General features: G+C 42.7%; 4 long non-coding RNA genes across 6 annotated transcripts; 1 reads left to right on the forward strand and 3 right to left on the reverse strand.

The window, feature by feature from the left end:
• Nucleotides 1-10955: 10955 nt before the first annotated feature.
• On the reverse strand, nt 10956-12360 carry LOC135309044 (uncharacterized). Its single transcript, XR_010369353.1, has 3 exons — nt 12325-12360; nt 11722-11861; nt 10956-11032 (listed from the first exon to the last, which is right to left on the reverse strand). It is a non-coding gene; the product is annotated as an uncharacterized LOC135309044 (long non-coding RNA).
• Nucleotides 12361-12416: 56 nt separating this feature from the next.
• LOC135309043 (uncharacterized) lies at nt 12417-15819 on the forward strand. 2 transcript variants are annotated; one of them, XR_010369352.1, is made up of 3 exons: nt 12417-12668; nt 13247-13312; nt 15623-15819. It is a non-coding gene; the product is annotated as an uncharacterized LOC135309043 (long non-coding RNA). The 2 variants fall into 2 exon arrangements; XR_010369351.1 differs by lacking the exon at nt 15623-15819 and adding an exon at nt 14470-14624.
• Nucleotides 15820-24032: 8213 nt separating this feature from the next.
• LOC135309315 (uncharacterized) lies at nt 24033-25890 on the reverse strand. Its single transcript, XR_010369637.1, has 4 exons — nt 25734-25890; nt 25226-25342; nt 24709-24744; nt 24033-24170 (listed from the first exon to the last, which is right to left on the reverse strand). It is a non-coding gene; the product is annotated as an uncharacterized LOC135309315 (long non-coding RNA).
• A 23096-nt stretch (nt 25891-48986) lies between these two features.
• LOC135309459 (uncharacterized) lies at nt 48987-58407 on the reverse strand. Of its 2 annotated transcripts, XR_010369723.1 has the most exons (5): nt 58247-58407; nt 57872-58087; nt 55009-55128; nt 54314-54463; nt 53188-53499 (listed from the first exon to the last, which is right to left on the reverse strand). It is a non-coding gene; the product is annotated as an uncharacterized LOC135309459 (long non-coding RNA). The 2 variants fall into 2 exon arrangements; XR_010369724.1 differs by lacking the exons at nt 53188-53499; nt 54314-54463; nt 55009-55128 and adding an exon at nt 48987-49069.
• Between the last annotated feature and the right edge of the window lie 13452 nt (nt 58408-71859).

Here is a 71859-nt window from a genome sequence, read left to right on the forward strand (position 1 = left end):
AAAGTCATCTCATTTTGCCATAAGGTAAAGAGGAATATAAAAAATCTTATATGGAATCAAATCTTAGCTTGAAATTTTCTGCAGTAATCGGGTAATATTCCATGTTACTGCACCTTTTCCATGTCACAGACACAGGAGCTGCTGAAGCCCCTGTGCTGTGCTGAGGACATTGTGTCTTCACATCATCCTCTGAAGTTTGGAGATACTAACTGCAAATAGGAGCCAGAGCTAATGGGTGGGGTAAAGAACAAATGGGGTAAATGGAGTTCAGCTATTCTTCATGAGTGTACAAGGCAGGGAGATAACTCACTAGGCAGAGAAAAAAACAAAACAATAAACAAACCTGAAAAAAACCCAGCTTTCCTTCCTTCCGTACATCTACTGAATGATATGAAGTACAAGACACTGATATCAGTGTCCCTTGCCATGACCTGGATCCCCTATAAATACTTAGGTTATTTTTCCCTAAAACTGGCCTCCCCTCAGACATTTTTGTTTCACAACACAGAGCCCTTACCTCTGTAAGTGCATATACAGTTTGGGGGAAAAGAAGCATACCTCTTATTAATTAAAAAAAATAACAAACTTTCTGCTGAGTGTGCTAAAGACATGAAGGAATTTATGCAGTGATATTTAGTTCATTTGTGATGTGGCTTCTTACCCCCTGACAGCAGGAGCCATGGTCCATTCATCATCAGTCCCAAACAAACAACGTGTATTTTTAGCTTCGTTCAGGGAAGATAAAAAATAGTCTAAGCTAGCATGACATGACTTAGGTGGGGACACTTTTATGTTTTTTAATTTGTTTAGATAATTGGGTCACAGGAAAGCACTCCTGTGAGAACCGCTCTCATTCCCAGAGATCCAGAGAGGTGAAGGGGTGGGAGAGAGTTGAGATTATTGCTAAAATAAAACATCCTGTGCAGAAGAGCCATTGTCTACATAGCGGTAATCTTAAGGTAGTTTAGAAAGATGACAAAAAAGTTCAGCCTTAGCTCTGCCCTTTTTTGTCATGTGATTGTATCTTAAAATAAATATCTAAAGAGTCTGGCTTCATCTTAATGTATATATGTAAGTATAGTGTGCCCCAGACTCGTTATATCTAGAGTTCATGTAACAATTCCCCACCGTGCATCTGTGCACTGTCCAAATGGTCAACATTTCACCACTATTATTTAGATTTAATTTTTATTGTATTTATTTTTACTTTTTCCAAATTTCAACCTTTTATTTGGTTCTCACGGTTTGGTATAATCCCTTTTAATCTGTAATCTAATTACATGTACTGTGTTTCCGTGCACAGTTTGTGCTTTTTGAGCTAGGAGCTTTAGACTCTTGCAGCCAGGGAGAAATTAATAAAAAAACCTCACCAGACATTTTGTAATTATACATGATTTAATTAGGAATCAATTCACTTATTGAATAAAAAAAACCTTTTTCTATTGTTTTTTTGAACCTGGTGGTGGGAGCTCTCTGTGTGTGACAGCAACCTCAAATAATTAGTCTGTTACCAAGTAAAGGCTGTTCAACCTCCTCCACCCCAAACATCTGACTGTACGGATGTACGGAGAGGATGTACAGAGTGATTTCTGCCATGGCATGTTGCAAAAACAGCTTCTGAAAAACAATGTGGAGGCAAATGTGTTTGAGCAACATTCCCCAGCAGTCTGTCCAGAACAAGCACTTCTGCAGTGAGGTCCCTCTGCCCTGCTCCATACCCTGCAGTGTTACACGACCAGGGACATGACCCAGTTACCAACTCTGTTTGTGGCAGCACATGAGAATGTTTATGGATTTGTATTGTTCTCCTGCTTTGGGAAAATGCCATTTAAGAAATGCCACCTCCCACTTCCCCCGCCTTTTACGCATATAATGTGAGAGGTTTGAGTGAAATGCCCATCCAGATCCTGGACAGCCATCACATCTAACCAGGCAGCACATGGAGAGGCTCTCCCTGGTGTCAGAGCTCAGCTTCAGAGGGTTCCCCTCCTTCTACTACTTGTGTCATGGGCATGAGACAAACAGCTCCATTTGCTGTTTCACTCCCATCTGTTCAAGGTTATCCTTCCCAGCTTCTTTCGTCTTCGCCTCCTCCTCCACGTTCTGTTGCCACACATCTGGCTTTGAGCATGGACCCACTTCTTGGATCTGATCCCTGGCAGCTGTCTGCTGCCAGTGCTTTCCCACAGAGGATAGGGATGGGATCCAAGAGGCAAGGGGAAATGGAGGACAAGCTGGGAACATCCACAGCAGGTGAAGGTTAAGACAACCAAATATCTCTACAGGAATAATGTCCTTATTTCTTCTTTCCACTCAGCTCTGTGAGTGTCTGACTCTTAATCGTGTCTTTCCTATCCCCTTCTTTATTATTTCTGAAAATGTAGACTGCCTCCTCTGCCTCCTTTACACATCCTGCTCAAACTGTTAGGATTGAGACATTTCTTTCATTTGTCCAGTAGCAGATGCCAACAAGATGCAGCTTGAGAATTCAGTCCATGCAGCTCCTCCTCCATGCCTAAGCAGGATTCTTTCAGGGGTTATGTGGTGCAAACAGCAGTGAGTGAGGGCTGAAAAAGAGGGAACATGGAAACTGTATGTGTTATGTAGTAACAGCAGGTCGCCTTCAGTCCCCGGGGCTGTTAGAAGAAACCTCTCAATGTCGTTAAGGAACCTGGATTACCTTCAAAAGCATCTTATGCCAAAGATTTCTTTTTGTACTGGAGTAAGAGGGAAAGGCAAGAGAAGACAGATTTGACCAAAACCCACCTGAAAACTTGGGAGTCTTTCTGATGCCTTGCACAGCTTTGGATCCTTTTGTGGGCTTGGTCTCATGATGAATCCCAGAGCTAGAGACCTCTGAGTGGAGATAGATTACCATCTTATTTTCAGAAGCCTAAGAATGGGATATATGGATATGCTTATTTTGCAGATGCCAACAGCTAATATATTCATTGTGTTCAATGTACACAGTGCTCTGAAGCTGCTACTAAAAGAGAACAGACATTTTATCTGGCTTATTATCAGTCTACATGCACTGGAGAAAGATCCTAGGCTTTTAGTTCATCCCTGCTCTCTGTTTTATTTCAGCACATTGTCCTATTAATGATCAAGCACTATTTGAGCTGCATTTTATTGAGTTGCCTGAAGGCCCTCTGGCATCAGCGAAGTAAATATACTTGTGGTGATATTATTATTATTATTAGATTCGTACTAATAAAAGGTTAACAACCCAGCAGAAGGTCTTTAATCAGTCTATGCTGTGAAGTCAACCCCAAAACTTTTTACTGTTTTTTTTTCTCCTCCAGCCACATAGGGTCTTGTCCATGTGAGTGGAGAAAAAAAAAATCATCAGCTGAGTGATTAATTTACATGGCTTTGTTTCTTTGATGAATTTTACTCCTTTTCTCTGCTACATAATTGTTTTGGAATTTCCTTCCCCTTACTTAGAATTTCACAGAATGAACCTCTTACATCCAGTAATAAACCCTTCACTCCATCAGTAACTTGCAGCCACCCATTGAAGTAAGATCCCAGTTCTTGGTTAGTGCAAGCTGAAGGAGATGGTCTGTTGGATCAAAGTAAAACCAGGGACAGCCAGAAACCAACATCATGTTGAAAACACGTGTGGGCAGTGACAAAGGAAATTCCCCAGGGTAATTAATGAATCTACTCAATGCTTTGTTTGTCTGTAAAAACACAACAAATGCTTCCCTACTTCATCAGGGCATTATGAGGATAACTTCCAGTAAACTGTAAGAAGCCAAGCACTCCTAGGAGGGTGGTGACACATGAACTCCTTTGTAGAACAGCTCCATCCACTCCCTATTTCTCACCACCTCCTCTGTGCCTTGGTGGATTAAAATGTAACCATTTCCTTTGCAAATGAACCTCGAACGTGTAACTCTGCAATGGGGCCATAAAGAGAAACTTCAGCACCTACAGCATTTGTACAGTCATGTTCTCCCTTTCAGTCACTGCCAAACTGGGTCTGCAACTCTTGTTCTGGTACAGTCACAACACCTCCAGGGCTTGTGCATATTTGCCTCCTTTTTGGATCTATCACTCCACACCTTTGCTGTTGTTTTGCTCAAGACCCTCTATAGCAATAGCAAAGACTTCCACTTTTCCTAGCTATTCTTCTGCTCCGAGAAACACATTCTTGGCTGATCCTGCACTTCAGACACACTTGCAGACACACACAGCCTGCCTTTTATAAATCAAATCCTCTGGGTTTGTTTTCCTCTCATACTGTCTCATTTTTCTTTCTTTTTTTTTCTTTCATTTTTCAATTATTATGATTACTTTGTTTGCAAGTCTGTTTGCTGGGGAAACGGATTGTTTCCACTGCTCACTTAAGAAGAATTCATGTTAGTTCACACTGATTTTCAGTTTCCTACCTTGATTTTGTAACTTCTGTTAGAAATAATTAATTCTGTGATACTGAGCAGTTCAGTGCTCCCTAAAACTGTCTTGATCTTGAAACTAAGCTTGAATATCTCTCTGCAACTTATTGCTGTTTTAAACCTGATGGTTGTGCTGACATTTTTCTCAGCTCTGTAGGTTGTCTTTTTTCCTGGCAATCCCAAGGCACAGTGGTGGCAGAGCTGTTTTCCAGGTATTTCCCCTGGTTACCTATGGACTCTCTTCATCCTCCTATCCCAGCCCTGAAATTACTCCCCAGTGGCCTCTTGGTAAATTCAGGTAGGGAGTGGTGTGTTGATGATTCACACTTCTGTCTCCTATCAGGGTTCAGTGGATGCTCTACAAGGAGGCCTGAAACCTCTGCAGTGTGAATGTGACTGGTTCAAGACTTTAATTTAGGCATTAAAGTGCTGCTGCAGGATTTTGCTGCAAAACACAATGTACTGTAGATGATGGTGTGCTTGCAATGGTGTGAATGCAGCATAGAGTAGAACTTCAGGTGAACCATATCCCTCAGATCTGAGGAGCCTGTGTAACAGGCCTCTTGAAGGACATTTTCAAGGGCATAGTGATTGTGTTTATACTCAGGTGTAGGAGAGATCCTGAGGTCAAATATGCAGTTTGTCCACATTACTTGTCTGCGGGAAGACCTTGGAGCTAATCTTGGTGCAATCTAGCTGATACTCCCAGTACAGCAGTGTGAACACCCTCAGCTTATCCCCTACAGAAATCTGGAGGTGCAGCCAAATTATCTGGCAAGAAACTAGGCAGTAATAACAGTCACTCCTAAAGACAGCCAGTCACTGCTGCTGCAGGACCTGGGGGAATTGCATTCTTATATGCAGCTGATCTAATTCCTGCCCCAGAACTGAACAGCACAAAGTCATTTCTCTCCCTAGGTCAGACCATGCTGACTTCCATGCACCCTGACAGGCCATGAGCCCTGCAAAGCTGCATTAGCATCCACAAATACAGCCACAGAATTAGAGCAGGCATGCAGGAGCTGGAACAGACGAATGGATCTTAAGTTTGGTCTCTTCAGAAAGAACTCCAGAAAGTATGGCTCCTGGGAAAGGGCATAAGGAATATAATCTGAGTGCTGAAGGGGATAACTGGGTGATTATTAAATTTCCAGTCAATTTGCTGTCTATCTGTGTGAAAAAAAATAAAAGTTTAACAGTAAAAGGAACTGGCAAGACTGTTGATTTCCCCTTTCCTTTCCTTTCCTTTCCTTTCCTTTCCTTTCCTTTCCTTTCCTTTCCTTTCCTTTCCTTTCCTTTCCTTTCCTTTCCTTTCCTTTCCTTTCCTTTCCTTTCCTTTCCTTTCCTTTCCTTTCCTTTCCTTTCCTTTCCTTTCCTTTCCTTTCCTTTCCTTTCCTTTCCTTTCCTTTCCTTTCCTTTCCTTTCCTTTCCTTTCCTTTCCTTTCCTTTCCTTTCCTTTCCTTTCCTTTCCTTTCCTTTCCTTTCCTTTCCTTTCCTCATCCTTAAAGGAGCAGAAAAGAAGCTCACCTTATTTTTTAATGGGTATTTGAGAAAAGGTGAACAATTAATATGATGTTGAAGAAGAAAAAAAAGTCTCCAATTCACTCTCCCCACATCAGCCTCTGTCTTTCCATCTTCATATTTTTTGGCCTAGGATTTTCTGAGATGTCCTTTCATAGCCTGTCCCCTATTCTTTTAGAAAGCCAGAGATATTCTAGAATTGTTGCTTTAAATTATTTTTTTTTCAAATTACATTTTTAAGATATTTTATTTCTATTTCTTAAGAATATTTAGGTATTCTATAGCCAGGAAAAAAAAAATCTTCTAATTGTTATATTCCATCTCATAGACTAGAAAACTCACTCAGTAATTCCCACTTTTATACTTGCAATTTTGTGGTTGAACCAGCATGCAAATTTTAAGACAACTCCCTGCCTTGATTTCGCCAAGTGTTTAGTGAATCTCTTGCAGTGGTTAATTATCTTCATGCTAAAAGTCAGATTTGCAGCTAATTTTCAAGTTTACCTTCTGACTTCACCTTGCAAGCACTGGATCTCCTGCCTTTGCTGACTTGCTTAGAAAAGTCTCCCCCACAAACACATTCTCCCACTGTGTGTTTTAAGGTGGCTGTAGGATCTGGAGTGCATTAGGCATATTCCAAAGATACCAGACAGGGCTGGTTCTTGCAACCCAGATGAGAGGGGAAAGAAAATGAATTAAAATGGAAATGTACAAAAAAAAGTGATGCAAATTAATCTTTCACTTTACTGCAGATCTTCTCCTAGCTGTGCTCTGCCTTTCCAGGCAGGACATAAGATGAAGGAGAGAACATTCAGAATCAAATTCTGAGCACAAACCTCATGATCACTTTGCCTCATCTCCAGTAAGTGAGGGGTTAAATTCAGTTCTGTGTCTCTGCTACCCATTAAAGTCAATCTGTCTACCCAATTTAGAAACTGAATTTATTCCCTAGAGCTGAGGTAACTTGGAAGACTGAATCAGGTCTCAAGGTAAGCCTGGAGTGCCTAAATGCTTTGTAAAATAGGAGTAGAACTTTGAATAAAGTGTTGGCAAAATACTGCCTCTTGGCCATTGCTGCCTCCCTCTGCAGCTGTGGCTTGATGTGACAAAGGGAAGTAGGAGTATTCAAGTGGAGGTTGAAATGTTATGACCTTGTCTGTTTATCCTGCACCAGAATATTGTCACAGACTGAGCAGCACCTTTCTTTCCACATGTGAAATCCTTCTTACACTTTGGCTTGTCTGCCATTGCTCCATCCCAACTAAAATCAGCAATGTCCTCCTTTTTGGATTGGAAGGCCAGCAGGAGTCTCTTGGAGAAAATAAAAGACATGTATAGTTAAGTGTCTGAAAAAGACCCAGGATAATCAGTTCACCTAAAATGTGTATGTCCTTTCTTCCCCAAACCCTCTTCTTTTATCTGGCATTAGTAAATCGGTAGCTGGGCTGTCAGACATGGAAAGAAATGGCAGCTGAATGTACACTGATGGCATTGGGTCCAGTTTGCTGGGAACAATTGGCAAAACCCAGGAGAAGATGAACAAAGGAATATTATAGATGAGGCAAGACATGCCTTGGCAAAGCTGCAATGGGACTGAACAGTGCTGAGAGTGTCCATGGATATGACAGCTTCAGGCAGGGAGACAAGAAAGCGGTCACTGCACACTGGAAGGCAGTCTGCTTTCATCATTCCCAGTGCCAGGTGCTATCCTTTCTGTACAGAGGCACAGCTCCACATCCAACAGAGAGTGCAGCTCAGAGAAAGCTCAGAGCAGTGACTTTCCTCCTGCCTCCCCAGTCTCTCCTGGATCAGGGCCACTACCTTGTTGTGGTGGTGGGTCTGGATTTGTTTTGACTCCAGCCTGCTGTTGCTAGCGTGCCTGGAGACTTACTGACCGTTTCCTATTGAACTCAAAGTTTCCCAATTAAGCTGGAGAGCAGGTAAACAGGAGGAAGAAATCTTTAACAGAGAGCCTTGTCAAAGCCGTGCTGGATCATCCAGTGAGCACTGGAGAACTTGGCAGGAGAAGAGTCACAGAGCTGGATCAGGACTATTCATTTTTTGCTAACTGCTCCTGACATTTCTCTTCTCACACAGCATTCAAAGGTTTTGCCAGAGGTTCCTCTACGCAGGTTCATGTCTCACTCTTTGACTGTTCATTGACACAAGCCTTGAAAAGGAAAAAAAATTAACGTAATTGCTCTAGGGTGGAGGGGGAGAGAAAAGATAATAACATTAAAAACATAACTGCAACCCACAGGATCTACAGGAGATGTAGGGAATAGGGAAGGGTGTGCTTGAGCAAATGCTAGGATGTCATTTGGCCAGACATTTATACCTCCAAGGTCACCCAAGAGTTTTGACTGAATAATAAAATTTTTTGTATCTTGTCCTGAAACCTGTGAGGACTGGGAAACAGCAGGGGTGGAGGAGTAATAGAGGGAGGGAGAAGGGGGGTTGTGGGAAAGCAACTCAGCCTTTACTGCTCCTAAACCCTGTGGAGCCTGATCACACAAATATTTGCAGATCCTGGCAGTAGTCTGTGTAACAGAGTATGTGACCATTTTAAGACTGATCCCTCATTTATTTTTCTTTAATTGCTGGATGTTGTAGCCTGTTGTCCCAGCTCCTGCAGCAGCGAGAAATAAGAAGCTGGAATCATGAGTGTTGTACTCGATGATGTTGCTGCTGACTTCTCAGCTTGGAAGAGAAGATGGTCTAGGGAAGGAGAAGGAATTGTAAGGGGAAAACTTCCCACTAAGGACATTGCTCTTTCCCAGTGAGATTATGAGAAATTGTTCAGTAAGGGACTGGAATTCTGATACTGGTGTCTTAAAGAGAAAGAACTAAGTCTACATTCTTCCAAAATATTCTTTCCCCTAAAAATTAGAACACTCTCCAAAAAATACTTTCTAACACTGTATGTGAGGAGAAAGTGGTATCAGGGCACACTTGTGTGCTGCCACCACCTCTCTGCCTCATAAAGATAGGCAGCAATTCCTAAGACATAAATTAGAGTAATTCATCTGCCCTTTGACATGATAAATACCCCAGATTCAGAGGTTTTTTTTAACTCTCTGGTTGTACAGTATCTCCTGCAAAGTGTCATATCCACTTTGCTTCTCTAATCAAGGAGGAAAAAGCCGTTTGATTAAACTTGGTCTGCTGAATCCAAGTTGAAAACTCAAATGAATCACGCTAACTGATAGCAACAAAGCAAAAGCCTACAGGGAGCGCAGAGGTTAAACCCAGGCTGCAGCATTGAGTAGAACTGCAGTGGCTTTATCGTTTCTGCAGATCTGTCCCATGTCAGCTGCCTAGTGTAACACTCCAGCTCACACTTCCCACCAAAGAAATATGTGGTCTACTGTTCAGCGGCCCTGTAGTACAAACTGCAACAAGGACATGTGGTGCCACAGAAAGCTTGGGTAATAAATTGCTAGCTCTACTATGTGCCTTTAGTGTTGTACAATGGCTTTTAGTGCAGAAAAGAGTATTTGTGTTTCCAAGGAAAAAGAGGAAGAGACAGATAAGGGGCTTGGGATGTCAAAGATCCTTGTTGTAAATGAAAGCAATTCAGTAAATGAAAGCAAACAGTAAACAGTTTACTTTTGTGGAAAAGAGGGCAGAAATGAATGAGGGCTTTTTCCTCTTAATGGAATGGATGCTTTCTCTATAAATACAGTCTCTAAAATATATTACTATTTACAAATTTATCTTTTGATATATTTAATTTACATTTCTTTCTGAGATCACATGAATCATGCAATCAAGAGCAGGAACTACCATCGAGAAGTTCCCCAAAAGATAATGCCTTTGTTTTTATGACTACTGCATTATAAACAGATACATCACATCAGCAAAAGGAGTTATACTGAGGTTTGTGTCAGTAGATTCTGAAGATTAACACAGGCCAGCTGCTGCCTGCGAGATCTGCAGCTGTCCACGTGTAAGACACTGTCTGAGGTGTAATATCTCAACTGAGACTGAAATCTGAACCTATGGACTTGAATCAAGCTCCAGTGGAAGGCTTTGTAGGTGTGATCCAAATCTGTTCTAGTCTGTAGAAAGTTTCCAAAGCTGAATGGAGTCAGCAGAATTGTTTGTGTAGGTCCAGGGTGTAATGACAGTGAAGAATTTTGCTCAAGTGTAAACTCTTAATGTTGCCTCAGCTACTAAGAGCTAGTGCAGGCTCCCAGATTAGGCCTAATAAACTTGAACCACACTCTAACGCCTTCAGATTGCCCCATTTTTCCTGGGAAATGGATACAGACCTGGGCAGTGTCTTCAATTCTTTGTGGCTCCTTGGAAAATGGCCATAATCCCACCTTGACTCCAAAGAGAAGCTTTCTGAACTGAAAATAAATTGTGCATCACTCTAGTGGTCATTCCTCGAGTTGGAGATATGGAGGCACTGGTCATCTTTCTGTTATATTAGTGTAAACTGTAGCTGCTCAGCTGCTGTCTGAGTGAAAATCAGCTGGCTACTCACTGCAGCCAGGTGTCAGTACAAAACTTGAGGTACACGGGCCCAAAATGAGTTCCAGAGGCTGGGGACCCAGCTGTAGCAGTAATCAGCAGCTGCACAGTACCGGCTAACTGAGGGATTGAATAAGAGTGAGGATAAATATTGCCTGCTGCTCCTACTCAAACTGGTCATCAGAAGCAACAATTACTCAGAGGAACATAAGGATCTCCCCACAGATTTCAAATAAGCTTGTGGTTTGATCTTTTTACATGCAAACACCACCAACTATGGGAAACCTTCCGGAAATAATAACAGCTTCAAGAGAAATTCTATTCCGTGGTGTGTAGGACCAGCTTTTCTGCTGGTCTTCCACAGCAAACAGGGATATAAAATGGCATATTCAAATCAGAAGGCAGTGGGTAATTTTAAAAAGCTGGATAGTAACATGAGTAACACAGTTCCAAGTCTGAGTTAGCATCAACAGCCACTTCCTTAGAAGGTGGGTGTCCTCATTGAAGAGTCTAAAGAAGCCTGAATCTTCAGAAGTAATCATAGCTTTAATACTTACATTACAAATACTTTGCAAGGAACCACCTTCATTGGGTGCTGCTGGGTAATTATTTGCTCTTAATGATTTTTCCTGTGAAAGAAAATAGAAGGAGTGAGGAATTCCTTTCCTTTATGCTCTTCATCAGCCTGTCAGCTTTGGACTTCTACTGACTCCTTGTCCTGCTGGACAAACTGAGACTCATTTAAACTGTCCAGTTCAATAACATCAGAATTAGATGGTGGGCTTGGAAGAGAAGCTGCCATTTCCTGGACCCTTAAAAAGACCAGGCAGCATCTGAAGATGTCCTCTAAAAGCTCTTACAAAATAATACTTCTGTTAGTTTGAACTCCAGGCAACTACAGAGTACTCCCCTAGCTTTCTCTCTCTGCTTCATTCTGGAGTCTGGTTCATCTACCACATGCAGTTTTTGCACAGCCTGAACTTGCTTGCTAGAGGTCAAACACTGATGCTTTTATTTCTGCCTCACCCCTCCCGACTGAAGAAAGAATAAATATTTGCTTAAAATTAAGCCCATTTTGGTCTGGAACTTCAGCAACAAAACAGTTTGGACACTCTGCAAAAGAGGAAAGCATCCAGCATGCTTTGCCTTCCCCCTCCCCATCACCGTGGGATTCCAAAAAGACTCAAAGTATTTTGCACAATATTTGAAAATAAATATTGCTCATCTTTGAGCTGATAGTTTGGAGCCCAGACGGGCTCAGGATTTATAATGGAAAGAGTGATGCAAGCATAACACTATGTGATCCATGTGTTGCTACCATCCAACAACCAGCTCCTGTCCAGTCTCCTTCTTGCATGAATGGTCTTTTTCTTCTAAAATATCCCAAGGTTCCAAGACACTGTTCTGATTAACTCCTTTCTGAAGAGTTTGGACCCCAACTGTGGTCAGTTATTCTGCCTGGAATAGTAACAGATAATATTTTATTATCATTTTTCTTTAGATTCCCTCTTCTCAGAAAGAACTTGCCTTTTTTCCTAGTGCAAATACATTTCTTGAGATCTAGCTAAGACTGGGAAAAGGATCCAGGGAGACAAATTATGGTGTACCGTTATTAATTTGGAGGTGGAGGAAGACAGAGAAAAGTCATCCATCACTCCCAGCCCTTTCTAAAGAGAGCCATCATGGCTTGCCCACAGGCCTAATAATCTTCATCACTTTGAAAGGAAAACATCCCACAAGGAAAAGTCAGGGAAGCTGGAGCTATTGAACAAGCTGATCTATAAAGATAATTCGTTCCATGTTTCTTCAGTCCTGACTTGCTCAATGGTTTGACTCATGAGAGTAGGATAATGCCAAGGTGTTATGGAATGGAAGTGCAGCTCCCTGCAGATAGGGACTTGGCTGGAGCCTGAGCAATTACCTAAGAGGTGCATCCTGCAACTAAACACAAAGCTTCCCACGGAATCCTGCTCCAATGATCAGATCCATCTGAGGCTCTCCCTGCCCCTGGCCTGTGGCCTCACAAAAGACCATGTGAGTACACGTGAGCCACGTGAGGAGAGAGAGAACAGGGTAAGAACTGCTCCAGTGCAAGCCTCTCCTTGCTTCCCTCTCTACTCTACACCATCCCACCTTGAGCTGAACCAGTGGTTTTCCCACAACAAAGCTGACTGTGAAGACTGGGGAGAATAAAGGGAAGAAGGGGAAAGACAAGCCCAGTTCCAGGGAGCAGGTGGAGCCTGGTGACGTGACCTGTCGATTTATGTATGTATGTCTGCCTGTCTGTCTGTATGTATGTATGTATGTATGTATTACCCTTTAAAAATAGCTATGAGCAGATGTTCAGCCAGCAAGTGGCTGTGCTGGTTGAAGCCATTACAGCTTGCAGATGCTTGGCACAGCCGTCCAGCCAAAGATTACCTCTCCTGGAGCTCTGCTGGCAGTCAGCTCTGCTGCAAGCAAAAGTCATCTGGATTAGCTCATACCACCTGGATCAGCTGCTTGAGCAGTGCTGGCTGACTCTGCACCCGGGCAGATTAGGGACTGCTCACATCATCCTTTTGGTTGGTAGCAACCAGGGGCCCAACATGGTCCAGGTCACACAACGAGGTCTGGAGGAGGGTGTCTTGGCTTGATCTGAACCCCATGTGTGTTTGGAAAAGCATGTCCATTTTTCGTGTGCTCAAAAGAAGTGTGTGATAAAAAGCTAGAACAGGTGGCCAGGAGATTTTGTTCAGCCAATCAACTTTCTGACGATTTCACAGCTCCTCTAACATTATTTCTTCTCTCTTCTTTTTTAGTCTGGCTGGTAATTCTTGTGTTCTGTTGTTTTACTTGTGCAGCTTCTAACACAATGGAAGACCACCTGTATATCTATTCCTGACTAAAACTGACCCGCTAAAAGAAAGGTGAGCAGGCACTTTTGCAGGGAGGTCATTTGGAGTTAATCTTTATCTTGTGCATGTAGAACATGTCACATCTGGACCAAACCTTATTCAGCACCTTTAACAGCTTTCATGGTATGCCAGAGAAGAGCAGCTTGGTCATACTCCCCCTTTCCTTTTCTGTGTCTTACACATCCAGTGCTGCATTCACACACACGTAAAGAAACAGCAGAGCAGTGATGTGAACATATGCTGTGCTGGCACGTGTATGGTAAGATACACAGATGTGGGGAAACATATGATGATTTAAACAAACATTGCAAAGTGCCAGAGAACAGGGAGAACCCCCCCAAAAAATTAAACAGACAAGTTAGGAAAACTGCAAGTTGGGAGGTGTCTCGTGTTTTCTCTCCCTTTTTGTTTTTTGGCCTTTTGATCCTCCAGCAAAGTTGGCATCATTTACCCTCTGGCTGGACTCAGATAACAACAATACAACTGATTCCCAGCCTCAGCAGTACCATTTCTGCTTTCTTAAAACCTGGAATCCAAATTTAATTAGCACAAAAATTAAAATGAAAATAAACCTGGAGACAATTGAACTCTGGGTCACAAAAGCAGAAGGCTGATTGACAGCTGAGGAGGATGAGGAGTTAAATGATGCAATTAACTTCCTGCTGATTCCTCCATTCACCTACAAGGAGCTGATTTACAAGTATGATATCAGTATAGATGCTCAGGCCAAAGCAAAATATAAACTTGCAGACACATAGGAGAGAGATCCTCATGAATTCCCTGGGAGACAGCTTGGGAGCTGTAGCCAAGCCTCACAAAGAAGTGAGCTCCTGACATGCATCCAAGAGTTTCAAGTACATTGACTTGCCCAGTGCTGTATTTGCAAGCTGGAGCTCTTCTGTGAGATATCAGTTGCTACCTCAAAGCCTTGAGAAAACCCCAAGTGACTCAAACTGTCCTTGAAGATGAATATATGTGTAGAATAATTGCTCCACTTTGACACATGAAACAGCATTTTGTCAAGGCATGTGACAGAGGAAGGATTGGGATGCTAAGAAAAGAAGAAATGGATTTTAACAGATCCCATGAGCCAGCACATGTTGGCTCACTTACATGGCTTCTCTCCCTGTGGAGGACTCTACATAGTCACACTTCTGCTTGACCCACAGCCTGAAGGGACAGGAAATACCATTGTGTCAGATACAGACAGGTGGACTTTCTTGCCATGAGCATTGTCCACTGGCTCACAGATGCTCCCCTGCTGTCACAGCTGCATGAAGCATGAGGCTGCCTGGGGCACCCTTGTGTGTACACAGGATCCCTCCTGCTCAGTGTGTCTTCCACACACAGGATACTCCACCAGAAAGAAAACAACTGCACAGATATTCTGCTGCAAGTTTGTGATCTCAGATAATCCTTGCTCCTGAAAGCTCTTCCATTGCTGGAAATCTAACAAATAAATAGAAATCCAGGATTACTATGAAACCACCTTCTAAAGGACATCAAGTTATTATTCCCATCTTCATAGGAAATCTTTCCATTCAACCTTGAAAAGAGACAAGGACTGGGATTAGCAGTCCAGTGAAGAGGAAGAAACAAAGCAATTGGCAGCAGAGCACCTGTCCCCAGTGCATTTCCCAGGGACCTGCATCCATTGCACTGTTTAAGCATGAGCCCCTTGGAGGAAAAAAGGTGTCCAGGCTGTGGACACATATTGTCAATTTGAACCACCCAGCAGCAGAGCTGCTTGAGTAAAAGTTCTCCAACTTCTTTGCAATTTGATTGAAACAAAATTGCAAAGACCACATTGTTTAATTAGTTTCTAATCCAGCTCCTTGTGGCTCAGATGCGTAAAGGGAACAGGCAATGGGAGAAGCTGTTAGCAGAAGAGGTGTGACAAGTATAAGTGGAAGTGATTTCTCCCATCAGCACAGTTGCTGGCAAAGGAGACATCTGTCTGTACCATTAATCTCTGTTGGGATTGTCATTGGGATGCTGTGGGGAGGAAGCAGTGCACTCTGAAAACCAGCAGATTACCTAGTGTGGCTTCTCGTGTAGTACTTTACAAGGCATAGTTTTTAGCCTGACATTCTCTCATGGAGCGTATTTACCTCTCCTTCAGAAGAAGAGAACACAAAAGGATTGGGGGACTTAGGGTTGAATTGGGGATAAGTTTTCAAGATACTCTTAACTTCATGGAGTCTCAGATTTTGGCCCTGGAGGGCCATCTGCCCTCCAGGAACTGGATTTAAAGTGGATTTCAGCACATAAAAAACACTGCCCCCTGCCCCCTGCCCCCTGCCTCAACCCTCCTGGTGACAGCCGCAGGAGAGAGGATCCTGTCTGTGCCATGGCACGTAGCATTGACGTGGCTGTCCCGGCCCAGCCTGCCAGCTCAGAAGGAGAAGGGAGTTTGTGGTGAAGATGGGCATCTGCTGACTCTCTGCACGAGTGCTGGAGCCTGGCCCTGGGGGATCTGCCAATGTCTTCCTCCGTAGTTGCTCTTCTGAGAATGAAACGAAGCTGTTGGAGCTATCAGCCTAGTTCCTTTCATGAGCAATAAATTCACAGTGAAAGCAACAGAAACAAAGCTGTCCCAAATCTGTTCTAGTTTTCAATCTAAAAGAAGAGAGAAAAACAAAGAGGAGGGTTAGCTTAAGGATTTCTTCTGGACCCTCTCTGCAATGGTTGGAAAATGCTGAAATCATGCTTCCTAGAGATGCAGAGCTTGGAGTCCACAAAAAGGCTGCAGACCCCAAAGAATAACAAATTATACAATCAAACGAGCTGTTAATGGCAGTCATTCACGTTTCTTTTAGCTGGAAGTTCCTCACAGTACAGGACCTTCAGGAGTTTGCCTCAAATCACCCTCCTTGTCTCTATATGGGAGAGGAGACTGAAGTACTGAACGCATGCTGGAACTGCACACAGCTGGGTTGTGGGGTTTTCTTTTACAAATAGTAAATTGATTGCTCCAGATCTGGAGCAGAGCAGAGGTTTCTTGAAGTCTGGATCACGACACAACTCTCAGCTTCTCCCCCCATCTGATGTGAGTGCAGAAGCCCAGCTGCAATCATGCAGTGCTGTGCCCCAGCCACTTCTGTTCCGAAGGAACAATGGGGTTTTACACTGTCAGGCACACGAATCCAGCCAATCCAGCTACTTTGAGACCAGGCAGTCTGTCCCCCTGGTATTGCCTGTTGCTCTGTGAACTTACTGCCTTAATTAGGACTTGTTCAGAGATCTCTGGCTTGCCTTGCGTTGCTGGGTGGAGACATGCCGTGAGCAAGGGCTTTTTTTGGGTTTGAGTTTTTCCCCTCTTTCGTTCCAGCAAAATTACAACAATGCCTGTTTCATGTTGTTCCATGGGGCTTCCCTTTGTAAAGAAAACTCATCAGCTTTGCTAATATAATCACTCAGTGATGCCATGTCAAAATGTGATTAAATGAAAAACCACAGTCTTTTCAACACATCTCTCTGTGCAAACAGATGTTTAGAAAGAATGCAATATGTTGCAGGGAAAAAAAAGTCAGCCAGCAATAATGTCTAAGCAGCTGGGGCCTGAAGTGTCATGCTATGGGTATGGCCACTGCAGCCGATGGGAATAAATGGAGATAAAATTTCTTCCTGAAAATTCCAAGTTGTCAGCATCATTAACTCTCAGATCCTGACCAATTTCCATCTCATGGTCACCTCCCCACCCCTCCTACAGTAGTGACGTCCCTTTCAGTTTGTGGGTTATTTTATGGGTGTTCCAACCAAGACACTGACTGTTAAAAATGTCCAAGAGAAGCTTGTCAGAGGTGAACTATTTTATTGCAGTCACAATTCATGATCCTCTTAGGAGAAATCCACAGAATCTGGAATCACGAACCTGTAGTTGCTGTAGAGGCACCAGGCTTCAGAGCTTCTGTGGACCCTCAGTGTTGGTGGCAAAAGGCAAAAAATAGCCGCCATGAGCCACTCCATAGGAAGGACTGGAGTATTTCATACAGGAATTTAGTCTTTTGGGTATAAAGGATTCAAGACAAAGACCAACAAAAAAAAAAAAAAAAGAAGGAGGAAATTAACTAAAATTCAGTCCATGTAATGCAGCTACTTCTGTGGCCTGGATGTCAGAAGTATATGAACATTTCAGAATGTTTGTAAGATATTTCTCTTCTTAGTACTCATTGCTGTTAATTGTCCATTTTACAGAGAATAGTTAAAGTACAGCTTTCATATTTCGGTGTTTCTTCCTACCCTAATTTTAGAAATCTACAAGGGACATATGAAGTCCAAATAACAGAGGTAACCAAGATACTAGGTATCCAAACTTTTTTGCAAGGACTGGAGAGAAGTCAATATTAGAAGGTGATTCCCTTGTCTAGCCATAGGTGTTTAACCTTTTCCCTGGGCATTCCCTCATTGGCCCTGTCACAATTTTTACATCTTCTTGTTAATGCATCTTCCTGTTCAAGGAGCTGATATTTGCTAAATGAGATGTGGGACTCCTCTGCTATAGCACTTGCTGCTCCTAGTATAAAAACAAATGGATACTGGGCTAAGGACATAAGTATCCTTTGGGATGCCTGACATTCTAGACATATAAAATAATGGTGAGGATGATTGAACCAGAGGAAGTTCTAGAAAAGAAAATTACAACAAAAGGGTGTTTTCTTATTCCCAGCTGAGCTCCCACAGGGTCAAAGTATCACACCCATAAATCCCTGGTGAGTTCACTTGTCTCTACATTAGTGTAGAAAAAAGATAAGGTGGTGCCAATATTTCCATTATGCTGCTTCATTTGCAGTTTTGAAAGTCAGCCATAAATAAAAGCGTCCTGGAAGACATTTTGGCAGATGGCATCCTGACTTGTGAGTGACTCCAGTTGATTTTGATTTCCATTTATATTTTCTGACATTTTTTTTTCTTAAAAAGAAAACAAGAAAATTGCTTCAGATAAACACAAGACCCAAAGCACTATGACACAAAGGCATTACTATGGGCTACAAGACCTCTTAGCAGGAGAGAAAAATAATGATGTGCAAATATCTGAAGATCATCCAAGAAGAAAGATCAGTCATTCAGGGAGGTCCAGGGTGGAGGGGGGCTAACGCAAGACATAGAGAATTAAGAGCAGTGGGTTAAGGCTTAGCAAAGGAAAAATTAGCTTGAGGAAAACTTTCCTAAAAGTGGACTAGTCTCCCAAGGCAGGAGATTGAAACCTGATTGTTTGAGTCACGCAGCCCCGGACTGGCCCTGTGACTGAGGGACTGTTGTGGTGAGCTGTTCTACATGGGCAGGGAGAAGCCTTCGTACCTTGGAGATTTCTGTTCCCCACTTGGATGACTCACTGCAAAGTGCAGGATGAATTTTAAGCTGATGGGTTAAACTGAGCAATGCTGGCCAGGATACATGTCTCTGCTAGGAGGGGAAGACTTCATTGCTTAGATAGTGCTAAAGTTTCACCTGCTCCAAAAGCATACCAGAAATCATCAGTTAAGCCATCTTCTCCTGTCAGCACAAAAGAAGCACAGAAAACATTATCTCCCTTCCTACAATCCTGGCAGCTGATGAATGTTTATGGTGTAGAAGAGATTGTTTGTTTGAAGACATGAAATTTATAGGAATGGAGGAGAGGAAGATGGTTCAGTGCCTGGGAAGACTGGGGGTGCAACTTTGAACAGTCCCATACAGCACTGTAAGCATTTCAAAAAGCTTCTCCCTTCAGGAAACTGAGTCACACCTACAGCTCTCCCTTTCTCTCTCCTTGTAGTTGACATTTGTGTTGTTCTAGAGAGGAATCTTCTCACCTCAGGTGAATCCTATCTACCCTTAAGTTGGTAGCTCACAGAACTACCCTTGTCTATTTGATCCAGGCTGATTCTACCCCTGGCCTGAGACATTTTCCTGGTGCAAAGCAGAGTCTCCTTTTCTTTGAAGGCTCTGCTATATCTCAGCCAGTATGAAAATGGATCCCAGTATAGGACCCTCACTTTCACCTTTCCTTTACATTAATAGCTTTTTGGAAGGCATCTCTCCAGCTTCTGCCTTCCTTCTCTGCTGCTGGTAACCAATGGAAACAATTGCTCATGCATGCACTGAGTGGACGCTCTTATTAATTCCAGCACTAAACACAGAAATTGCACATTCTTTAGGAAAATGGAACTGATTCCAATCACACATCTCAGTTACCCTTCCTTACCAGAATGGCACTTTGGGGTCTGGACGAGATCAGTGTCCACTTACATTGGAACATGCTCTGCTTTACACCAGAGCTTAGGACCCTGGTAAGGCACTAAACACCTTGTTAGACCAGTGGGCATCTCCAGGGAACCTGCCACAGGTAGGGAAGGCAGAGGAGTCAGGGCAGAGCTGTTGTAGGGCAGGCTGGAAGGCTGGGCTCTCAAACACCCTATCCTTGAACAGAAACCAAAGTGGAAATTTGGGGTATTCCACATGCAGGACTGAGTTCAAGGGTGACATGGCTCAGAGAGGTTTATCCAGACCTTCTCTGAAATCTGACACAAACTTGGCCTGTTTGTTTCCATGAGGAGAGCATCTGCACGCCTTTTTGCAAATCTCCCAGCAACAATGATATAAATAAAACCCTAGACTACAGAGCTGTCCCAAAAACTTGTCCTGCCCTTTCTTACAAAGGGGGCTTATTCCATGAAAGTCTACAATCTACACTAATTTTTTTTTGTCTATTTTTTTCTTTTTTTTTTTTTTTTTTTATTCTTGTAAAGAATCAGGAAAAGCTCTACCAAGGTAATGATTAATGCAAGGGATCACATCTTCACATATTGAATAAATAAATCCAAGCTAATATAAATAGAAAAAAACTCTTGGAATTTGTCAGTCCATGGTCTTATTATCTTGAGCTCCAAAGCCAAAGTTGCAGACTATGGTTTACAGATGCTTTTCCCCTCTTTTGCTCTCTGCCTCCTCTTCTTTTTTCTTTTTTTGTTTGCATTTTTATTTCCCTACTCACCCCCAGCCACCCCCCAAAGGCAGCTCAAAGGAGGTTGTAGCTCCCTTGCTAGGAATTGCTCCTCTGACACAAACTTTGTTTCCCTTTTCAAATGAGTTTGGCAAATGTTAGTGAAAAGGTTGCTAGTAAATATTCTTTGAAAACATTTATAGGTTTCTGAGGGTGCATGAAAACTCTTCAGGCTGTAGTTCACAGAACTTTTACCCCAACAGAGACCTGGGAAATTCTTCACTGCTTTTTGTCCCAACTACTCCTCTGTTCACGTGATGTTTGAAAAGTCCTACACACAAAAAGAGAAAGGAAAAAGGAGTGCAAAAATAATTTAAAAGGGACACATGTTTTTGTCCCTTTTTTTAATCTGGTGTTCTGAGCTTAGAGGAAATAACAACCAGTCTTCCTAGTTATTTAGGTACTTAGCTCTTAGGGTCAAGGAGATGAGAGATTTTTTTTGGGATCCTTGATGAATGGTTTCAAGGAGACCTTTCTATATAGTATCCTTTGTTTTGTTTTGTTTTGTTTTGTTTTAATTTTTATTATTTGTAGCCTCAAATCACACCCTTAATTTGTTTGAAGTATCTTTTCTCTAATTTTCAAATGGCACCAATTTTACTTCTGTGAATTTGGGACTACTCAGAGTCTTCACTGAGATCTTAAATCTGAAGATAAGTGGGGGTAGTTTTCAGAACATGGCTGTTCTCTGGGTCAGACCTTCAGATTTGGATCAGTGCTGTAGAAGCAGAAGTCTCTGTGGAGCCATCAGTACTGAAAAAATTAATTTTAATCTCCCAGCTCTGTAGTCTTTCTCATTTACTCCATGGGCACTAGGAAGGGAGAAGCTGGTGAACTTGTCCCTGCTTTAGGAATTCATGAGGTTGAATTTGTGTGGCAAAATCTGTGTTTTTCCATTATCAGAAAATTTTCCTCTAGATAACATTAATTCTCCATAATTACTCATTAAAAACATAAAAATAATTCCCACAAACAACTATTATTCAGCAAAGAAATGTTAACTAAAAGCTCTTCTGTATCTGATGTTTTCATTGCATTCCTCTCCATTCTTTGCTCCTTTGTGAGGTGCACTTTGCTAAGAAAGACCTTTGGTTGTCAGTCCCTCCAGGATCTCACACGAAATGAGCATGATAGGTGTCATCTCCCTCCTCAGCTCCCTCCGTTCTGGGCCAATGGTCAGGGTCACAGAAAACTCCCAGGGCACTTGGCAATCTCCCGCTGGCCATCTCATCTGGGAGGACTTGAGAACCACTGGCCAAAGCTGCAAAAAAATTTGAGCCCACTTCAAGGTCTGAAGGGGAAGAAAAAAAAAAACCAACAAAAAACCAAAAACCCCCAAACCCTGTGTTAATTCCCAATGTTTCTGCTGACTCAGCATCCAGACAACTGGAAATTTCTCCTTGACTTGGAGAGATGTGTCCAAACAGAAAGCCTGGACCTGGCCACATTTCTGTGTTTAAAAAAGTTTGTAACCAGACCTCCACTTTACTGTTGGCCTGAAGCCAGTACTCACAAAGTGGAATGAAACCTCTCTTTGATTATTTAATACAGCCCAGAAACTAGAGCAAAGCTGATCACAGCCATGGATTTGGATGGGAATATTAGGGGACAAAGAGTACACCCCACACTGGGCAATAATGCCAAGGGGCAACAAATAACACTGTAGGGTCATAATTATCCACATTCCTAAGGTTCTTTTTCAGCCAGGGATTTCTCTTGCAGTTCCTCATAAATCAGTTAGGGTGTCCAAGCAGGACACAAGTCTCCCCAAATTCTGGTGTGAATGCTGTGGACTCCGCAGAACTGTGCTCAGACTTCAAGCTCCAGGAGATTTCCATGTCAGTAGTTTTGCTAATTCAGTCCTTTTTCTACACTTTCCTCAAAGCCCTCTCCCATAAGTATTTCATCTGCTGGAGTTGGCCACATAATCAATTTACCATCCCCAGGCTTGGCTGACTTTGATAAAGAGGATTTAGGGGGTTAATTTGAGCCCTCATATTTCTGAGGGGACGCTATACTTAGGAAACTTTCTGCGGTGCACTTCAGCATGGATTAGTTGTTCTACTTCCCATAAAACCTTATGTCTGCCAGCTTGCCTAGGATTAGAACTAAAATGGAGTGTGTAGATCCCATTGCCACAAATAGAGCTTCTGCACTAGGGCTGCTTTGCTTGGGATATGAGCCAAAGTTATAAATATTGAGGGCCCGATTTTTCAGTCCACCACAGTTGCAGTGTGTGTATATATATATATGTATGTATGTGTGTACATATATATACATACATAGATACGTGCTTATGTGTGTGACACTTCACACCCATGGCCACTCTGAATGCATACAAACAAACTTTTCATGCTGTCCTTGGAAACTTCATATGACAGGACAAAGTCATCCGACTATTAGTGACGTTTTGGAACACAAATTAAATTAGAATTTTTGTCCTCAGTGAGACAGGTTTGATGTTTTTAACTCTCAAAGGACACATGTCTCTGTGGTGGCTTTGTGTGACATTCAAAAGGAAAGATCATCCAGAGACCTGCACCAAAAGGGAGGCTCTTCTATTTTACGGTTTCAAATTATACTTCTAACACTGCATAACTGTGCTGTCTGCTTTCCCTGGGAGTGGCTGTTCCTTGGGAATACAGAAGGAAAATGTCAGAGTCAGACTAGTCAGCTTGTTATGTGAAGCCTGTTGCCTCTTCCTCTGGCTTGTTTGTAGACCTTGATTAAATCTTGAAAGAAGCACGGCTGTTCCTGGTACTAACTGCCAACCTCCTCTCTAAATGAGCAAAATTAATTCTCCGTGTTGGTTATGTTGCCACTCATGAAAGATGGCGAATGGGCTGTTTGCCAGCAAAGGTCCACAGGCAGTGAAGGCTGCTGGTGCAAACACTCAGCAGCATGTCTTGAAAAAGTAAAGGAAAGAGCCATCAGGGCTTTGTGGTGCTGCTGGCCATGGGCTGACTATGACCTGGATACCTGAGCTGGAAAATGGTCCTGAGGGACTCACTGGGGAAGGCAGGGAAGGGAGAACTAGCAGAGAGAAGTTCAAAACCTCTATTTCTGACACTCTCCGAACTTGGTGGCTACTCCTAATAGTTGCAGGAGCTGCACAGACACGTGGGTGCTGCCTAGAAGCAGAATTACATCTCCATCTCTCTGAATTCCCACTGTCCTGAACAAGATCATGATGAAAAAGCATCTTCACCCTCCTGTTTTTCCAGGCTTGAAAGAAATGTAGTGGAGACAACACATGTGAAGGAGCACCCAAAGAGGAAACCTCAAAAGCTGCTACAGGCAGAGACAGAAAATCCTCTCCTTGTCCAACTCAATCTTGCCTTCTCTTGCAGATTATGGTAGTTCAAACCCTGCTAGTGCAGAATCCCAGGCATAGGTGGAAGGGCGCTAAATTTTTTTTATTTTCCTTTATAAATCTATGGTGGTAACACCTAAAAATCCCAGCCTAATCTCAGAAGGCCCCTATGAGAGTATCCTGTAGATAGGTCAAAGGAAAAACAGCTATGACACTAAAAGTTTTTGAATTTGAAAGATTATCCCATGCATCTGTATTAAATCTGCCCACTTCTTGCTGTGTGGGTCATCCTCATGCCAAGTTTTCCTTGTAATTCAGGAGCAAAAAATATACTCCAGGCTTGGTGCCATGCAGTGAAAACACATGTCTTGTCTGTACATAATTGTACAGAAACTGGAGCCTTTTATTTTTCATGAGAACAGGCCCATGACAATCAAATCCTGTGTTTCTGAGACACTTATCTGGCATCTTGTCACATAGTTTCTGTGGATTTCATATGTCTGATTTAACTATCCCCAAACTCCTGCAAGGCTGGGAGGTACTGCTGGATTTTTGAACTGATGAATTCTTCCCTATATATATATATATGCACAGAGTTATATATTTATTAATTCCCATCAAAAATACTTAGTAATTTCAAATAACATCACTCGTATTGAATTTCTTAGGTTAAGAACTAAACTGGTCTGACATCTCAAAAAATTATTCATGTTTTTGTTTTGAAACATTACATATCTATATTTAACTTTTTAAAAATAGAGATAATACTTTTCTCCCCACCTTTTTAAGCCATGAATATTAAAAAAAAAGGCTTTTTTTGGACTAGTTGGAGCATTTATATTTGACATCCCAATAAAACAAACAGCTTTTTGTTGTTGATGCTTTACTGGAAATGTTTCAGATGAACCCCAGTCTACATATTATTACTGTATCTTGGCTTTTAAATCAAAACATTTTTTCATCCTATTATCACCTATTATATCAACTAAGCTTGTGGCATAGGTGATTTAAATTCCTTGCTGAAGGTCACACAGGGCACTGTGACAGAAAGCTGCACGGAGTTCCCCCAGTCCTGGGGTACTGCAGAAAAGTGCATGAACTGGGACTTACCTTCATTTCAAAGCTTTCTCCAAAGATCTTTTCACTCTGCAAAGCAAGTGAAATTTTTTTCAGAATCTACCCAAAGAAACTGGACTATCATAATTGGTGCCAAGGATTTTTCACTTTTGAGATATTCTTTTTTCTATTTCTTCTTTTTTCTTTTCTGGGAAACTATCTTTCACATATGCTTTCCTCTCTCTCCCCTCCCCCACATATTTTCAGTTTCTGCTTTTTTTCAGCATATATCTGGAAGATTTCTCATTTGAAAAGCATATTTTCTCTTCTATTGGGAATGAGTAGTGGTCTGGCAAGCCTGGCCTTGCCATCTGCTCTGTCAGTGGAAACTTTTACTCCCAACTTAAGCCACAGAGATGACCTTCTGCCACCCTCTCCTTCCTTTGGTGTGAGATTTGGGGGCTGTTACTGCACAAAAAGCAGACAGGCCAGGCTACAGGTCTGTTAAGACTGGATTCATAGTGGGGAAACCCATAGAAGTCAGGAACCTAAGTGTTTTCCATGAACCTACATTCCTTGCTGTGACTGGACCCAGTGCAGCTGCTGATGGCAGGAGACCCTGCCTCCACTTCGTAGCTGCTCTGCTTCAGTGTCCTGAGCAACCAATCCCCCGCTGAATTTTCCCATCCTGTGGAGGGAAATTAAATTCTTTGTCAGGGCTGGGAAATCCCCAGAATGGCCTTAAACCATGTTCTCCAGAGCGCCGTTGACACTGCAGCGCGCTCTGTTCATGCCCGTGCGTGCACACGCACAGAGCGCTTTGCTGCTCAGTCCTCCCGGGGGGAGCCGTGAGAGTTTGTTTTACAGTAACTCTCATGCTGGTGGTTAACAAATGGCTCTCGCAGACCCTCTCAGGCATCAGATCCTCCTTCTGGGCTAATGCCAGCACTCTCCAAAAGCAGCAAGAGATACTGATTTCCTTGGTCAAAACCCTTCCCTCTGTCTTCCACCCAGTTTACTCATTGCAGCTCCCAGCTGGACATACCAAGTCAGCTGGGAGGACCAGTAACACAACTCACCTCCTCTTCCAGATATTTAAGGGAAGATTTGCATGCTTTGGTCAGAAGGTGGTGATTCCCAAATTGTCTGCCCTCTTGACTTAACAGGCCACCTCTACCAGGTGGTCCAGGGGTCTGGATGACAGAGGGATTTGGGAAAGCTCACAGATGACCCTGGTTCCTCATCAGTGTGGAGCTGGGTGGCAAGGTGACCTGATGCTGATCCCCTCAGGTGGCTCCCTGGCTTTGCTTCCAGCTCTCAGGAAGGGCTGAAGGCTGCTGTGCTCCTCTGTCAAACACTGCACACAGCCATAACATAGCTCTTGCTTGCAAGCCCTGCTGCCTCCCTCCCCATTCCTCTCCTGGTGCACCAGGAAGGTGCAAGCACAGGAGGTGGATGCTGACTGCAGCCAGTGCTGGTTTGCCTGCCCAGTTTTTGAGTTGGTGTGAGGGAGGTATCTGAGGAGCACTAAATCACCTGGCTGGGTCAACAAACAGGTGGGATCCATGTGGGCCTTCAAGCCACGTGACAGTGTTTTGAATTTTTCTGCAGAAATTTGGGAACCAGGGCCCTGTGCACCACTGCTTTTGAGTGGCAAAAATATTTCAGATGCTCTGACAGTTTCAATAAGAAGTTTCAGCCTTCACAAAATACCATTGCCCATAAATTCTGGCTTTCTCTAATTTACTACAGGATTTCTCTGTTCCAGGACTCCACTGGTTTTCTTCTGGTTGTGTGTCCTGAGAAAAGGATTTGGGGAGGCAGTTGTAAATGGGATTGATCTGAGGAGAGGCAGTGTGGTGGGGAGAAGGCTGGTGTTTTAGCAGATACATGGGATAAAGCTTCCCCTGGTGAAAGGCAGACTGGGAAGCAATGCTGTATGCATCCTTAAGGTGAATGGAAGTGCTTTCCCAGCTGTTCTCACCTGGATATTTCCTAAAGATCCAGTTAAGGGGAGAGCCAAAGTTTAATGAGAAGAGCACACAGGCTGCCAGCTGGGTCAGGAACTGTTCCCATGGTCACATGGAGTTTACAGGACAAAGCAAGACACACACATTTGCTGCATGTGTCAGAGCAGGAAACAAGTTAAACTGGGAAGGAGAGGGGGGGAAAAATAAATGACAGGAAAGAAGCTTGGCTTCAGGTTGAGACACCACAACCTCCAAGAGAAAGCGGCGAACTGAGGCTTGTGTTGGTGTGAATAGGTAGGACCATGTTTCCCTCTCCAGACTGGAGCTGGAAGAAAAGACATGATGTTGCCTATGAGGCTGATGCTGGAGGTATTTAGTCTTGGAACTCTCTCTGGGGCAGGTGGAAGCACTTTGTACCTTGCCCAAGCCTGAAGGAGGCACTTCCATAACACACCAAGTGCTGGCACAGAATGCTGCTGATCCTGTGATGGGGATACAGGACCTCAGAAGAGAGGGCAGTGTGCTGTTTTGTCCAAAGGCATGCGGGAAGTAGACCTTCAATGAGAATTTTCTATTTTTCTGAATGCCTCCCAACTCCCCCAAAAAGCCCCATTTTAACATGAAGGTCGTGCTGTCCAGCTCTCAGCCTGCTCCTTCCTGATTCTTGTCACCGAAGATGCTTGTACTGATGCATCTTGGTTTTTTCACTTCCCTCTGGAGTCCTGCCTTCCATGGGGATTTCTCCTGTGTCCGCAGCAAAGTTTCAAGGACTCCCTTGCCCTCTGGCCCAAAGGTTTGGACACCTGCCTGCAGTACTGAGAGGCGCTGGCCGGGATTTCCCCAGCAGCCCACAGCCGTCAGGTGCCCAGACTGCCCACAAGGGAGGAGTGCCCCAGTTCCTCAGGCTCCCTTCAAATCCTCCATGAAGAAGCCAAAGGCTGTCCAGACCAGGTGTTCTGCTGGTTCCAGAACCACCAAATCCAACTGCCTGTCGCCTGAGGGAATGCAGAAGCCGTTGCTGCTGCTGGCAGCCAGCTGAAAACTGCTGATGTCCCCAGCCTGTCTGCAGATGTGCCTTCTTCTCACTCCCAGACCTTTCCAGACTGGTGGAGTTTGTTGGGTTTTGGTGTGGTTTACACAGATTATTTGGGAAAGTTTCTCACACCAACTTACCCCTCAAGTTCCCATACAAAAAAAAAAAAAATCCTGGCATGACACTTGCCAGAAAATTTTAGCTAAAGTAAAAGCCAGTAACTGGTGCTTTTTTTTTTTTTTTTTAAGTGGTTGTTTTAATTTAAAAAAGATAAATAAATTCAAAGGCACCAGTCCAGGCACTGGTTTTAATTTCTGGGAGGAGAGAAAAAGCATCTGAAATCACTACCAGTCTTTTTTCTTTCCTGAGACTTGTAACTTAAAGTGACCAAAAATGATTGCATTTTTTGACAATGAGCAGTACAATATCCTCCAGGTGTTCAGAACAAGAACCTTTCTGGACCATCCTCAACTAAGAATCCTGCTTGCAGCTGGGATTTTGGTGCTAAGAAATATCTAATGAGTAGATTATACCTTCTCCACACTGCCAGCCACTGCTATCTTGTTATGTTAATATGAGCTTTACACTGAAAGTAGGTAGAAATGAGTTCTGGATAGACACAGAAATCCTCTTGAGAGTCAATATTTGAGCTTTGAAGGAGAAGAGACTCATAAAGAAACTCTTTGGGTCCATCTCTAATATTAAATAGGAGACTGCTGACACATAAGGAAGACTTTACGCCCCAAACTTTTGGCCCAGAATGTTTTCTTTTTCTGTTCAATTGTAATTTTTCTATTTCACCATTTTGAAGTTGTTTGCAGCTGATACATCCCTGCCAGTAAGTGAGTGCAGACTGAGTCACTGTTTTATATAGATCTGTCCATAAAGTCATGCAACTGACTTCTGAAATTTCTTGCCAATGAGAAGGAAAGTTCAGGGAAGGGTAGAAGGAGCTGACAAAGGAAAGGGCAGAGGACTCTACAATCTTTCTGACCTCTTTGCTGAAACTTTGTGCTGACAACCTGGTTTTTAGAAGATTGACTGGATGGTTGGTTGTGTGGAGGTGCTGGGAGGGCTGCTCCTGGCAGGGCTGTAACAAATGGAGGCTTACAATGGCCATGCTGGGTGAAGTATCAGAATGAAAGCTTCAGTGAGTTTTGCCAGTTTGGGCTAGAGAGGACTGGATTAAGTAGGTGTACAGCCAAGTGTCTGTCCTTGCCTGCTTGTTGTACTCCAGCTCCAGACACAGCCACTGCGAAACTGCACCATGTCTAATGACGAGCCAGTATTTAGCTGCTCTTTAAATCAGGACTCTCAGAAAATGAGGGATTTCCTAGAATTTCACAGCACGGAATGAAGCAGATGTATTTCTGGGCTTTGCAGCTCTGGCCACCTGCAACTCTTGGGCTTTGCCACTTGTTGGCTCAGAGAGGAGGGGAGCCTACTTAGGAACACAGCATTCCACCCAAGTTTGGCCCCAGAGTAGGAGGTATCCAGCTCCCACAGTAAAATTTAGGTCCATCTCAGAGGAAGATTTGTTCTGCAATACAGCATATGTTTGGCTGGCTGGATTGAAGTCTCTGGAAGTAAAAAGCAAGGCTGGTAATTCTGACTATGCCAGAGATGCATTGTGGCCCCAAGAGTCTAAATCTACACCTGACCAGACCGTTTTGATAAGAACACATCTCTGCAGGAGTTGCAATGTTACAATATCTTCCAGATATATTTTCTCCTGAGCTTTGCAAGGTGTGTTTGTGTCATCAAGAGGAGTTTTAGCAGACTGCTGTTGCACATGGGCAAGGCTCCCTTTTGCCCCTCTTTTCCGAAGAACTTTGTTCTGTAAGTTTAGATGCAGGTGTTGTAGTAGGACTCAGCACATGATCTCATCTGTTCTGGTAACATGGCTTCCAATTTGTTGAAGACTGAAGCACTCTTTCAAATTTAATGGATTTAAGAAAAAGATCAATAGAGCTCCTGGGGAAACCCCCTGAAGACTGGGTCTCTGCTGAGATTCTAATCTAGGTAAGAGGGCTGCAGGTACAATTTGATGAGTTGCAGAAGTTTTTTGTTTTGGGTGACCTGCCTGGCTGATTGCACCTGTGAGGAGGTAGGGAGTGCTCCCTGCTACCCAGCAATGCTGCTCCAGGACTTCAAAGGCTATAGACCCTGCCATCTGCCCACCACTGGAAGGGTCTGGTCCCAGCTGGAAGGTGGCACTCACCAACTGCCTTAGGTGGGTATGAGTGTGTGATGTGTGCTCTATGGATTGGGAAAGGTGTGGGCTTGCATGCTGCTGGCCGTTGATGGTTTTCAGGAGGATGCAGGTGGGGATGCACACAGCTGAGCAGGCGTCCCTGAAAGCCACAACAACTCAGTGACAGACCTGACACATGCTGTGGGCCTTTTCCTGTCCTCCCATGTCCCCCACTGCTGCTTGTTTGCAAAGTCCTTCACAAGACAGAGGAGGTAGAAATAGACCCAAAACTAAACCTACCTCCCTGTCCTTAAAAGAGGGGGAAGCTTTGCTTTTGTGTTACCAAAGTAACCAAGAAAGCAACCTCCTGACACTGCTGTGTGAGTCCTCAGCTGGTTTTATAGCCTTTTGGCAAGGTCCTTCCAACCAAATGATATTACCAGAGACTGGGAGCAGGAGCCACTCTAATGAGGAAAACTCCTGCTTTCTGCAACTGCTAATGTAATAAGTGGCAATTTTATGGCTAAATCAGAAGACAAAAAACAAGGGGAGAGAGGGAGAAGAAGAAAACCTCTCTATTTTAAAATGCAGCCAAAACCTGCAGGAATCTACTGCTGCCAATTATTTTAACAGCTCCAACCTGTTTCCCCAGCAGAAAGAAAAAAAATAAAAATACCCCCTCCAGCCCCTCCTTCCCTGTCCTTTGGGAAGAGAGGGGTTTGGATTAGCTCTTCAGAATGAAAACAAACACATTGAGGCTTTTATAGAGCCAAGCTGTTCCTGCGTCTTGAGAGCAGAGCGAGAAAAGATCTAACAGGTGCTGCATGATTTTATATGGCAGCGTCACGAGAGGTGCTGGTTCTCACTCGTGAAAGGAGGCTTTCTTTGCCCTTCGGCTGGTGCCCTCCTCTATCCCCAGAGCCAGTGGCTTTGGTTTAACAGCCTGGGGCGGTTATTTCAGATCCAGCCAGTGCCAGAAGTCTGAGCTTGTGTCTGTCACGTTCCTTCCGCCCTGCCAAGAGTTGGCCTCGTAGTGAGGGACTCCCTTGATGGCTGGTGGGACTCCTGCTCCACCCCATGCCTCACCATGGGTGCTCCTTGGGGAACATGGGTACACTGGGCTCAGGGCTTGAAAACTGACCTTCCCAAAAAACTCAATCCTTGTCAACCCCCCAAGCTCAAATCCTGCATTCCAGCCCTCCTCCTAGTCCTGGGAGGGAGCTGATTTCTATCTTATTACACAGACAGAGCCATGCATCTTGCAGTAGTAAAAAGTTCTTAAACTCCCATGAAGCCTGAGAAACCTTGGGACCAGTCTTTCTCCGTGGTAGATGAGGAAGACCCTGAATAGACAGGGACCAACAAACAGCAAAGTGGAAAAGTTTTGAAAATCCAGTGACATATAAATGTAAGCACTGACGACATTTCCAGAGAGTCCCCAAGTGAACCCAGCTGGCTTTGGCCCTGCCTTGTGATTTGCTAAGCAAGGAGCTACAGCAGCCTCCGCATCCTTTGGAGGAGATGTGTATCGTGTGATCCCATCCCCATGACAGGCAGCTACCAGGCAGAGGTGATGCAATGGGGATGGAAGAGTTCAGAGCACGACTATTTCAGAGGGTCTGCTGAAATGAACGCTTAAACTGAGCCGCAGTTGGGACTGACCTTTTATTGTCTTGCTGCTCTTACCATAAAAATAACCTCCAAATTAGCCCCAGCTGTTAGCAGGTTTCATCATTAAAATTTTGTTTGGTATTTGAGAGGAAGGAAATCAGCCACTAAAAGAACAAGATTGCAATTTTTTTCTCTTTTCTCCCTCTCCTTCACCCCCCACCCCCACATACACTGTGATGTCTAGACCTGGTTTTCTCCATTGGAGTGGTGAGCTACTGTCAGATAAGCCAGCAGACACCATTCTACAACCTTTTTTATTTCTTTTAGGAAGCATTCCCTTCCCCCTTGACACACATTTGCACGCAGACAAGAAGAGGAACGAATGTACTGAGGAAAAATTCGAGCTGTAAACAAACCTTCAAAGTTTTAGCTGCATTTTTACTTGTCTGGAAATGTGGCAATACCACGCAAGGCAGGCTGCTGTTGTACAGATCCACCAAGCAGACTAATGGAGAGCAGATCATCATCTGCATCATATGCAAGCCACTCTGCTATGCACCCAGATGGATGTGGAAAGCCTTTAGCACCTGGATCTCCAGCAGCCCCAGTCTCCACTTTGGCCATACCATACTTGGGAGGATAGAAAAGCTGTCAGCAAAGACAGGAACATGCCTCTCTGATTAGTCTGGAAATCTGCCATGTTCAGCTTCTCCCTTGTGCCTTTTGACACCAGGAAGGGAGGATGGGGAGGCATGGACAATCTGCTGCTGCAACTTTGTCCCCTGCCAAAAAAATAGGGCATTTTGAGGACTATCTCAAGGATTTCAAGAGGAAACATGAGGCACTATGGGCTGATAGAGACACCCAAGCCTCAGAGCAACTCAGCTGGAAATTTCATGCTACTGGCCCAAGGGGCCACTCACCCCTCCTGCCAAGGGAAACTGCTGCACAGTTGCTCCTCTAATCTGCCCTGGTATGCAAGAAATAAGCCATTTTACTTACTATGTCCCACAGACCAATGAATTTCTAGACTGGAAAGCTTTAAATGTGCATAGGAAATCCATGTTTTCCCAAGCTGAATCCATGTTTTCCACAAGGCTGATTGGTACTCCGCAGTCCAGGAGAAAGGTAGGGAACTCAGTGAAAGGCAGGAGCTGTTGAGGGCATTCACTGTCCCTTGACAGTGTTTAAAACTTCTCAGCTTCATTCTACATTGCAGTGAAACCTTGCTTCTGAAACCTCAGCACTTCTATATGAAATTACATTCTTGGTCTACAGCCAGCCCCAAAAGACAGTCTCTGAGGTTATCAGCTCAGCTTCAGCCCAGGAATAATCAGGGAGAGGATAAAAACCAAAACACATTACTGCCTGACAGCTGTATTTGACTCTGTGTAGAACTGGTTGGTGGGCTAAGGCCAACTGGAGCAAAGTGTTTTTCTGGTTGTTTTTTTTTATTTCCAACTGATAATAGTTGGAAGAATTCAAAGCCTGAGAAGAGCTCAAAAGAGCCTGCATCACCCCAGAAAAATCAATTTGAAAGATACATCTATCCCCAGGTACAATCCACCCCCAATGCACCCCGTTGATATTGAATGGAAGTCTGGCTGTTAATGTAGTCAAACAAAGAATTTTTAGAGAACTACGAGAGGCATTTGGGTCACTGAAGTTTGGTTCCCTGCTACTCCTAGTCACTACTGCGTATCATCACTTTCACAGCTGGATCTCAGTTGCAACAGCTATAGGTTCTCAAATATCACAGCAATGCTCCCATGGGAGTACCAAGACAACAAAACCCCGAGGAAGGCCATGTTCATTTGGGGTGTTTGCCTAACCCTACACACAGCTATTTGGAGGAAGTTAAGAATTTTTTCTAACTTTCCAGTTTCAACTTGACTACCTCCTGGTTTGAATCAAGGTTTCTTACATGTTAAAAAAGAAGACATATTTTACTTTTCGTCCTCACTTTTCTCCAAGTTTCATGTGAAATCAGCCGTCTCTCTCATCTCAGGACATGCTTTCAGCAATATGACCCATAGTATATGTGTAAAAGGAGAGCTCAAAAGTCACATATAAGATAGCATTTCCCCATCATAGCCTCTCAGCAATCACTTGTTTAGGAACATCTTAAACTGAAGGCTGGATTTAGGCCATTGCGTTATTTACCAATGGAAGAATTTTCTCCTGAAAAATATCTGGGTTTTCATCCACTTCTGCCTTTTTTTCTAAAGTAACTTGTGGCTATGAGTCCTAAAACATTCATTTCAAACATATGTTTCCACAAATCCAGAAGTATGGGAAAAAAATTACATTTCTTTGGTGGTTCCCAGTGCTTATGAACAATCAAGTATTTGCACCTCCAGTGCTCCTCCTCATCCCCTAATCAGCAAGAGCTTAGATGAACCCAAGCTATGGACTGACATCCAGAAATATAATTCGTGCTCAGGTCTAGGATCCAGGACGTAGCAATTTTTTGCATCCCATAAAGAGCAGAAGCAGCTACAAAACTGAACTTCAGATGCAAACTTGTGAATTTCTGAGACCTATGCTACTGGGATTTGAGTAGATCTCTAAACCCACTTCAGGTTTTCAATGCTGCTTTCCTCCCATTCTGTTCCTACCCACTTCTGTAACTTTTGCACTTGAGCACAGTATAATAACGAATATAATAGTAGGAAGAGAATGGTTTATAAACCCATATGCATTTATATTTTTCTCCAACAAAGAAAAAAATAGAAGGCAGTCACCTCCTGAACTTCAAAGCACCTTTTTGTGAAATGAATCAGAAATATCCAAGCCTAAGGTAACTGCTAGATTCTACAGGAAGATCTGGGAGAACTGAGGAAGGTAGTACTTGGTTGCTTTAAATTCCCCATAGGAATTTTTTTTAGACTATCCTTTTCCTTCTTCTGTTGATGTTCCCTGGACCTGATATATAGTCTATGCCACTGAGCCTGATGAAAATAGGTCAATAGGTTGCAACTCTGGAAAACATCTATGCTCTGAACGGTCACCTTTTGCATTTTTCACTGTTTTTTTTCAACCTTTTCTGGCATCTGGGTGGGATGTGAGTCAGCCCTGAAGAAGACAGCAGCCCCATCCAACAGCTCAGACAGCCTGAAGTGACAAGCTGATATTGAAAACCCACATATGGAAGACCTTAATGTGTGGAAATTTATGGAGTTGCCTCTGAAACAAAGTAAGAAATACATCCCTCTCACCCACCTCCTCTTTTCAGCATTTTCCTTCTCTCATGGTCTGATTCAGCCAGGAGACAAGATCTTGGGAGGCAAAATAATTGGGAGACACTTGGCCCCTGCAGCACTCTCAGCACTTGCCAAGATGTGTTCACAGCCTCTTCCTAAATCAGGGAATGATCTATTTCATGGGGCAACTTTGAGATACTTTTTGCTTCCGTGGGAAGTGGTTCACTTGCTTTTTTCTCACCTACGCCTCCAATGAAAAGAAAAACAATTAATGAAGTGCAATAAATGAAAGACAGAGAAGTATGAGACAGATGTAGAAAATTGTAGGAATTGAAAGCTTTCAATATAAATCCTGTGGGACTAACTTTCCTGACCTTTCAAGCCAACACTAAACACTCAATTAAAACACTCACACGTGCAGGAGCCTCAATGCATGCACAACTTAGACCAGAAGGCTGAAGACTGGGGAGCTTCAGTGATGGTGACACTGGGCAAACATGGCCAGACATCCACAGGGATGCATCATTCCTTGGAGGAGCAAGGCCATAGACCCAGAGCGATAAGGTGTTGTGGGCCAGGACCAGCAGCACATTGCCTTTATTGGCTGGAGGATCCTATTACCCAACAGGACCCGCACAAACCACACCACAGGAATGTTTTCCACCTAGGAGCTGCTCAGATGTGTGGGTTCTGGTAAGAAAGTTTCTCTTCCTCTTTTCTTCCCCAGCATACACATTCTACAGAGTCTTGATTAGATGGAGTTTAACTTCCATCCTCCATTTGGGTACCACAAGTCAATGGTCTTCAATTTCTCCAGTGGCTCCTTTCCTTAAAAAAAAACAAAACAAAAAACCAAAAAAAAACAACAACCAAAAACAAAACAGTAAGAACAACAACAAAAAAACCAACAACAAAAAACATATCAAGTGTTTTGCATTTCTGCTCTTATATTCTGCTCTCACATTTTGCAGTTCCTTTTGGGATTGGCTTATTGACTTTTTATTCATTCAAAATCAAATTTATCCAGGTTGAAATTTTCTCGTATGTTTACAAAAAGAAAGAAAGGAAGCATTTACATCCTGCTATTAAAGAGAAAGACTGCTCACATATGCATGTCAGAATGCTTTATAATCTGAGCATTTAGTAGTTTTTCCTGAAATATGATGTTTTTGTCTTAGCCAACACATCCTTGCCTCAAAGTTTTGCTCCTTCAGAAGCCTTGAGTACTTTCAGCCTTGGTTGTTTTTACTCTTGCAGTCTGAACTGAGCCCTTTCCACTGATTACCCATAGTGATTAAGGTTAAATTTGAGTTGATTTACACCCCAGGATGTGCCACTGAATAATCCTGAGCTCTCTTAAAGTGCAGTCATCACCTCCATGCAGTACAAGGAATATGAAGCTTGCAGGCCCTTTATAGTTTTTAGTTTGCAACAAAGAAATCTGGAACAACCACAGGGAAACAAGCTATGCTGAAGCACAATCCTACCTGTCAGGTTTAACTGTGCAGAAATCTATCAACTTCTATTTCTTCTATGTGTTTATCTTCTTTCTCCATCTCCCCACTAGGTTTGTGCTAGTCAGAATTAACCCCACCTGTCTCCAGGGGAGGAATGAATTTCCCGCACCCTCACTTGGCACTCCACGCTTTCCATTTTAAAAGACATTGAGACTTAGTGACAGAACAGTCAACAACACTATTAAAACATATAAAATATCAGTAAAACATCTCCCTCCTAGAAGTTAACCAGGTGAGTTGCCCTCATCTTACTCTGTCTGAGGCCACATTGTGATACCACATTAACCTGGGAAAGTCACTGGTTTAATGCACTTCAAACTGAATTTCTGACCTGTCTGAGATATATTTATCCCCCTGAGATATATTTATCTATATTGACATCCTGGGTTGAGGCTAATACTCAACACAACTGGGAAATGTGTTCACTGCTTAACTTCAGGATTTTGTTGGTCACAGTGAGCCAAGTTGTCAGCACTTTGTGATATTTAATGCATTTTCTTGCACATTAACGCCTTTGGGTGGGAAAATTATAGTCAGCTCCATATGCCTGCTGTTGGAAGCAAGAGCCTTTCCTGGATGTGTCTTTGATTTTTCATTGATCCTGATGCTGTGAGCTCACAGTATGCAGTGGTGGCAAGTGAGGGTCAAGGGAGGCTGTGGACACTGAGTAAGCAGTGGGATATTTGAGTGGGTCTGTGGTGTGGGACTGTAGCCTCCTCTTTTCTTCCCCATCCCACCAAGACAGTGATACTTTCCTAGTGTCACTTTTCCAATGGCTCCAGTTGCTGCAGGCACAAGGACAGAGAAGAGCTAATTCTGGGTGCTGAGGAATGAAAAGATAAATAAGCACTGGACAACAGTGCCTCTTTCAAGAGGAGACCTATAGGTTACAGGGAAACTTGAGTATGGCAAGAGATAGTGGAATACACTGGTGTATCTCCTTTAATTTCTTTATATAGCTTACACCAGGACAGGATCATGGCACAGACTTGGGGAGAGGGAGGGAACAAGCAGGCATGACTGAATCCATGTTTGTGGCTGAGAGGCAGAAGTGGAACCCTAGGCTCTTGATCATGACAGCCCCCCACTGCCTTCCCTTGAATTATTGCCTTGATTAGCATGATGCCTTGCCCCCGGCAACCATGTGGCATTGAGTCTACGGAGAAAAATATATGAGTGTTGAGAATAATTGGTTCTTTGATATTAGATTGTGCAAAGGTCAAGGTTTACTGTGGAGAGCAAGACAGCTGAAAAGTCACATTCCCTGCAGGCGCTGTGGCTCTGACCTCTTGTGCCTGCAAAAACTGGAAATCACAGATAATCTGCTGCGATGCCATGGCTTCTTGTGCTGGGGTACTGTGAGATCTCAGTGCAAACACTGTGGTTTCTCAGCTGACAACACTGGAGCTCTTTGTAGCACCAGGTCAGGTTCTGTACAGGGGTAGTTAGATAAGGTTTTCATGTTATGTGATCTGTCTTGTTGCATTATTCTAACAAATTAGACACTACAAAGCCAGTCTACTGTCTATCTGTCTGCACCACCATGACATTTTTCTCTTCTCCCGAACTCTATCAGCTGTAATTTACTTGGTATACATGAAGGATTTGCTGTTTATGTTTGTGGGCTCCATAGAAACCCTCTGATTTGATACCCCTTGTTGATGTCCCCATCAGCCATGACAGAATTTCTTTAAAAGCTGAAGACCTTTTCAAACTGCTGACCGCAATCATCTCACCATGGAGCTTCATCAAAGATGAGAGGATTTGCATCCATGATTTCTCTCTTTTTGTAGCACCTGCCATCCTCAGAAAGACTCATGTTTTCAAGGTAGGACCTCTTTTCTGGAGGGTCCTACAGGAGAAGTCACAGAAACAAAACTGAGATTTCAGATTCTTGACCAGAAGACCTTGAATTTACATGAAAAAATGGGCAGCAGAGGTGAGTAGAATCCATCCAGAAGGAGGTGGTACAACACAGAGTACCTGACATAATGAAGCTAGTATTTAAAAACAGGTACCTGAGGTCCCTTCTATTTGTAGGACAAAATTGACCTCTATTTGAGGTCCTTTACTTTTTGGCAAAAGCCTTATTGCAGGCTGTAGGTGGATTCTGCTTTACTTTGCCATATCTCAGGAAGCTTCTCTTTTATACATTGGGTAGGTCATTTAGCTTCTTAGTGTGTTTGCCCCATTTGTGCTGTGATGATGGTGAAGTGGAAGATGAATGGTGAAGATGCATTGTTTCTGCATCAAAATGACATGGGGAATTCATGTTCAGGCATTGCAATCCTACAAAATAATGGTGAAAATGTAGCCAGGTTTTCTAGTCTGAGAGAGAACTTCTTCAGAAGTGCAGATGTGTTATGTCCCAAAGTCTCTGCAATTATTGAAGCCCTTTCCTTCACAGGCTTAGGGATCATGGATTTACAACACTGTTTCACAATGCTTATCCATTGGCTCTGGGTCGCTGGCCTTAGATTTAAGGTGTTAACCTGCAGTGCCAGCCAAACAGGATCTCAAAGCAGAGGGGGAGATTGAGGAATGTTTTGACAATTCCTAACCTACCCTATCCTATCTAATCCTACCCTATGCACATTCCTTTATCATGCTGTCTCCCACATGAATCAATGTTTAGGTATACTAGAGAACAGATAACATTCATGGCCAGCTGGGTTAAAGCCAAGGTCTCCAGTGAGAAAGTGTCCTTATTTCCTTCACTTGTTCTTTGACTCTCCTCTTGCCGTTCTGGAGCACTAACCTCATTTCTTCTCTTCTTGAGATACTGCAGGTTGGTTTTTTGTAGTGTTTTAACTGAAGCTGAAATTTCCCAATTGTATAGGGAAAAGACTGACTTTGAAAGGGAAACACTTTTCACTGAAAGAGAAACCCTTGGCCTGGCAGCACCAAGCAATGGGGCTCAGGCTTTGACTCCCCTTCTTCCAGTCACCATGGGGTGTTTTGAGGAGGTATCAGGGTTACAACTTCCTGGCAGTCGTTATTTCTCCAGAAAAATAAAAGGATCTGCAGAGGAAAGCAAAGGCATGCTGGCTGTTTGGCTGCTTCCTCAGTGCCATATAGCGTCCCCAGGGATGTTGCCTTGCAAGATTTTCTTCCCAAGGCCATAAGCTGGTTGATGGCTGAATGAGAAGCCTGGACACAAAGTGCCATTTCCTCCTGCTGCACTGATCTCTGTTCAGGTCTGCTGGCCACTAGCATGTTACAGTCAAGACTGTGCAAAACTTCTTCCAGTGTAGTGTGAAATTTGCTCCAAAAGAGCAGAAACATCTGGTTAGTACCAGGAAGTGGTCGCTGGCTGCGTTTGGCATCAAGGGACCATGTAGTTAATACGCTCTTACCTCATCAGTAGGTGTCACTGCAGCAAAAGACAGGGTCCAGTGGAAAGTTTCGGAGGAGAATAGAGAGGGGTACTTCAGCCAACCAACCAGATGCAGTCAGTTCAGTGCTTCCTGACTACAGCCAGAGAACGGCTATGGATCTGGGTTTATGAATTGCTTGTAATAAGGCTATAGGAAATGAGAGATTAAGGAAATGAGTCATTAAGTGATTACAAAGACATGTGGAGCACACACAGTTGTGGCCGCCAGTAACAGAGCGTTGAGCAACCGTAAATTTCTTCTACGGGGGTTTTGGGAATGTTCCTGCTGAACTTGTATGCAGTAGTGAGTTACGGTTCGGTGGATGTAGTTGAAATGAACCAGTAGCAAGTTTCAGTCACTCTTAGCACAAAACCCACAAAACAGATTTCTAAGGCTCAAAAATCACCCTTTTGATGCCAGGCCTGGTGACTTGTCCCAGGAGAAATTTTTCAACAGGTAAGAAACAGCCACCCTCTGACACGGTAGGATTTAGGTCTGGACTTTAGTATGAATACAGGAGCTTTAACCAAGCTCAGTTTGAACCTCTTTATTGGGCCCAAATTCTGAAAGCTGACAATGCAGCCCTATGCTAGTAACAGCCTCTGAATCTGTTTCCACATCACTGTCAACAGAGCCAGCAGCAGCTGTTCTTCCTGTCAAGGTGTTCTTCCTGTCAAGGGTTTTCTGATGTGCTGGGAATGGCATTCAGCAATGCTGTCACACATGAAAGTGTGGATAACCAGATCTGGGGTCTGCAGAAAGTGGGGTGGAGAGGGCAGCAGTGAGGCTACGCTTGTTTGGCAGGCGCACCACTATCTAGTCACAGAAGGCATAAAAATGGACACTCCATATGGTTTGGCAGCAAAATCCCCAAGCTTTTAATCCTGTTTTCTGGGAAGCACAGTCAAGAAAAAAGACCTGAAATGCAGAGCAGGTCAGCCCTGCTGTCTGCTATCAAACCCAGACTCTACTGCTCTGCACATTCTTGAAGGTTCTTCCTCCAAAATATGTCATGCAGCAGGTTCAAAAATCATGTTGCCAAGTAGTCAAATGCTATGGAAGAAGAAAATGAGGCTGTCAGCTATCTTTGATGCTATGCTAATGGATTTATTAAAGACATACGTAAAACCCTAGTGGCCCAGATACAGAAGAAAATTAAACAATATGAGATAGGTTCTCTGAGTCCTTTCTGAGAATTATTTTCCCAGCATTTGGCCTCCAAAGTGTGTTGATTTTGTACCAGCACCTCTGCAAGTGCTAGTTTTCTAACTGGCTCAATGCTCTGTGTCTTGCTTACTGCTGGTTCCTTCTCCAACATATCAAATTCCCCAACCTACTCTCTAGACAGGAGCATAGCTACAGATGCAGGGAGGAGAAGGAGCATTTGGTCCCCCCTCTACCTGGTAACAGACACATGGAATGAAGCCTCTCAAAACAGGTGTCCTAGTTAAAAAACCCCAAAAGCCAAGTTTTCACTCCCTTTCTTTCAGTTTTATTTTATATTTACATTCAGTCTCCTCAGATCCTTGCTGGTCTTCGAAGCAAAGAGTATTTTGGCTGTACATTACTCTTTACTCTCATGACTTCTGCTTCACACAGAAGTCAATCACAGCTGAGCAAAGAGTGGCTGCAATGCTTATAGTCACAGTTCAGTTTCACCCACTCCCCAGACTAACCACTCGGGCTCTGCATGGAGAATGCAAACAAAAATAATTTCCTTATTGGTTTTGCTCCCTCATTTTCCCTTCTCCCATGGAGCTAGCTGTCTTAGGAGGCTGAGACACTTCAGAAATCCCTGTAGTGGGCTGATAGATGGGGCAGGATGGAGCAGAAAATCCACCATTCATGCGGTTGTAGCAGGAGCAGTAGCACAAGCGTTGGTGTGTACGTAACAGGCTCCATATATGAGAGTTCCTGACCCTGTGACTTTAAATCTGACTAGATAAGAGAGCCAAAGAGTGGGAGGTGAAACAGAAGCCCAGAGAGCTGAAAAGATTTGTCATAGCAGATCTGGGACTGGTGCCCAAGCCTTCTAAGCACAGCTGGGTGATGATATTATGGTTATTATTAATAATAATAATAGTTAGTGTGCCAAAAGCTGTTGTTAGAGTAGGACTAAAAGAGATCACCAAACTGAGCAGAGTGTGGTGAATATTTTTGGCCAAAGAATATATCAGTGTTGACATTTTTCAAAATCTCTCAGGTATTTTCGAAATAAATTTTACAATTAAAATAGGCATTGCACTTAAAAGCAAAGGGGAAAAAAGTTTCTAAATTATCAAAGTAACTAATAAGTGTAAAACTCTTTCAATTTCAGCCCAATGAAACACTTTGTTTAGGTCCAAAATCAACCTTTTCCTTTCCTCCAAACCTCAAAAGATTATTGTGTTGGTTGAGCCTTTCCTTCCTCTCTGATTTTCCATTTTGGTGATCAGACCAAAATACGTAGCACTCACCAAGCTCCACTCATAAATCCTAAGAAAAAACCGTGTCCCATGGACTACATTAAACTTTATTATGTAGACTTTTCAACAATGAAAATCTCTCTCCCAGGCATTTTAACTACATCACCACAGTAACTATCCTACCATGCTACAACTTCTACTACAATATTTCTTTGTTGCACAGATAACTGTGACCAAGCCCTTGCTAACGTAATTCATGAGAGGGAGCAGCATGATTGAAACAATACTCACGCTTCAGGGTTGACCTCTAAACCTGTCATAAGTCACAAGTGTCAAAATCAAGCAAGGTTATACAGGGAAGGTTATGAAATTTCATCACTTATACAGATGTTGGATTTTCTATGCCGTAATGACAGGCAACTTACTCAGCTGTGTATGTTCTGATGAAAAGAACAAATTTACTTCATTTTGACTGTTTTTCATTTTTAGATGATTCTCACCTTTTCTACAGCAGCTTGTTTTCTGTACTGTCTTTAGAAAAGTTTCTTTTTGTTTGGTTTTTCAGTATTTCTCTGTGTGAGACAATGCATCAACACCTTTCATCCTGAGAAAATTCAGCCAAGAACTGCATTGCAGAGATATTTGCTACCTGATGAAATGTAGAGATGAGTAGAAGTAGCTGTTTCACAGCAGAGTGTCTGCAAAAGCTCAGGAAAGGAAAAACAAAAGAAGTGTGCCTGCAGCTGAAGGTGAAAGCAGAAAATACAAGAAAAAATGAACTGATCTAACAAGAATGCTACCCAGGCATTGGACATCTTCTCTTCTTGCAGAAAATGCCAAGTGATCCTAAATGATCAGGAGTAACTGGAGCTGTGGTTATGTCTGGTCAGAAAAGCTCCCTCAGCGCTCTCTGCGGAGCCTCCCCACCTGCCATGGGGATACTTTCTGTTCTCACAAACTCATCGAGATCCACAGGCAGGACAGCTCAACACCCTCTTCTGTTTGATGTTGTCTGAAAGAAAATAGTCCCCACTAATGACTAAGCCTCCTGGGTTGCTTCATCCTTGCTGTCCAAACACTCATTGTGCTCAGACTCCTAGATCTGCAGAGACAAGAAGTAGGCATGAATTTTTGGATGTATCCAAACACAGGTTAGAAGAACACACCAACGAGTTCTCTAAGTCCCTGGATTTCCATGGAGTCACCTAATTACTGCAAGGGTTTGTCAGAAATACCTGGAGTTTCCCAGACAGACTGGCCTTTGAGAAGCTGCACTGTGACTCCATCACAAGCCCATTAATTCCACCCTGTATGAAGTCATGTTGTCCAGAGAGTGATAACATGCTGGAGAGATAAACCTGTTCAGCAGAGCCTTGCCTTCAACTTACACACACAACAGTGCAGTAATGCTGAAAGCCCTCAGAAAAACATGTGTACATTGACGACAGGATTTTCTTTTTCCTGTTTCTTTTTCCTCCAGGGAAAACAAAGTGAACTTTAATAAACTTGGGTGTCAGAGCACAGGAGAAAGCAATAAGCCTAAAAACAAAGCATCAGCAGGAGACGCATGTATGGCTCAGGAAACCCAGCAGAGGAATAAAAATCAAGAGCTATATCCAGACTGGCCATGATAGTTGCCATAGCATACAGGAGTAGCTTCTTTACTGATACTAGAAGGAACCAGAGTCTGACAGGCCAACACGGGGACCCACTAAATATGATCCCAAGCTCATTGATGACTAAGATGCCTATGAAGTTTGCCATCTGAGAGGGACACTGTGGTATATATGAGATGGATGTCAGTCTTGCAGGGTGCTGATCTTGAGGTGCCAGCAAGTTCTCTGAAGATGGACTATCCTCTGCAGTGTGTACCATTCCCATCAGGATAGCATAGGATCACCCTGGGGCAGCATGGGAAGGGAATCAGAACTCACCAGCTTAACTGGAGTAAAGCACCACAAAAAGCACTTGATTTCCCATCTCCTGACTGTTTTTGTTTTTCTGGAACAAAAAATTCAATAGACATGTAATAAACTGAAATTTGAAGAGCTGTGTTTGTACAGGAGGTGAAACCTGGTATTCAGATGTCCTCTTTTAGCTTTACAAATCTGGATGATCTGTACAAGATTTCTGTGCAGAAGGCTGACACTTTAACAAATGCCAGAACTATTCTGTGCTCTACACAAAGAAATGTCACACAGTAGTCAGTAGATGATGTACTAATCTTTGTTCTTCATCCTGGCACTGTGCACAGCACATGCCCCATCTCTGGCCTTATTGTTTGGGTCCACCCCTCTCTAGCTAAACATTGTTACTTTTCTGAATTTGGTAGCACAGCTAATAATAATATTTCAAGATAACTCTGAAACTGCAAATGAAATTAACAAACATGGGTGAGATTTGTAGCCTCTGAAGGAAAGCTTCAGGTGAAACACTTTTTTCACTTCCTTTTTCATGTGTCCCAAAGCTCTCTGTGGGCATTCCAGTGATATTTAACCCTATCTGTACTGAACAGTGGTTTTTGCTACTGATGATTATGTAACCTTGGCTTCAAGAAGCAGCATCTGAAATCAGGGGTCAATTATACATACATGAAATAGCCCTTGGTTTGGAAAAATACCAGGATTATATCATGAGGTCTTCCAGGGACAGCTAAGCACAGCACTCTAGGTGCCACCCATAAGCCTGGGGAATGCCTACACTTCTCAAACAGAAACAGCTTCAGCAGCACTCAGTAAAGGAGGGACAGTGTGGGTAGGGAAAGCAAGGAAGAAAAGTAACTCCACCACACCCTTATAATGGCTGCATCAAAAAAGCAGGTTGAAAGACACGTTGAAGGGCAAGTGGAATGTCCCTACCGAAAGACAAAATAAGATCAACTCAACAGATATGCTCAAAATTACCTGGCAATGAAGACTCCATGCCCTCTTTGAGCAAATCCCTCCCAGAGTTTCACTGTTCTTAGTGCTTAGACCATCTTTCCTTTTTTCCAATCTTTGGATAATCTATCATGGGCATGGACAATTCCACACTGGAATCTCCTCCCAGTATTGGAAGACTTCTGCAAACCAAAGAAATCCCACAAAATCCAGAACTTTGCTTTGAAAGTTACTAACTTTGGTACACCAAAAATAAAAATAAGCAAGTAACCCCATCATGGAAACAAGCAGCTGTGTTTAGAGGCATTCATGCAAGAGGAGACAGGGTGAGTGGCCAGGGGTGTGGAAGAACAAAGAAGCTTCTCTGGCCATTGCCAGTATTAATGAAAGACCAATCCTAGGAGTTTGCTCCAGCAGTTTTAGAAACAATAATAACAGTCCTCCCCCTCCCAACATGCTAAATCTGATCCTTGCTAATGTGAATTAATACCAGGTTTCAGTGCAGCCACTGGGGTAATGTGATACTCTGGAGTGCTGTAATCCTAAACAGAGCATTAGGAGAGCAGCTCACGCCACAGCTGTGGCTCCTTGCAGGTGTTTATTCCCCAAGCAGCCCCTTCAGCAGCAAGTTTCTGACTGCATGAGAGACATGGGGGAAACTCTGTCATGGTTGGACAATAAGTTTCTCTGGAATAAATGTGCTGGTCCAGCGCTGGCGGTACCAGGAGAGCTAGGAAGGGGGAAGTCTAAAATGTTTTCTGTTTACTGTGCACAAAAGGAGAGAGAAGCAGGTGAATGAATGAAATAGATACCTCTGAGTGACCCCCTTCCCCTGGGAACTGGGCACACAGTGCCTGTGCACACATGTGCTCTTTGTTCCTGTGAGTGCTGTTCCTACTGCCCCTGGCCCTGGCCCACCACTTCCCCTTATCCTCCCCCTGCAACCAGCCCTAGCTCACACATTTAATCAACAATCCCCACTATTCAGTTTCAGAGGCACCAAAGGGAAACAGAAGTCTCCCAAGCAAAGTTCTGCCTCCTTTGGGACTGCCCTGCTTTCCCTCCATGCATCCTTCAGCACCCTCCTCCCCCAAGCCTCGCACGGTGCCTGTCTGCAGCCACAACTCGATATTGGGTTTCAGCAGCCTCCAGCTGACCCGGTGCTTTCACCCTGCAAAAATACCGCTGTGCTGTTCATCTCTCTGGTTACTCCTGCCTCCTAACAGGTGGGGCTGGCAGCTCTAAGGGGGAGGGCAGGATGGGAGAGCTGCCTTTTAGCTGCATGCCCTCCTCGGGAAACAAAAAGCCCCATTTGTTTACTCCCCCAGCTAAGTCCCCGTGGTCTTGGGGTTTTCAGAAAAGAGCTTTGTGTAAGTCCATTTTTTTAAGTTCAAAACCACTGGAGTCATGGGTGGACATGAGCAGCTCTTGCCTAGCTGAATTTCCAGCACAACCTCTTTCTGTTTAGATGCAGGCCTCCATCAAGTTCCCAGCTGACTTATGTGATCCTCTCATTGTTGCTGGAACAGGTCGGAAATTTAATTAATCTCAACAAATTCAGTGCTTCCTGACTGTCTCTTCAGCCAAGAGCTGCCCTTTCTGGCTGTTGGCTCTTGAGCTTTCAATCTTGGTTTCTTCCAGAAAGTAGAGAAAGAGGATGGAAACAACTCCAAAATTTCAACATATTTTGAGTTCCAGATACTTCTATTTAACTCAGAGTAGGGGGTCGAATTTTAACATTTTGCAACATGGGTGTGTTTAAGATGTAGATCTTAACTCATTGGCTTGTTCCACTTCTGCAGTGATACAACCCAGAGAGTATTGTTTGAAACTGCTGAAGTGTTTCCTCTTGCTCTTGATAGCAACTTCACATTTTTTCAGGAATCAGGGAGTCATGGTCACTTGGTGGCTGAGATTTGTCTAGGAAAATAAGGAAATGCATAAACAGTTTCTACACAAAACAAGAAGGATTTAAATGTACAAAGCCCATACAAGTTCTCAAAGAAACAAGAATGGAGAAACCCCAGGGATGGAAAATGGCCAAAATCTTTCTAAGCAGTTAGCAACCAAATTAATTTTAGAGTTACATTGGAGGACAGCTGAAGAAAAAGCTAGATATGAAACTGGAGAATTTTTTTCTAAGCACTCTTCCCATCAATCAAAAGAAAAGTCTTTGAAAGAAAGTATGCATACAGGGAAAGTGAAAGTTTGGGAGGGAGCTATTCACCTTCATCAGCCTGCAAATCTCCAGTCCACATATAGAGTTGGAAAGAGAATCTGTGTAGTGGGTTATAGCCTGAATTTTCTTTGTTGCCTTTCACATACTTCTATTTCCTAATGTATTATTCCAGATGAGACCTATCCAGCATAAAGACGCTATATTCTTAAACAGGTACTTGGGTGGTGATTTCCAAACTCCCTAGTAGTCTGTGCTATATCTAATGTATGAGGTTCAAGAGACCTTGGATGGAGACATTGAGAGGTGGATTTTTTTCATACTTCCTTGCAAAGCTGAAATAAGGAATTTTTTTAAGGGTGCTTCCACCTAACAGGGGAAAGATATTGATTTGCATTGACTTTGTCACCTATAAGGCCCAGAAGTCCTCAAGGACAAGTGATGTAGCAAGACTGAAGGGGAGCAGTCTTGCTATGAAGGAGGACTTCAGAGTAATTTTTTCCTAAGAGAACATTTTCTGTGCCCTCATCAAACAACCTAACTACTAATATTTCTACTTTTTAGTTAATAATCTTCTCTGTCGTCCCTTCTGCATTATCCTCTATTTCACAATGAAAGCCATCAAAATTAATCACTGTCCCTCTTCTCATTTTTCTGCTCAAGAAGTTCTTCTTCAGAAATACAAGCAATGGGAATTAATGTATTTTTTCACAAACACAGTTGCTGATGAAATCTGAAATATAATTCTAGGTTGTCTCTGCATATGGATAGTTGCAGGCTCTTTTGGAATAAGAAACTCCATTCCTGTCTTGTACTCATCCCTGTTTTCATCAGTGCCCTTTAAGTTATTGTTCTTCACCTAAAAAAAATCTGCAAATTATAAAAGGACAATGATTTGTCTGTCTTTCATTTCCATAGTGCCTAAGTGAAGCACAAAAGACTAATATATTATACTGTGTGATATTTGTTTCTACTTCACACACAGAAGAACATTATGTCTCTTTATTCTTCTATGTCTCTCTTGCCTGTATTTCTTGGAAAAGGGAATTGGATTTGTTGCTGAGAATTTAATAACTGTTGTGTTTAAAATGGACCCATTTTCACAAAATTTCATCAGTCCAAAATGGTCTAAGCAGTTGAAAATAAATGTATTTTCCCTTTTCTAGTGTGATCACTTTTTTTCAGACCTTCATTCTCATTTTTGAGATTAAAATAGAATGGAAAGAATCACTGGGTCCATTTCTCCAAATACTATAGAGATCCCAAGATTACCAAATCCAGTGGTGTTTTTCCTTTGAAAATAATTTCAAAAGAGTAAATTGCTGTGCTCAAACTGGGAGTATTATCATTATGAGTACTCTGAAATCATAAAGCAGGTGACATGATATGCTGTGTTTGTTCTTGCTGTGCCTGCTTGGCACAAGCTTTCTAAAAGCCTCAGGAGTTACTCTGGAGATGAATTTGTTCTGCAGGGGTCTTCCATTTACTTTGATTTATTGTGATCATTCAACGTGTATTCTCATTTGGATGGTCAGGGATTTACACACATAGCTTCCATTAACACTAAAGGGTGATACCATTAAGACAAATGTACAGTTAATCTCTGGCACTGTGGAGATAAAAATATCCCTCAGAGAATGCTCTGGCTGGGCTGGAAACATTCATTATCTGAGTTGCATTTCACAGCATGAAGCACCTTTATAGGCTGCTTTATAATTTTACTGTCCTTACCCTATATTTCTTAGGGGGAAGGAGAAGAGAGAAAAAGGGCACCTATCCATGGGAGAGATGAAGGCAAATGAGATTGCTTCCTTCAATCCTCAGTGCACTGACAGTGTTTCACATGAGTAGCAGAGAGGATAAGATGAATTTTGATCTCTTTCCTGGATCATCATCATAATTTCAGAATTGTCTCAGAACACCAGGGCACTCGCTGCTTTTATTTTAGTAGTATCACAGTAGCCCTTGGAGAGGGAGCTTCCCAGTCTTTCCTCATGTCATGCCAACTAACAGACATATGAAACAGGAGATGATCCATACTCAGAAGACCCTACAACAGACAAAGGAGTAGAATCTGGTGGGAATCGAAATCTTAAGAGGCCAGAAACATCTTTTCATTGCTCCTCATCTACCTACAGTTCAGCACGGTTTGACATCACTGGTGTTGAGTACTGCATTGTGCTTGTCCCAGGTAAGTGTAGATACTTCACCGCTATCAAGCAAAAGTATGCACAGCCTTTTCTAGCAAATCATGGGCAGGGAGGTACACAGAACCCTAGGGTCTGTCTCACAGCTCTTTTCTCAAATCTTAAAATGAGTCTCTGCATGACACAATTCATTTCCATGCTTTCCTAACTGAAGAGATGTTATTTCTGATCTGTGAACCACCCTGCTGCAGAGCCCCCACAGGATGCCCTAAATGCCCAAAGGAAATGGTGAGGTGGATTTGACCTGTTAGAACACCACAAGGAAAAAGAAACTGAGGTAGTACAATGCAGAATAGCAAGGTACTTCATCTTCTTACATATTTTTCTTTTTTCCTTCACAATTTCTCTGTGTCTCTTTTACAGCCAATATAATTCATTGAAGCAAACCAGAGGAAAACAACTTGGATGTGTCTGCATTAGAGGCTGGCACTAATTTTTTTTCTCAATTGCTTAGTGAAGCCATTTATATCACCAGCATAGGCCCAGAGACACTTTACTTTGGGCGGGAATTGTGCCTTTGGGTTTATTCTGTCTACAACTTTATTATTACATTGGACATCGTGACACATTTTAAGTGGCTCCCTGTCTTCAGCTGTAACTGAATATTGTGTTTAGATAGCCCACTAGGCTCTCTTGCTAAAGTAATATGGATTCTGTGTTTCAAACACCACTAAACAGTTTTCCATTCGGGCAGGTGATTCCAAGTTTGTAAATGCAAAATGTCATTCAACAACCTGACCCAGCAAAACTCCTACAAATATTACAAGACCCCCAGAAAATGCAGAAAATAAAACATTCTATGTAAACAGCAAATGAAAGCAGTGAGGAGGAGGAGGCAGGGAATAAATGCAGTTGTCATTTAATGGCTTTTAAAGCTTTTTGTCATCTTTTTCTCATATCCCCCCACTCTGCCCAAGACCAGAATATCATGCATGTAACAGAATCTGTTCCGATTAGAAGGTTTTGTTACAGCTGTAATAAGCTTTCACACAGGAAAAGTCCCCTGAGACCTATATTTCATCTCAACTTTCCCTACTGCATTAAACAGAGGGTTTGATTCTGGAAAGCAGAGATTGAAATTCTCTTCTCCTGCACTCAGCCCTGAAAAGTAATGAGAATTGACAATTCCAAGGCGCGCTGCGAAACTAGCACGATCTGGACAGAAACTGCCTCTGTGATAACAGGTTTGGGATTGTTTCCTCTTTCATCTGTTTATTTATTATTCTTATTTGTTTTTCTTAGGCTTGTGACTTAGGGAAGAGAGGGTGGGATGAGGAAAAAAAGGAAGAAAAAAGGGAGTCAGTAGCTTGGCAGCACACAGCCTAAATCTAAACACCACACACACTCACTATACCCTGGAAAAACCTGGATCCTATACAACAATTTCTGTAACACCATCACTTGGATAAACCAGCAACTTACTTGGAAAGAATCTTTGCTTTCCTAGAATTCATGTAACGAAGAGATAAAATGACCTTGAGAGATGGCAGCTTTCCTTGCAAAATACATTAACTCTATGAGAGCAAGTCTCACTGAAGATCCCCCTTCATCCATCCTGTGGTGAATCAGACAGGAAAACAGGTCTGGCAAAATCCTGCCAAGGGGTCTTTTTGCACTAACACCTTCATGTTCCACCTCTGACCTCAGCTGTAATGGTTTAAAAGGGAGACTAAAAATCTCCAGTCAGCATCATCTGTGGACACTGACAAACAATGCAAACTTGTAGTCCTTGCAAACTTGCAAACTCATTCAAATGATGACTTTGACCCACTTTTTTGCCCTTTGAAATGAACTGACAGTCCAGTTACTGTCATGAGGTCTGTCCCAAAGTGGTAGTCCCTTGGATTGTTCTCTTGAACTGTTTCTGTTCCCATGGTCCTGCAAGAATGATTCTTAAGAGGAAAATGAGGACTGAGAGTCAGGCAGCAGCCAGACAAATCTGCTGTGAAACTGCTTCAGAAACTATCAGTCGTGTGAAGAGCAGAAACTATTGACATGGACTCTGAGGCATAATGTTATTTGGCTGGAGTTTCTGGTGTTTAAAAATAATGTTTTCCCTGCTGTAATTTTTCCCTTCAGAAGGTTTATTTTCACCCTAGTTGCCTATTTTCCCAATAATAGCAGGAACACAATACTTCTTTCCACCCTCTGTCAATTTTGATCAGTGGACAGATTCAATATTATTAGTGGGTGATTGACAAATGGAGTGAATGGTAACTCCTGCTTGCTTGAAAAAGAGTATGTAAGAAAATTCAAAGTGGTCATGGAAAAACTTCTCTGGGATTCATTTTGAGAGGACAGATAAAAGGGGCCACTTGGGAGGGAGAAGCAGCAGGAGCTGAGGTTTGGATACTTTTTACTGGTTACTCTACACCCAGATGTTGTGCCTGTAAGGAAAATTGTTTCATATTTCAGCATATTTCTACAAATAGAGATTCTGACAGCCTCTATTCTCGTTTTTAGATGTTGCTCTAAGACCAGGTGTTGCAAACCTTTTGGAATTAACTCCATGGAGACCCCTTTCCCAAAGCAGAGTTATTCCAGCTGTGATAAGACAACACTGACATTCACCTCACCATTCAATTTGTCACCCCTTTTGCTCAGAAATGAGGACTTTCATCCCTTCCTTGTACACAGTCCTGGGTTTCACCGATAGTTGACTGTGTTTTACTGCCAGCCAAGCTGACCTAGAGGGATGAATGCTTCCTTCTGCTTCATCAAGAAAAAGGAGCTTAAACCATCAGAACTTGCTGAGAAAATTCTCCATCTTTTCTGTGCATTTCTCAGCTGTCATCACTCTGCAAAAGACCATTTAACCAAGCTTCAGCAAGATCTTTGAAATAACAGCAGGGAAGAGTCTACCTGATGAGCCCTTATCCCCTGCAGAACTGTAGCTGTTTGGGAACAGTTGCCCCAGAGCTGCTGCACCTTCATGCATTTCTTTGGAAAGAGGGAGCAATGGTAAAATCAGGATAGGTAGTGGAAAAGAAGCGAAGAGCTAGAGTTGCAGGGAAGGGGGCACAGATGTAGCTCTCCAATCACCTATTCTGTGTTAGGGGTTTACATGGCTGGGAAATGCAAAGACAGATGGTCTGTATACCCCTTTCCCCACTCCTCCAGTCCTAGGAGAAAGGTGAAAGAAAGAGGTCTGCAAAGCAACAAAGTCCCAATTTAGCAAGGCCAGAAACTTGTGCAGCCACTCTGCAAGGGCTCATGCAAACACACACACCTCTGGCTGCTGGAACCTGTTTGGCTGCCAGAGTGGACATGAGCCAGAAGACCAGGTCACCCAAAAAAGCAAAAAAATAATAAAGAACCCCAAACCAACAACAACAAAAACCAAGAAATAGCACACAGTACTCCTTCAAAATAACAGCAGAATCAGCCCCATGAAGGACACATTGAAGATAAAGGAGCCCCCACCAGGGATGTACTTGCCCTGGTGTAATTAATTCACTTTTGGAAGAGTTGCCAGCAGGGATCTCAGATTAAAATCTCTCTCTCCTGCAGTAGGAAGCACCTCCAGGAGCTCAGCATCTCCCCTCCCTTCCCCACAGTGTGAAGTACCATTCCAAGTCCCAGTGTGAGACTTGAACCTGCAGTGACCTCCTGAGCCCTGCAGTGAAGGATGTATGAGCCAATGAGTCATGTTGACTCTGGCTTGGATCTAAATGGGCCTCTTCTCTCATACCAGAGAAACCACGTTCACACAGCCACCGAAGTTCCCTGTATCGGATAACCCTCAGTGCAGGAGTTGGGTGGTGCTTGTTGCTGTCATCCTTGCCAGGAGGGAAGGGGTGAGCAATGGGGTGGGGATGTCAGAACCCAGTTAATCCAGAAGTTACATCCTCTCTGTAATTTAGGGTGCAGGAGAAATTGTCATCCAATTTAAACAGTAGAGACTAAACCAGCCCTCTGGTTAATGAAAATTATGACTTCTCTTTCTCTGTGGGTGGTCTTTTATTTGTAGGGAGTGAACAAGGGATTGTTGTTCAATACATCTTTCGAGAGGTCACTTTTTACTTGCCTGTCCTGTACACAACAAAGTCACCTTCCAGGGTGTTTTTTTGTGACATCATGAAGGTACCTTTGGGCCTTCCTAATTGCCTCCTGCTGTGGGCTAGATAGCAAAGTTGGTGGCTACTCATAGCTCACCTTCCATTCTCCTTACAGATCTCCAGCTTCAGATCTCCACATCCCCTCTGCAGGCACTGCCTGAGTGAAGCTGAAGAAAAGTGTGAGCAGACAATCAAGGCAATCTCCCAAGGAAATCCTAGGAAGTGACAGTAGGAGTTAATGACCAAACTGGTGATATTCCCAGACCATGTCTGGGAGGCAGCAACTTTCAGATGAGACCAAGTGAACCTCCCAGTCATAGATGCTGTGAGAGGGACCGTGACTCACTGAGCAAAAAGAGGGAAAGGTTATTTCCTGGCAGGATGCCAACTTGACATTATATAGAAGTGATTTTTACCCACTGCTGAAAAGCAGGCTACTCCCAGCTGGAAGGAGCAGCTGGTCAGCAGGACACTTAATCACACTTCACTTGAGGTGCTCAGGTGGTTGAGAGTTTAATGCAAGATAATACTTCATGTCTGGGTAGAGCATTCTGTATCCAATTGTAAATACAGGCTGATGAACTCCAGTTACTCATGCTGATATTTGCCAGGACACTGACCATTTGAAACAGAGGTTATCCTCTGCCTGATTCTCTCTATCTGCCTGATAACCAGCAGGATATTTGTGCTAGAATACTTTGCTTTTTCCTGCCTGCTTGTCTTTCTTTTGCAGCTGAACAAAGAGAGCATTGTTTTCATGATATCAAAACTGATTTAACATTGATGGGCTTAAGTTACCAGCTATACATCAAGGGAAATATATATCAGCCAGACCAACACCTACTTTTTCAGCTCCTGTACCCACCCATTTCCTGCCCCCCAGAAATATGTCAGCATCTACCCACAAGCCCTCTTGCAATTCTGAGCCCTCCCTGATGCTCTCTGTCACCTATTGACATCCTTAATGGTCTGCAAGGGAATGCAAATTGGTATTGATATGAAACATGAGAAAGCAACAGAGAGATTTACCCATCATGAAAACACTAGTTTTTCCTTTCCTTATTCATATTGTGGTTCATTGGGCTGTCATGTAATGCAAATAACATTCATGGCATTAGCTTGTACTTAAAATAAATGCTTCCTGTGGTTCTTACATATCTCCATTTCATCATATAGCACCTGAAAGAAAAAAAAAAAAGGAAGGAAAAAACTTCATTGCCTCCTGTACTCCACTGATGCACATGTTTGTCCTGCAGACATGAGTGCGTGGGCTGCACAGCTGTAATTCTGGTTTCTGTGTACTGTGTCTTTAAGCATGAGTAGGCAGCCTGCCTGTAGGGCTGGGATGGTGCAAATCTGGAAAGGCATTTAAGAGAAAGGAGAAGGAGGTATCTTTTGCAATGTCATTCCTGTAGGAAAGCACAAGATAGAACAAATTCAATGGGAAGCAAGCCCTTCAAGTGAAACCCAGGTTCAGTGTTTACCCAGAGGAGAAAAAAAATCAGATAAATTTCCCCAGCCAGGGCTATTCTCTGAGGAAACCTCTGCTCCAGGAGCTGGCTCTGCTGAACAGCTGGTTGGATGGCCCTGCCTAAGGCTGGCTGTTTCTGTGGCCAGCAGCCCTATGGTGGAGCAGGGTGACTAACACTTCACAGATCCACTGGCCACTGACAGCCAACTGGTGGGTCTCCAGCCCACATTACAGTCACATTCTCCATGCTCACCTGCAGGAAGTACCAGGCTGGCTGGGGTTCCTTGGCTGCTCTCCCACCAAGCAAACACTTCTCCCTTGTGCTCTGCAATTTCTTCAACCCACCAGTGTGAGGGAGTCCCCTGCAGATGTTCTGAGACAGACTCCAAGTAAGTTCACGCCATAGGGCAAAGAGCAGTTTGAGAACAGAACTAAGTACCCATAGCTTATAGCTCCATCACTCTATTGGCTGCAGCTCAAACTTAAAATGCCTGTGCTTGGGTTTGGGACAGGCTAAACTTGGAATAACTCTTGATGGGATGGACCATAGCCTAAGGCATCATCTACAATTCCCACTTGTGCAGATGCACGTGGACAAGAGCTTGGGCCCAATTTAAGGCAATGAGCAAGTTCCTTCCCTGGCAGTCAGCCTGTGTCCGTGCCCACGCGCGTGGGCCTGGGCCCATGCAAACATACCACAGCGCTTCCATAGACACTGTTTTGCAGCAGTTGCACTCGGCTCCTCTTACTTTATATGATTTCCAAACTCTTCATACCCATGCTATTATTTTCCTTTTTCCTTTTCTTTCCAAATGGAGAAGAAGGACTTGTCCAGAATCCAGCAGCAAGCCAACACCAGAACTGGGAGAGCAACCCAGCCCTTCTGACTCCAATGCCGCAGGCTTCGTCTGCTAGACAGGAGTGCTGGTCATGTTTGAATAATGACATTATCTCTGCTAGACTAGTCAAAGCCCAAGAGTGAGTCATTTTGTTCCATCCACTCCATGAGTTTCAATGGGTTGCTGCATTTGTCTCCAGATGACTGGAGAAGTTACCTATAACACAGGATATTTTTTGTTCCACTTATTGGGGCTTGGGGTAGGTTTACTTTGAAACCACAATTAAAAAAAAAAAAAAAGAATTTATCAGACCCTTGGGGTAGGTATGCAAACATATTTCTGTCACTGCCACATGATTATTTGTTGCACGCACACATGGTCATTTCAAAGAAGAATCAGCAATAGGGGTAAAGCATATAGATCATATGCAAAGTGGTTAGAAATGGATTGCTGTGGTGCTGTGCTCTACATAAGCCAGGAATGACATCAAAAGACTGCCTGGTCATGTTTGTTATATGAGATTTGGGCATATATTTGGAATCAGTGCTCATACAGAGGTCAGTGAGGGACAGAGGACGCTAGCTGGTTTTGATTACTCAAAAAATAATGGCTTATTAATATGATTTAGGCGTATCCACAGGAGAAGACACAGATGTACTAGATTATTTAGTTGACTCAGTCAAATATTTAGTTGACTCTGTCAAAGAAGTAGCCAGAATGTAAATCTCTCTGCTCCTTTCATCTCACACAGCAGGAATCAGAGTTGTGTGTTTGTCAACAGGGGACTGAAGCCATGAGTCAGCATTCAGCAAATGCTTCCAGTCCTCTACAAACAGTTACTTTACCACTTGGCAGTTTTAGATAACCTTCATGGAGGCAGAGAAACGCCAAATAATTTTATCTTGGAGCTTAAGGCTTCAGCAGTGGTGGACATAAGTTTTTGGTGTTACCTACAATAGCAGCATTTTATAGCCTGTCCTCTTCAGATGAACCTGTCCTGCCATTAGGACACAGCGAGATGTTGTATCCCTGTTGTGTTTCTCAGCAGGCTCCTGAGCTGCCCACAGGCAGGCACAGTCAAGTTAGAATCTCTGCCACCAGGACATCCATCTCAGCCATTGCAAAGGACACAAATACAGGTGTGATTTCAGCTACCTTTGTCAAACCTTGTGACTTTGCAGAAGCTGCACAATGTTGGTTCCAAAACACTTTGAGAGTGAAAAGCTCAGAGATTTCACCGCCTCACAGCTACTATGTCACACATGGAGACTGAGTCTCTTATTTGCATTTTCATGGCTTTATGACTCTGATTTCTGTTTGTCTGTGCTCATAAACAGAGAACCTGGTTCTTGGCCTGGTCTCTTGACAGCGCTGAATTCCAATATTCGGCTCATGTCTTAGGGATGGGTGAGGGTTTTTGCACTTGTCTTTCACAGGTGACAATCACCTGTCGACTCTCTAAGACGCCTTTCTGAAGAAGTATACTCCACATGTCCACCTTTGCTTCCCTGCTGAGAGGGTTCAAAGGCCAGCACATTTCAGAAGTGATAAGAGCTCTATCCAATGCTTGTGCTCATGAATTCCCCCTCTTCAGCTAAATTTCTCATCTCCCTTGTTTATTTATTATAATTCCCCCTGGTTCAACAATGGAACTGGATCTTGCAGAAGGTCTTGCACAGCTTGAAATGAAATTTTGAAAGGTTTGTTATTTTATGCACTGCAAAGAAAGCAGATCAAGACCTCTGTAGGTGCCTGGAGTCAAATTTTCCTTGTGCCAAGATAAAGAAGAAAACACATTTAAAATTCTGCACTGTATGGCACCTGCTTTAAAAGGGAACATTGCTTATAAAAGCAGTCCCAAAATTTGCTCCAAATTTTTCAAATCCCTGAAAAGACATTTACTATACTACTACAGTGACTGATGGATCAGGGAGAAAGAAAAGAGACAAATTACACATTAGTTTTGCTTGTTTTCACAGACAAGAATCCTGTGGATAAAACAATTTGTCCTGAGGATAAATCCTGTAAATAGGGAAAGTTCCTAGCTAACCTTTTTTGCTAGTCCACCCTCAAATCCAAGGAGAAAATGTAAGAATATGGCACTGTCAGCCTTGTCGTGAGACTGACGTGGCAGCCCCTTCTTGCAAGGCATGACCTTGGTCTCTCACACGGGTTTGCACCTCAAGCTGACCTTTATGGGTGGGACTGTGAAGAGAGGGGGTAATGGGTTTTGGAGTGCTTTACTTCAGAAACTTACAGACTAAATCCAGTTCATACCTAGAAGTGCTGAAAGTGATTAGCATCTGAGGGCTGCTCAGCAAATCACCGGTCTCCAGTTCCCTTCCTTTGAGATGACTGTACAAAAAACCACCTTTGCTGCTGGCATTAATTCAGATCTTTTCTACCAGTGTTAGGCCTGAGCTGCATGACCTGTTGTGCCAGTAAAAGCTGCCTTCTGTCAGCACAGCCTGTGTTCACATCCAATGCTGAGGCCTGGAAGGGGATAAAACTTTGTTTTTCTCTTAAGTATCACCTAAAAACCCCCATCCCTTTCCTGGCACTGTTCCACTGGTGCAGATGGTGGATGCCACATTTTCTCTGCCAGTTCAAGCAATGCCAGAGCAAGTCTCCCATAATCCCATTGGGTCTTACCCATTTTCAAGGTCTGATCACGTCCTGAATATCACTGCTTGGAGCAAATGAAAGCCTAGACACAAAGCTCTCGTCCATGCAGAGTCTAATCCCAGGTCCTGCTGTGCACTCACATGTGTCTGTGCTTCCTCAGCATGGGAAGTACTTAGCACGATACAGAGAGGAACCTGGGTCCCAAGTAAAATGTTTGCATCATAGACAGAGTCTTACAGACCTGGCATGATCCAGTGTGAGAACAGAAATAAAGGCCTTCAAAGGAGCTGGGGCTGGTCAGGTGATGGAGCCAGAACTCCAGGCCAGGTCTGTGTGGATGGAAAGTTGGGACTGAGAATGACCATGCTGTGTCAGCCTGAGGAAGAAAGACAAGCCTTCCCTCTTTATCACTCCTGTTAACCTATTGCCAGAAACACTCACTGACACTGAAATTTAGAAATTATTTGCAAGCTTTCATAAGCACCTTGTGTAAACTCCCCCTGTCGAGCTCACAGAAGGCAATTCTAGATGCTTATGGAACCTCAATGTTCTGCCTGTGCTAGAATCTGAGGAAAAAATGCAGTCATTGATGGTCCTTCATGAATTCATTCCTCACCCTGAGTGAAAAAATTACAGGTGGACAGGAAAACACCAGTCTGATTAATCTTCTGGTGTGGTGTTCCCAGATCAGTGTGAAACACTATAAAGGAAAGAATGGAAATCCATTTCCATAGATACTGAAAACATGACTGGGCAATGTACAAGAGTAGGAACAAGCATTCATTAGGGTGATATGGCTTAACATAAGCTTTGGGAGTGATATGTCTTAACATGAGCTTTGGGTTTCATCAGCTATTTTTCCCCTTGAAGGGATGATGTCTAAATAAGCAAGGATGAAACTCCTCTACTACCAGATGTCCAAGGCTGCCTCTAACACAAAAGGCCAATTTAGCAAACTAGAACTGATCTCTGAGATACATGTCTCAGAAGCATTAAAATGCAGGTATTGTTGCATTTTGAAAGCACTGGCCTTTCCTCTTAAAACTTTTCCACATCATGATGCAATCCTGAATGCCTAAAAGCCCAGATAAAGAAATATATTTTAAAAATATAACAATTCTTCCCTCTGCCCATCCTGTTGGAAGGAGTTTCCTTTTCTAGAACACTTGACACATCAGAGGAGGGGAATGTGTGTATGTACAGGTAGGGTAGCAAATTTCTTGGCAGTTTTTGTATTTCCAAGAGTTTTGCAAATGACGGTAGATAGTTTTTCTACTGAAGTTTGACTTTTCCTCAACTTTTAATATTTGTTTATTTTATTTTCTCTAATACTATTAGCCCATTTTGTACCTGTAAGTTTTACATAGGGAAACAAAAATGGGGAAGAAGAAATGTGTGTGGAATGTTCTGATTTCTGGGTAAAAACCAATTTTTTCTCACCTGTGTCATGTTTTCTCTTCTGCCTGGATCGGCCAAGAGCTTCCTTCAAGGTCTCAGCAGGATACCAAACTTGCTTAAACACATGTATGAGGCTAATCCTTTACTGTATGTGCATGTGTATAACCAAATGTTTGCAAGAGAGGCCACAAAGTGAGCACCATTTCAAAAGCCCCTGTTTGTCTTGGCATCTTTCCCCTCTCCATTTTTGTTAATTAGTTGACGAACTCTTGCTTGTGCCTGATGTCCTTCCAAATGAGAGGAGCCTTCAGCCAACTGCGCACCATTATTCAAACCTTCAGTTATTGCTCTGCAAAAGCCTCTTCAAAGCCCGGCCTGCTGCCCCTGTTTCTGTTTATCAAACAGCTGTGTTGAGGTTGGCTGCGTTCGGTCAAGTTCAAGGAGAGGAGCTGCCAAAATTGTGAGAGAGTGAGCAGGGGAAAGTGAAAATGCCTCTCACCTCACAGGGAGTGAGAAAAGGGAAAATGGCAGATGCTGGTCCAGGATGCTATAAATAACCAGTTTGGCACCACTGCACAAGAAACAGCTTGGCTAGCCCTCTCTTCTCTTCTCTTCTCCTTCCCCACTGGGTTTATTATGTATTTAACCCTCTGCAGCATTTACTGAGGGAGGAGGCTGTGTCAGCCAGAAGACCTCTCTACAGGTAGCCCTTTGCACACCACATGGATCTCCACCATAAACAAAAAAGACCAGTGGACCTAGTCTAGGTCAAGGCTCCTTGGCTTTCAAGTGTTTACTGATGCAACAAGCTCTCAAGCAGGATCACATCAAATGTAAAATTAAATAGAGGTTGAAAATTGTGTTTCAGTCCTTTGATTATAATAAACCCATTGAGATAAGAGAGTGGAGGTGAGGAAAAGCTATCATTTTTTTACCAAAGGGAAAGTGTATTGACCGAGATGATGGGAAGACCTTATTGCAAGGTACATGAAGCTATTTCTTCAGCTTAGTTTCTTCAGGAAGTGTGCAAAACCCCCAAGAGTCTTTCTCTAGAAATGTAGGCATTAAGAAGGGGCAGTAGCTCAGAGATATCCAAGTAGGGAAATGGAATTAACAATTAGAGAAACACTGGGAAAGGGCCCAGGAAAACTTTTCAAGCTCTCTGGAGGTTTTGGATGTTTTGCCTGTTTTAAGATGCTCCAGTGTTTCCTCCAGTCTGCAGAGTGTTTCTTAGTTTTGAAAAAATGCACTCACCTCCTCCACAGTGTGAAGAACTTTAAATCAAAAGAGATTAGTGTCATATCCAACAGTCCCTCTGAGCACAGATAAATGTGCTGTGTTTATCTGCCATTGGCACCAAGCTGGCCCAGGCAGGGTGATTAATACCCCGAGGCTGAGGGATAAGCCCCGTCCTCCAGTCTTTGCCTCAGCTGTGTGTCCGGGAACAGAACCACAGAAGGTGTGAAAGTAGAGACACAGCTGGTTTGCAGAGAGCCTCCTAGGCAGAATACACTTTGAAGCAGTCCAGGAGAGAGAAACATTTCATAGCAGATATTCCTAAAAGGCAAGATTTTCAAGGAGCCCTTCTGGCAAAATCATTTGTTTCCTTTGTTTTTTCAAGAAACCTCTTTCACAGTTTCCCCTCAGAACAGTTTTCTTCCATCTCTTCAAATAACCTAGACATCATCTGGATCCTTACTTCAGGGTCCAAGGCAAGGCTCCCAGCAGTGTTTCCATTTACTGATCTCTCTCCCTCCTTGTCAGCACTTTGGAGGGGTCTTCCCCAGGTCCTTTTGTTCCAGGTCTCCCTGACCTTGGCTGCCTCTTAACAAAGTCCTTGGACCATCAGTCACACACTCTCTTTCTTACTTGATTTGGCCAGCTCTCTTGTTTTCCACTCCCCTCTGGTATCCTTGTCAGTCCCCCAGATAGCACTCTGCCCCTCTCCATTTGTCTGCCTTCAAAGCCTCTTGCAATACCTCTTTTCTAACCTCTTCAAAATCCCTCTCCCTGTGTTATTCTGTTCTGCACAAGATCTAAGAAAGCACTGCAAATAATCATCTGTTCAGTTTACACCTGCCTTGCTCCTAGGTTCTGTGCAAGTGACTGTATTTATTACCAGCAGAAAAAAAAAAATGGTCCAATATTTTAGGTACTTCCCTGGTTCAAGGTGGAAGATATAAGTTTCAGGGAACACCTATGTAAAAACATGTCAACTTGAAATACTCTTTGAATGTAGCCCTAGATCACTTTCCTTCTTTGCTGTATTCAACAAGAACTTATTACTCATAAAAACCACAAGAATGGCCAAGCTAAAGATACCAGAACCCTAAATCCCATATTTGAAGTTGGTCATAAGCTGAGGTTTACCAAAGGAGTAAGAGAAAGAGAGGCCACACAGAGTGTTTGTATCTTTGGATGTGCCTTTCAGCTGCTGGTAGCACAGGGACTGATGAAAGAGCAATGATCCCCCTTCAGTGGAGTAAGTAGTGGAAAGCAACCAACCATAAACATGCTCTCAGAATAATGCTTTCCTAAATTAACAACTTACAGAGGACTTTTTCTCTCTTTGCATCATTTGGTAGTTGTTCATGAACATAAATTTACCTCAAGAAGTGCTTGATTGAAAAGAGGTTGTGTATCTCTGCCTGGGAGACTTGGAGTTGGCATATGCCCCTGACACAGAAATGAGGTATTCATGCCAGCTCAAGTGCCTGAGAGCAGGAGTGAAGGCTGTTCTACCAAGGTTGTTCTTAGAGCCCCTCCAATAATTCTGCCAGGACCTGTTCAGGTTTTCTCCAAAATATCTTGTTTGACTCACAGACAGACACGATGAGAGCTGATCATTAGGGCACATAAGCTTACCATGCCAGAATAATGTCTAAAGGAGCCTCTTTCTTAACTAAACCATTTTATCTTATAAAGTTTTTCATATCCCTAGTTTGGCCTAGCTGCAGTGAAGACAACTGCTAAATACAGTAATTTGACATTAAAATTTTCCCCTGAGCAGAAAATCAGAAGGTGGCCATGCAAGGGGAAATTTTTTGTGCAGTGCCTTGCCTGAGCATCCATTATTTTCTTTTGGGGATACTCCCTCATTTTCTGGTTTCATTGGGAGTTTTTGGTAGCAAACAGATTGCCTTAATTCAGATGTTTGTGGAATTGAACAGCAGAGAGAAAAATGCCAAGGCTCAGACCTTTTTTCTTGAAAAAAGTGAAACTTCCTTTTGATATATTTCCCCTCAAAACGTGGTATTTATTTAACAGGCTCCCTGACTGACTCTGGAAACCTGCTATTTTGACTCAAGAATTTTTCTCAGTGAATTATATTAGATAAATATAACCAAAGTGTGTGATTATGCTGGGTCGATTAACTCCTGATGTCAAAACGAAACCATTTCTTTGGCTCTGTTTTCTCTAGCAATTTGTCACTGGTTTATGTTAAAAAAGCCCCTCCCTATGCCTGAGTGATGGAAACTTTGAAAATCCATTAAATCTTTCATCTGCAGTTAATTGTTGCTGATGTTGCACACTGCACCTACTCACAATCAGACTTTTTTCCTCTGCAGACAAGGTGCTCTCTGCAGGACCTGCAGTTAGCACAGCACTCTGCTTTTCCTGCAGTGGTAGAAAACGTATTACAAATTTCAGTTTCAATCCCCTTTATTTTGCTGGAAGAGTCTGAGCTAAATCCTGCAATGTACTGACTATCTTCAGCTCCTGCTGTCAGCAGGAGATCTCAGAGGAAGAGTGTGTGTGTGAATCATGCCTTTTCCTGTATTTTACAAGTTTTAAACCATGGTATTTAAACTCTGTTTCAGACATCTTATATGCCACCCCTGTCTTGTTTGTTCTTCTGTGAGATTAAAATAGCATTTCTGTCTCCCTTTATTTCTCCCAGTGTGTCTAGTAAGACAACTTCTGGTTAGTGAATGGTTTTTTACTCTGAATAAATTCTAGTGCCACAGTTGGAGAGTCTTCCTAGGGAGTAATGGTCATAGCAAGCTGCCATCAAGCACTGGTACATGCTACTACTTCCAAACCTCACAAATACCAAACTATATTTCATATATTTCATATATGGTTTTTATATATGAAATTTAATATTTCATATTTGGAGAAGGAAAAACAAAATTTTGTGCTTTTTTTTTAAACTAGATAGCTTTGATATTTGCAACAAGGAAAATGTATGTGGGGATGGGAAGGGTGAGAAATCAATTTGACTCAGTATTGCAACAACCCTAAAATTCCAAAGAATGGTAAAATGGATTTGTAATCTCCCTGGTTCTGTTTATTTCTAATCATTAAATTGCTCTGATCCCTATACTTTAGGCTTGATGATAGAAGTCCACCTCAGCAAAAGTTAATTTGATTTAAGAAAAGTTCCTGAAATTTGAGTAGGCCTTGGGTTAGCTGTTGGAACTTTGCCAGGCATGACACAACCTACCTGCATTGTTTGTAGGCATTTTATTCTACAAAGAAACTGCCTGACAATGTTTGCATTGAGGAATAGAGAAGTGACAGCAGCAGCACAAGATTGTGCTCAAAACCAGGAGACTTAAATGGACTTGAGTAAACCAAATGCTCATCCAAATTCCAAAGTCTCCTCATGGGCAACAGGGTGCCATCAGTAGACAGCAACCACCTTCTAAAAGAAGGTTAAAGATGTTTGCAGACAGAATCACTTTCAGTCACTGGCTGACAAAGGTAGAGACAGGAGATTGTGGCAGAAGGAAGTGAGAAAGAAATTATACTTTGTCTCAGTCCTTTGACCTCAGAGATTTCCATGTAATTAAAGCAGGAATATGGTTCCCAGGGATTTTGGGAAATGAATGGTTGCCAAAGCAAATACCACCCCCATGACACCCTCCCTCCCTCCCTCCTTGTAAACAGTCTGTAATCGCTTCATAATAGGCTGCACCGATGGGAAATGGTGATTAATACTGTCTACCACTAAGAAACTCCTGTTGCTTTTTTACCGAGGAGTCATTAGAGCCAGGTTATACTATGGATGTAGGGCTACCTTCCTTAGAAATCCCAACTCAGGGAGTGTACTGCCTTCAGTTACTGCTCTGTGATGGGATTAAGGTGAATGAAGCAAGGAGGAGGAGGTTTCCTGCTCTCTGTGGCACTTCCTTTCACAGCTCCACAGGCTCCTTAGAGATTAGTGAGCATTTGCAGGAGCAGAGGTGTATGGCAGATAAAGCTCTTTCATTTGTTCAGTGGTCACCAGTGAAGATTCCATCTCTTCTGGTGTCTGTTGAAAACAATGACACAGAACATTTCTTAATTGATATTGTAAACCAGGGAACTGGAACTAAAAGCCACTTTGGTAAAATATTTGAGTTAAAGAAAGTAATAGATTCAAGAGGGTTTTCTCCTTTCTGTGGTAGGATTAAGCCCAGGTTAACTGGGCAATTTAGAGGCTGTGACTAGAGACTTGTGGAACGTAATCTCAGTGCCCTGAACAGACTGAAGTCAAATCTGTTTAAAGATCCCTTATAGTGCCAGTGCTCCTCCAGGCAAGTAAACTCCTGTTTCTATGTGTCATATCAGCCCTTAGGAAACACTCCCAAGCTGGGCCACTTGCTCTGTCTCATTTTTCCAAATCAGTAGGATTCAGGCTGAGCTCATGGAGAGAACCAAACAAATATGTTGTTGGAAACATCATTGCAGACTGAGACGGGTTCCAGTCTGAGGCAAGAACCAGAAGCCCAGTCTTGATTTGTGCCCAAGCAGCTGTGATGCCAATGGAAAGTACCCATCTGCTGCACAATTGTAGTGGCCTGCTCAGTGAAACTCCTGAGAGCATGTCTTGTGAGAATGGTGAAATATCTTTACACCTCTCAGTGGCCATTAGAACTCATAGGGTCTTACTTCCTGCATAACACTAAACCACAAAATTTCATGGGGAAATCCCCTCTTCAGGCCCATAACTTGTCATTGAGAGTTAATAAATCTTATGATGGCAGCATTTCACCCTTGCAGTAGCACATCTGAGGGAAAATGGCTCATATGTTGTCATGTGCCATCTTCTTCTCTTTCTTTTCTTTTTTTAAAATCTTTTTTATTACTCTGTGTGTGTGTGTGTGTGTGTGTGTGTGTGTGTGTGTGTGTGTTGTGGTGAGCAGGGAACAAAAAATGGCCCCACATATCTTTTTTCCCCACACCTTTTGTAGCACTTTTCTTAAATGACGCAATTGACTTGAGCCACAATAGGAGAGCAGCGGTGTGCAGCATTATAAAATACACACAAGATCAAAGCTGAGATGGTTCCGAGCCAGAGAGTGGGAACATGGGTCTGAACTTTCCCAGAGTCTGAAGGAGCTGGTTCAGCCCATTGTGAAAGTTCTGGGTAGATTCCAGGTGCACATTTTCCTAAAATGTGGAGATATTTAGATCATTATCTCTCATTTGAACTCATTACAATGAAACGTCTTCTCTGTTCACTACTTCTGTAACTGGTTTCATGATTTTATTATACTTTTTTAAGAGACTTTTATGGCAGTGTGGTATTTGCTTGAATGTGAATGGGAACATCATGTTTAAAGATTGATGATGCATAACACAAGGTGAAGAGGGGTTCATAACCTTACATGGGATCTTACTCCTCTCTGGCAGCTCCAAACAACACAGCAGTGTCTGCCCAGCAGATAACATTTCTTCCAGCAGCTGCTACGAGAGAGTGAATTCCTAAGGGGCAGTAAGCCAAATCCACCTCTGTGAATAACAACCCCTACCCGTTCATTAATGCATTATGTAATTAACATTGAGAATAACATTATGGGAATTAAACTTTTCTTAACGGTCTCCAGTGGAAGTTCTTCTCTTCATGGATTTATAACTTTGTCAAATTTTAATTATTTGGACTGAAACTTTCCATGTTCATGCTCTGCCTCAGGCTGGCATTTTTATTTTTTTTTTAGTGGGGGGGATTTTTTTTTAGTGGGGGTTGTTTTTTTTCTTTTTGGTAATTAATGTTTTAACAGTCTGGCCATTTCTGAAAAAGGAGATGGAGGAAAATAAATTACTCTTCTAAACCAGACATTTTTTCCCTAACTGTTTTTCTTGAAACAGTGTAAAATCTTAGGGCTTTCAGGAGGAAACCTGAGAGGGAACGAACTGGGAAAGAAGGAGGTTCTGTTATATTGGGTTTAAGACCATGGACATGGCAATGTGCATGTGGTCCAGACACCAGTCTCTGCACTTCTGAAAAGTGCCAGTCTGTACTATAAACTTTTTACACGGCAGGCAGATGAGTTGAAATCCTAAACAGAAGGGCATAACCACAAAAAACCCCAGCAGTGTAGGTGGTAACAGTACTATTTGTTCTTTGAGCTATAGAAAAGTGCAATGCACTGCCAACCTCATGGAAGGTCATGGTTGTTAGTCTCAACTCCTAATTTTTTCAGTTTTCCATTTAAGTCAGCCCAATATAATTGGCTGTGGAGACAGATAGAGACTATTTACACCTTTAAAAAATAAGATTTTAGAAAGTTTTTTTGAAAGATGTGTACAAAGTTAGAATCCCTTTTAGATAATATGCCTTTTAGAAATATTGCACACTAAATCCAAGTGATTGATTGTGTTGAGTGTACTGGCTTAAGCCACATTTCCCCCCAGAATCAGGAAGAGGAGCCAGGATTTTGAATTTCCATATATTTTTTCTGGCTATCAGAGACTTGTATGTATCACATCTCCCTTTAGCCATCTGTTCTTGTACAATAACAACATACTACCTCTGCCAGTTGCTCCTTCAGTTCCCATGGCAAATAGCAATGTACATCCAAAGGTAGTGAGATTTGGCTGATGCATGAGGTTCATGCTCACACCCCCATCCTGCCTTTTGCCTTACTAGTGTGAACCTACCTGGAGTAATTAAAGACCCAAATCTACTGTAGGGTTGGCCCCAGTTTGCCAAGTTTGCTAGGCAGCATGGAGGAGGACTCTCTGAAATGCTTTCATATCCATCCTGGGTTACCTCCTCAGCATGTTATCCATGGGCTTCTCTTTCAAAGTACTGGTTACCCACAGCCACTGTCTGAAAACCATGAGGAAGCCACTCCCAATACAGGCTTGCTCCCTCTGGTGTGTTTTCTTATATGAAGACTTGAAATAGGAGAGGGAAGAGGATAATCCAGACTACTTCAAGAGCGCTTTTGTTAATATGCTTATTTTTGAAATATTTCTTCTCTTGAACATCCTAAATTCCTCAAATCTTACTCTCTGATAAAGCAAATGTTTTTAGTAGCTGAAAATAGCTCTATGCCAATTTAGAAGGCTGGGACTAGAAAGGATCGCACTTGATCCTTCCCTTGATTTCCTGTCACAGTCCCCAGTCAGTGGAGCTGAAACCTCACGAGAGGCCTTTCTGCAGATCTGCAGTGACAAATGACAGTACAGCTCTGGAGAAGTGGTACCACAGTCAACATGTTTGCATTCCCCATGAAATCAATCAAGGCCTCCTACCAACCAAGATGTTGTGGTCTCTAACCCGTAGATTCTACTCTCTAAATTCTGCTGTGAGCAAAACAGGTGCAGCTGCTCTTTTTTTTTTTTTTTTTTTTTTTTTTTTGGTTCCAAATTGATTACCTCAATTATTCACTTTATTATATGAAACCTAAGGAAAAGACAGAGTGTGCTAACTTCTGGTGACCTGGCAGTTGCAGCTCAACCATCTGAAATTAGAAATTGATGCTGTTTGCTTTGTATGGTTCCATGGGAAGATTTATGCCTTTATGTAGCCAGTGCTGATGGAATAAATTAAACTGGGCATGTAAAAGGAATAAAGGTTTATTTTTGCATTTTAAAACTGGCTTCAATTCTTCATGGAAGAGTGTGGCAAATATTCCATAGACATATCACACTAGCAAAGAAAGCCTGGGTAACTTGTCCTGAAAGCTGCAACATTTCACCCCAGTGCCTTCTCATTCCCAGAAAAGTCTTCTAAGCTGCCGGGGAAAATTTCCCAATGCAGAAAAAAAAGCATACTGGGCTTCACAGACCATCAGATTTTAGAAATGGACCTAAAATAAGACTCAGCCTCTATTCTCATCCTTCTCTCAAGATGAACTATGTTGCCCCAGCCAAGGAGAAACTGGTTTTGATTTGCTCCACAGTTTGCTTTCATGGGAGAAATGTATTTGGTTGAAATCTAGACTGTACGTTTTTGGGCCCATAGGGCCAGAGACTCTAAGAGGAGCATGTAGGCAGTGTATGGTGTTGGAAAAGTGCTGTGGCTTTCCTTGCAGACTCTCTGGCAGAGCCACCTAGACTGCACTGTGCTTACACCATGCAGGCCTTTTCAGTAAACATATTGGCACACTGGTATTATTTTAATTTTAATTTTGAACAAGGGACTCCTCAAGGAAAGAGACTAGACTTAAACAGATCATCTTTCCTCTAAGCTTGCTGCCAGCAGGAAGAGAAGCTGGTTTTCATTCATGCCCATTTGGCAAGCCAGGTCTGTGACTTAGCCTAGATTATGTGTTCAGAGCTATGTACAGGATTTTAGTCATTCTTCTTGCACTGCTTGTACAGTATTGGTCATTTTTGCCCAGACATTCCCCAGGACATAAAAAGGACATCAATTTTCCAAAACTGTCAACATTCCAAAAAAATCATCAGACAAATCAGGGAAAGTCAGAATTTAATACCCATGTCTTGCCCAAAAAATACAAAACAGCTGAAGGTATGGCAGGTCTTTTTCTGCATTTTATATGAAGGGTACATTCAGAAGCTTTGGTCCCATGTAAGACTTGAACCTTAAACATGCTGCCTCATGCAAGAATTTTGCTATTTGAGACTCATTGTTGCAAATACATTTCTTTGTCAATGATTCATAGCAGGTTCTTTCTTGGATGACTTGCATTTCATTTTTTGCTTTCAAATGTATATATTGTATGAGTCCAGCTGTGGAGTCATTGAAATAAATAGTCCTTTTCCCTTCTCTGTTCATGGGCAATTTGTTGCTGGGATTTATATCTGTTCTGATTGGGTAGCTTGGCCACATGATTAATTTTAAACTCACCCTTTGTTAGGTTCTTTCCAAATTTACTAGTTTCCAGCCTGACACTGGTTTCATCCTTTCATCAGGTAAAAGAATGCCAAAACTTGCAGGATTGGATAAGCACAGGACTGAATGCAAAGTCATTGGCAGGAACATTTAATGAGGAGCAAAGAGAAAAGGACTGAATCAAAGGGAAATTGCTGATTAATACCAAAGTGATGCATAAAAATACATGTGCATGAGTCATCCACAAGAGAAAGAAAAACTCCACATAAATTCAACTTTCTCTCTAAAAAGCAAAAAAGTAGAAGGACTGTTCTGGAAAATAAACTAACAATCACTTGGATGCATTCAGATCAACCTGACTCCCACCATCTGCTGAGACTTTGTGGGAAATGCATCAAATTCTCCTTCCTTACACCTTAATTTTACAATCTTCCTGCTCATAACACTGCTCCTTAGATATATCAAAAGAATGTAATCTGTGCTTAAGGACCAGGACCTGCCAATGCCCAGATCATCCATTCAGTGTCCTTGCTGAAGGAATAGTAGGGACAAGCCAGTTTGAGGCAGACTTTAGTCCCACTGGATAGCAAGGTTATCACAAACTTTTGAAGACCACAAGAACATTAGAAATAAAAGCAGAGGCTTACAGTATGAGTGCACTAGAATCAGCTGAGTTTTAAGACTGATATGAACTTGTCATTTACAAGCTTGCCCCACTAATAGTAAAAAAGTGTACTGGAAGAAGAGATATAAGAACAGATAAATGCATCTACTATCTACACTCTACTTTCAAGCCCATTTAATAGCAAAAGTGCCAAAAGACTGCTACTGAAAATTATCTTAATAACCTGGTAATTTCTTATGACAACTCTTAGGGAATCTGAGGAGGAAGAGGATAGCCAGGTTTGCTGACTCGTAGACTTCTCAATGAACTTGGGAATTTTGATCAAAATGGGCATTCTCAACCTTCCAATCAGTTATCTCACAATTCAAGAAATGGTATCACTGGACGGTGATAGTGAGTGATCAAAGCTAAGGGGACAGAGAGAGGAAGAAATGAGGGATAGGACATGACATAAACAAGGAGAAAACTGTCCTGTCTTTTGCACTTTAGAATCTACATTTTAGAGAATATGTAGGTCTTGTCTGAGGACTGTAATATGTCTACTGCCTGGCAGTGGGAATAGGCAAACTACTTCAATGGAAAGGCCGTGTTCAAAGAAGAGGCCATGGAGTCACAATATCTTCTCCTTCTATCTCTTCTCCAACAACTCAAATGGAAATTTTCATCAAATCTGGAGACATCACCCTACAGTGACATAATTTCTTCACTTGTAAGGTGACTGAACATATTATAGGACCTAAGAGACTCATAAAGACTCACTTTTTGGGTAACAGAGGCTCTCAGGCTCTATTCTGAGGTGAATAAATATGAAAGGTGGTGCAAAAGTCAGGAGACAGGGGCATGGCCTTGTTTACATGAGAAATAAATGCTAAATGTGATGATGAACTGAAGTGTCTGTGACAGAACCTTTCTAGAACCTTCCTCATAAAGTCATCTTATTGACTATAATGAGTCCACTGTGAGCCTCCAGAACTGCAATGGGTATTTGAGTGAGTATTTGAATAGAACATTTACATGGACGCTTAATCTCCTTTTATGTCATAGTATAGAGTTAGTCATCTCAGAACAATTTGAAGGCATGCATAACATATATGACAAAGGACACATTCTGATATTTGTCCCAAGAATAAGCCTCACAAAACTACCAAGTGTCACTTTTCCTGTAGTTTTCTTTGTTTTAATATTATTCCATTTTCCCTTGAGCCATCCTTGAGCTGACATTAACGGGATGCACTCCATTAACCTCCATGAAGCCAAGGCCTTCAAAGCTCTTAATCTGACAGTGTTTTACTTTACTGTGGTGTGTAAATCAGCTTTAATGCCAGGACTGGAGGCACAGTAATCTAAGCCTGGAAAAGTTCAAAGGGTGTTGCAATGCATGTAAAATCTATATGAAATAGAAGGATGCTTTTTCCCCTGAAGGAAAGAAAATGCTTTATTGGTTAAGCACTCTGATGTTCCCTTGGAAAGGCTGCTGGTGGTTTTTCCTTTTTTTAAAAAGGGAAAAAAGCAAGTACAAATTACTTCTGCTAGGAAATACCAGCCAATAATTGGTAGATGTAATTCTGCAAAGTGTTAGTGGCGAAATCTTTCTGCAAGATT

Source organism: Passer domesticus, chromosome 10 (genome assembly GCF_036417665.1).
Source record: "Passer domesticus isolate bPasDom1 chromosome 10, bPasDom1.hap1, whole genome shotgun sequence".
Classification (NCBI taxonomy): Eukaryota; Metazoa; Chordata; class Aves; order Passeriformes; family Passeridae; genus Passer; species Passer domesticus.